The sequence below is a fragment of the Sinohyriopsis cumingii genome, chromosome 15, assembly GCF_028554795.1.
Source record: "Sinohyriopsis cumingii isolate HCF-2022 chromosome 15, ASM2855479v2, whole genome shotgun sequence".
Lineage (NCBI taxonomy): Eukaryota > Metazoa > Mollusca > Bivalvia > Unionida > Unionidae > Sinohyriopsis > Sinohyriopsis cumingii.
Genome location: NC_142975.1, coordinates 38,729,275 through 38,801,363, shown reverse-complemented (window position 1 = coordinate 38,801,363; position 72,089 = coordinate 38,729,275). Strand labels below are relative to the sequence as shown.

At 36.7% G+C, this 72,089-nt stretch overlaps 2 protein-coding genes across 2 annotated transcripts; both read right to left on the bottom strand.

Annotated features, from left to right (window-relative positions):
• Positions 1-18,041: 18,041 nt before the first annotated feature.
• LOC149781642 (cGMP-dependent protein kinase 1-like) lies at positions 18,042-44,830 on the bottom strand. The gene is made up of 8 exons (XM_089934994.1): positions 44,673-44,830; positions 30,247-30,334; positions 28,798-28,937; positions 27,058-27,147; positions 25,634-25,775; positions 22,039-22,202; positions 18,668-18,796; positions 18,042-18,114 (listed from the first exon to the last, which is right to left on the bottom strand). Exons 1-8 carry the CDS (start codon positions 44,828-44,830, stop codon positions 18,042-18,044), a joined length of 984 nt encoding a protein of 327 aa, XP_089791120.1.
• Positions 44,831-52,638: 7,808 nt separating this feature from the next.
• On the bottom strand, positions 52,639-61,230 carry LOC149781641 (ceramide-1-phosphate transfer protein-like). The gene is made up of 2 exons (XM_089935710.1): positions 61,099-61,230; positions 52,639-58,308 (listed from the first exon to the last, which is right to left on the bottom strand). The coding sequence occupies exons 1-2, from the start codon at positions 61,221-61,223 to the stop codon at positions 57,804-57,806; spliced, it is 630 nt and encodes a 209-aa protein (XP_089791836.1). The 5' UTR covers positions 61,224-61,230; the 3' UTR covers positions 52,639-57,803.
• Between the last annotated feature and the right edge of the window lie 10,859 nt (positions 61,231-72,089).

Below are 72,089 nucleotides of genomic sequence, written 5' to 3'. Positions count from 1 at the left end.
TATCCAGCCGAATTTCTTTTTCTCTCTCACTCCAGATTTCTGCGCATTTTGTCCCTTGTGCATGAGAGGGTAGGGGAAAACGGAAAAAGTAGGGATTGAGATTGGATTGTGTACCATGTTAAATTTATTTAGAAAAAGGGGATTATTATTACTTTTTATCGTTATTTTCATACCTCACTAATGATTAATGATTGGAAATTCATCATTGATCTATAGGAATAGACCAATCAGCACACCGTTTCAAGATTGTTTATATATGCGTATTATTGCGCCATGGTAATAAGATTGTGACTTTACCCAGTAGCTTCATAATAACTTATAATTAGCTTTGAAGCCTGACAGTGTTGCTATATTTTAAACAATCTATAATTAGTTTTCAAATCCGTCGATGTAGCAATACTTTATGTAATGATTATTCATCAATACGATCTTTATACAGAAAACTCAATCATGTTTACTATTCTTGCCACGATAACAGGATTTTCTTCTTCTTTTTCTCATTATTATTATTATTATTATCTCCCCTTTTGTTGTTGTTCGGTTTAATTATATAAAAGTCCCTTACAGTTGAATGGTTGGCTGTCATTAGTGGGAAGGAGAGCTCGGGAACGGTCCTGTTTGCTTTCCATCGCTGGTTTCTTGTTGCATTTGCCTGGTGTTTCTTGCGATTTTTTTCCGATTTTTTACTTCTTCTTCAAAATGTTCTAAAAGGCGGAGGGGGGCGGAATGTTCTATGCTGTTTATAGAGGTTCTTAGTAGGAGAGAGATTTTCAAGGTTATTATGGTATTACTAGTCGAGGTGTTTAGGGTGTACTTCCTACGTTATGTTATTTATAAGTTTTTAGATATTGCCTCTTTAAGTTATTTATTAATTAATGTTTTTTAAAGATTGAATGTTATTTATACTTTATCTAGCAAGAGACCGGAGTCCTAGCCGATTACATCGTTCGTTAAGGACATCTAGGACCGGAGTCCTAGCTGATTACTCGGTTCGTTAAGGACATCTAGGACATCCGATTTTGCGGTTTCCATAGTTTTTTTTTTATAGGTGCTTCGTAAGTGAATTGTTTATTAATACTTTTATAAAATTGAATGATATGTTATGGGTTTTTATGTGGTGGCTTCTAAATTTATTTAGCTAGTTACTGGGTCTTTTGGTTTTGTTGGGATAGTAATTATATTTTGTTCCTAAGTCCTGCTGAGTCTATGAATTGATATATATTTTTATATGCTGATTGTTTATTTTAATTAGAGTCCATAGGTAACTCTGGGTATGTGTGTGGTGATCCAATCTCTTTTTGGTTTTTGATAAATATTTTCCGAGCGGGTTGATATTTTGGGCATATATTGAATACGTGGTGTATATCTACTGTGGTGTGGCAGTTAAAGCAGTTAATGGTTGCTGGTTTGGGTCCTATAAACCTTCCAAAACTGCTTGCTAGTTTAGTTTTTCCAGTTATTATCCTGTTTATGGTTTTCTGTTCTAAATAGGTACCCTTAGGTAGCTATATGTTCCTATCTGTGGTTTTTTGGGTTTCATGGCGCTGTTTACCTTTTGTGGAGGAGTTCCAAAAATCTTGCCATGTTTGGTCATTATATGTTTGTGCGAAGCTTAGTGCTTCTGTAGAGCTATAGTTAAGCTTGATAGAGTTTTGAACTCCTAGTTTGGTTTGTGCAACTTTGTCTGCTGTTTCGTTGCCAGAGATTCCAATATGCGACTTTGTCCACATGAGCTCGACTAATTGATGTGCTGTGGTGATATCGTCGATTAATTGGCATGCACTGTCGAGGAATTGTTCCCTAGAGTGTGTATTGCGATTTATGGATCAATTTGATAACACTTAGGGAATCGCTTATAATGACTACTTAAGGTATTTGGTTGTCTTTGATCCATTGTAGTGATTCAAGTATAGCCCAGAATTCAGTGGTGTAAATGGAGCAATAGTCCGATAATTTGGATCCCGTTTGTATATTGAATTCAGGGATGACTATTGCTGCTGCTGTTCTTGGTGGGTTGTTTGTTTTTGATCCATCGGTATATATTTTAACATAGTCCGGGTATTTTTGGTTGATTTCGTTTACCAGTACAGGTTTTAGTAAGTTTTCTTGTCCTTCTTTATTACCTAATTTGATAGCTTCAATGTTAATCCTTGGTGGTATTTGTAACCATGGTGGTTTGTTCTGGTCTGTATTGTTTGTTACCTGTTTTTTTTTCAGTAGAGGTATCTTTTCTTTTAGTTCAAGGATTACTTTTCCACTTGGTGTGGTGGGTATGATTTTGGGTTTGAAGACAACTTTACACTTATTTATAGCTATTTTGGTGGGATGGTTGTCTGGGTGGGTATCTAATCGAATGGAGTATCGGAGGAGCAGTTCTTGCTTACGTAATTTTAAGGGTAGTTCTCCTGTTTGTAGTTCTTCTAATGATGTTGAGGGGAGTGTTCCTGTGCATAATAGTAAGGCTTTTCTCTGGATAGTGTCAATTTTTTGTAGTACAGGTTGCTTAGCTGAGTTATATGCTTGGCAACCGTAATCCAGTTTTGATCTAATTAGGGTTTTATATATCGTGAGGAGGGTTTCCTGCTTGGATCCCCAGTCATTCCCCTTGATGTTCCTGAGTAAATTGAGATCTTTGTTACAATTCTCTTTTAAGTCTTATGTTACAAGCTCGCAATTTATATTTTGTGTTAATATTTTTACGCATCGAAATTTTTCCAATACTGTCTGTAAAGGAAAGATTTACAAATATGTTTTACTGTGAAATCTGGACTACAAGAAAGATAGATCGGTGATCAACTTTGTCGAATGTATTTTGTTGTTGTTTTATCTTCTTTTCGCATTCGAATTCAAAATTCCAGTACTTATTCCAGTATTCTCTCTGAGACTTTTCCTCTCTCTCTCTCTCTCTCTGTCTCTCTCTCTCGTATGAGGATAAGAGCGCATTCCTTTGTGGAAGTGGGTACGTAGTTTTGAAGATTATGGTGAACAGCTTGTTTCGTTTATACGGATACCATTGCTGTCTTGGTGATGACACATTTTATTTTAATTAATCCGTTGGGGAATTAGCTCACATGGTAGAGCGCTCGCTTAGCATGCGAGAGGTACCGGGATCGATACCAGGATTCTCCACTTTTTTAAAAACTATTTCCGAAATTTTCTATTTTTAAACTTGGAACTGTTGCTTTGCCCATATTTTTCGAAGATTATAGTGAACATCTTGTTGCGTTTCACGGATACCGTTGCTGTCTTGGTGATGACGTATGGAGCTTGTTGAAAAGAGTTGGGGGGGGGGGTAGCTCAAATGGTAGAGCGCTCGCTTAGCATGCGAGAGGTACCGGGATTAGTGACCGGATTCTCCAGGCAAGAATTATTGTGTGAGAAAGTTTTCTTTAACTGTCATCTGTTGTATCACTGACATTGTTTCGGGGGCTGGGTTGCCATCACTGCCTAAACTAAAATTTCATATTTTTCCAAGGGGGAAAAATTTACATTTATTTATATTACTGTGCTATATGCACTAGCACATAGATCCCTACATCTCTCTCTCTCTCTCTCTCTCTCTCTCTCTCTCTCTCTCTCTCTCTCGTGTGTGTGTGTGTGTGTGTGCGTGTGTGACTGAGAGCGCATTCTTTTGTGGCAGTGGGTACGTAGCTTTGGGAATTACATTAAACATCTTACTTAGTGTAAACGGATACAGTTGCTGTCTTATTAATGTCATATGTAATTTGGTAAGATGAGAGGGGAATTAGCTCACATGGTAGAGCGCTCGCTTAGCATGGGAGAGGTACCTGGATCGATACCCGGATTCTCCAAGCACTTTTATCTTTATTTTTTAAATTTTCAGTACCTTGAATCTGCTCTATCATTGGTAGTTTTCGGGTTTGGTTGGTATTGCCGCCTTATACGAAAATAACTGTTCAAAGGGAAAAATGTACAATTATTAATATTACTTTGATGTGTGCACTAGTACATACAAATCTCTCTCTCTCTCTCTCTCTCTCTCTCTCTCTCTCTCTCTCTCTCTCGGGGCCCCGAGTGGCCGAGTGGTCTAAAGCGCTTTCCGTTACGGATCACTGCCATCTCACATCTGTCCGCGTGGGTTCGAGTCTCGGATTCGGCCAATGTGGGTATGTGAGAAAGCTTGCCAGTAGCTTCTCGTGGGTCGGTGGTTCTTCCCGGGGTTTTTCTCCGGGTTCTTCCTCCACCATTGATACTGGCCGCCATGTATAGCCTATCATGTGCTGAAAAATGGCGTTAAACCCTACAACAACAACAACAACAACTCTCTCTCTCTCTCTCGTTTGTGTGTGAGTGAGAGCATGATCTTTCGTGGCAGTGGATACGTAGCTTTGGGGATTACAGCGAAGAATGTGCTTAGTTTTCACAGATACCGTTGCTGTCTTCGAGATGACACATACAATATGCAGGTTGATGATGCTACGAGGGAAGAAATAATGGAGATACAGAGTGACGAAGATGAAAAATAAGCTGTGAATGCAATATATGATAATGGGGAGTGGAGAGGGGAATAAAATGAAAGAAGCAGAGTTGATATGATCAGTGAAGAAATATAATCTGACCAAGACATAATCCATAATCATACTGCTAGTGATGGATCGGTGACATATTCAGTTGATGAAAGGATGGTGGTTGAAGATGTTGTTGAGAGGTCAAACGATGCTAAGAGATGTCAAGAAAACGGTACTAACATAGACAATTTCAAAGTAGTACAGAGGAGGAGGAGAAGGATTAATTCAGTACCTAAAATGAAAATGAATAGTAGGCGACGAAAAACTATTGAGAAATGATAAAACGTTCTTCTATATTTAATGCTTTGAATAGACTCATCACTATCATGGCGTTAAATATTGTATCTCTAAACGTAAATGGCTTGCATGATTTGAAAAAACTAAAGTCTGTTTTAGAAATATTTAAGGAGAAAAGAGGCCATATTTTATTATTGCAAGAAACCTTTGGGATGATGTGTTTGCTGAAAAGTATTAAAGAAAATGAGATTTGAAATGGTGACATATTTTATAGTTAAAAAAATCCCAAGTATACTGTACAAGAAGAAATAAGGAAAGATTACAAGATTAATTTAGATTACAAACTAAATTTAAATCATTTTAAGAAGTTATCAACAAAGAATCATATAACATTACCAAATATGAAGAATTAAAACATATGTTAAGTGACTGTGAAACTGAAAAATAAATAAATAAATACATAAATAAATAAATAAATAAATAAATAAGATATAAATACTTTAATGACAAACTAATAAATAAATAACAAAACTAAAAGAAAAAGAAATAAACACTCATACATATCTAAACCAGAACCAACATATAATACCTCATTCATGAAATTTAACTAGGATAGGAGAAAAAACAACCATTCAAACAAAATGGCCAAAACCCTAACAACAAACAGGACCCATAATGACCCCGGTTGAAGCCACGAAAAAACTACGCCAAAAAATCAACCCATAGCATATAATGGGAGCATGGACATCAGCCCAGCCAACACCACTAGCAACTTTGTCATAACATTAAATTTTACAGTCACAAGGCCACCCACCCCCAACAGACGAACTCACCCAAGCTAGCTGCATTTCAACCCGCAAGTAGCACTCCAATCTCAACTCCTCCCTTTATCCCACCCTTCATTACACCCTGGTACAGGACCAGAAAATATTGACATAAACGACACACTCCCGATTCTAATTAATGACTCAGCAAGGACAGAAATAAGACAAGTCAAACCCTCGATAGACCAAATCAACCAAAAACTTTCATTAGCACCCACCGGAAAACCACGAATCACAATCAAAATTACCAAAACAAACCTGGATACGGAAATTGATAATTCCACCCCAATCTACAAAATCCAAAACCCAGAAACCAAGGAAAATCATACAGTAATAGAACCAATCTCTAAATCAGCAACCGCGCAATTTGACACAACTTTCAAAGACAAAAAAGTAAATAAACCATTCATTGCATCCAAACTCCAGTGCCGTTAGAAGACACCAAAACCTTAGAACAGGAAGAGCAAGGGGAAATAGCAGAATTCTTAGATTATTTAGATAGTCAATTCTGGAACAAAAAGGTTTTAAAAAAACGCAAGTGACTAAGCAAACATACTTAGGTAAAGGGAAGCTACCCAAGAATGAACTAAACAAAGAGACACTACTCACAAGAAACCAACTAACATTGTCTAATCATGAATAAAATCAAACCACAAACAACACTAACGAAAAGGAATTAGACAGTTAAAACCAAAATCAGAAACCACAAAAACCAAACCAGAAATTACCAAACCAATTTCCAAACCACCAAACAGATAAACGGGAAAAAATCAAACACAAAACTAGACCCAAAACCTACCCCAAAATCAGAGCCAAACCCAAGACATTGGCAAATATTTCACCCCATCAATCTCACAATCTTTATCTCGAACAAAAAGAGATGGGCGGTGCAGGAGGAGCGAAATTAAATGTGCTAACTCTACAGGACCTCACTACCCTAAATCATATGAATACCCCCCCCCCCCCCCAATGCTTGTAAATTTGCTATAGTACAACATATGGATTCGAACCACACATCATATAAAGAAGCAAGACTAAGTATCATTCAAAATCCGAAAACCCCAACCCCCAAACAAGCACAAATTCAGAACTGAACGTTACCACCAATCAAACAAAATAGACACCCACCCCCCCACAAAAAAGACCACAAAAAAGCTAGCCAAATGAGAACAAAAAACCCAGGAAAACTAACATAAGCAAAACAGCACCACCCAAACCAACCCCCCACCTCAATAACTTCTAGTAGGCATTATGATAATAATCAGGCACCCATATATTAAACAAACCCAATTACAAAAATCCACTAGCACACCAGAGGAAAGGAATAAGCAAGTCACCAAATCAAATAGGTACTCTACAAATGTTGTCCTCCGGTTCATTAGTGAATTTGCTAATAACATTGTACACAACACAAAGAATGATCATGTCCCAATCGATATGACTAATCAAGTGCTAACCAACTTATTAAACAAATTCTTTCCCAATCAAAACTCGAGATCATAGTAAACCATACCAAAATCATAACAATAGTAAATATCAATAATCAATATGTATCCCACTCAACGTAAATGCTTCGTACTGTGGCAGTGGAACTGGGCGGGATCAATAAGAATATCCCCGAGCTAATCCAAAGAATGAACTCCGACAAACCTAAACCTGACATTATCTGCTTACAAGAAACCCATTTAACTCAGGCCTCTAAGATCACCCTCAAAATTTCAGGATTCTCACCTGTATACACTAAAAATAGAACAAACGGTAAATTAAAAGGCGGGCTAGCAATTTATATTACTGACCCACTTCCAAAAACCCCTAGAAGTTTCCCCAGATCATACCCATGACGCATCTGAACAAATAGAAATTTAAACCATCATGATTAACGCTGGCCAGCATACTATAAATCTTCTAAACGTATATGACCCAGGGGGAGATAATACAACAACAATCAATCACTATACGAAATTGACCACTGACAAAGAGGAAGATCTTATCATATGCGGAGATTTTAACGCCCATTACGTAATATGGGAAGGAATAACGCAAAATCTAATTGGAAAACTACTTGGAAAATGGAAAACCGAATCCAATCTATTTATCCTTAACAATGGAGCAGGAACAAGATTAGACCCCATCAACGGTCAGAAATCGACCATACCATAATCACTCCTAAATTGGCCCATATCTCAGGCTGGGAAGTTGATCAAAGCAGTACCTTTTAAAGCGATCACTTCCCTATCCTACTCAACCTTAATATAATGACACAAACATACCCAACTAACAACATACCAAGGTGGAGGTGTGACAAAGCCGAATGGGATAAATTTAAAATCGCCCTCTCTACTATAACTCTAGCAGATCTTTATAATGATAACATCGATCAATACAATCATAAATGTAATGAACGCCCTAAATGAGGCAGCTAAAAGGAGTATACTCAGAACAGGATGACAGCAACTTAAACCACTATCCAATGGTGGAACGAAGAATGTAAAGAAGCTCAAAAAACTTTTTAAAAAGGCCCTTAATCGATTTAAACACACTCCAATGACTTTAGGATTTACGAAAAAAGGAAAAAAGAAATGAAAACAATAATCCAAAATGCAAAAGAAAAATTCTGGCAAGCCTTCTTTTCTAACATAAACTTCAAAACCAACGCAAAACAGGTATGGGACAAGATAAAAATAACAACGGGGAAAAGCAAGCAACCAGCCAACAAAGAAAAGGCAAACTGCTTGGCATCACACTTTGCAAGCATGAGCAGCAACTCCAACCATACCCAAAAATGCCATGAGGACCGCCAAAATGTAGAACAAAAGGATCCAAACCTCTTCTCCGACCTAGGATCCAAACAATCTAAATTAAACGAGGACTTCACAATAGCAGAATGGATAACTGCACTTGCTAAGAAAAAGGCAACCTCACCCGGAGAAGACCAACCTGGCTATGAAATATACAAACGCATCCCAGAAAAACATAGCTGAAATCATACTAGATCTACTTAATAATAGCTGGCGGAAGGGCCAACTACCCAAAAGCTGGAAAAAAGCTATCGTCATTCCAATACCCAAACCTCGCAAAACCCGAACTGACATCAATGCGTATAGACCCAAATCTCTAACTGATAACATATGCTAAATAATGGAAACAATGATTAATGACAGACTAAAATACCATCTAGAAAGCAACATTTACATTCCAGAAACACAAAGCGGATTTCGCAACAAAAGATCCACTCTGGACCAATTGTTCAGACTCGAAGCAGTCATCAAGCTAGGATTTAATGCAAAATGCAAATGCAATAGACAGCTAATGGCAGTATTTCTTGATCTAGAAACTTAATCTATACGAAATAACTGGCCGCACACATAACTGGATAGCAGACTTCCTAACAAATCGGAAGATACTGACAAAAGTAAGGGATCAATATTCAGATATATATAAGCTAGGAAACGGTACGCCACACGGTAGCGTGCTTAGCCCCACTTTATGCAACATATGGTAAACGACCATGACACTATAATTAACCAAAAATAAGGTAGATCTATCCGAACGTGCTGACTATAGTGGGATTTGGAAAGCAGGCAATCGAAACAGCAAGACAGTCTTGGGGCAAATACAAGATAGTCTTAACCAAATAGGTCCGTGGGCAGATAAATGGGGTTTTAAAATATCCAACACTAAAACGGAAGCCATTATGCTCTCGCCACACAGTAGAAATACTATAGATTACCCTATCTAAACTGCACATACAAGGAAGAATTTTTGTTGTGGTCAAAATAGCCAAATTCCTGGGAATGTTTCTTGACGAAAACCTAACACCTAACACCAAGATAAGATCTGAAACAAAAACTAGAATATATAAGGTTGCCTAAAAACCCCAAAACCATTAGGCCCCGCTGCAAAAGGCGGCAAAGTCTATGAAGATAGGAAATTGTACTAAAACCCCAAAATTAATACCTATAAGATGTTCCTAGCCCCAAGGACCATCATGCCCGGCTGCACAATGCGGCAACCAAAATACCCAGCAAAACTAGTTAGGACCCTAAACATGTTAAGCAATGGAAAGTTTAAATAACATAAACAAAAGGGTGAACCCAAACCAAGAACCACCCCACCCAAATCAGACTCAATAGATACAGTTTAAATAACCCTATAGACTATCACTATGCTGCGGTACTATCTTTAAAAAAGAAACTGCACAGAATATACCTCCACAATTCCGTCAAAAAGTTAATTCATTAACATTTTGGCAAGGGAGTCAAAAATGTATACCATGCATAAAGCAAGGTGTCTTCCTATTGAGCAGGCTCTACCTGACCGAACCTTCCTCCTCGACACTGCCGGACATTAAATTCATAAACGTGCTTAGCACATATTAAATACATGAATAGAGAGGCACTTTTTCTTCTCTTCATGGACAATTAATTAACCCTCACCATGGGAATAAAAACCTAAGTCTCCCGATGTGACGTCATAGTGGCGACCAATCGCTACTGGCGTCACATACTGCTTGGCTGACACCTAGCGCAGCTGATGCAGACTGAATTGTTACCTTTAACTCGATGGTGTGATGGGTCTATCCTCACTCGGGTATAGCCTTATATTCAGGTCTCTAGGGTCTATGAAGCCCGTCATATTGACCCAACACCTGAAGGCTCAATTAAATAGTGCCTTTTATACACAGTAATATCAGGGGGATGAGGCTCTAATTCCTTCTTCCGGAATCAATTAAATAGACCGCTTATGAACATTAGTCATATATACTTGCAAGTGAGGGCGAAAACGTTTATAATTTAATTGATGATGATGACGACGATAGAAATACTAAATACTTTCTAAATCTTGAAAAATATCGACACAAGAAAAATGTAATCAAAGAATTGACTGATGATGACGATGTAATTATTTCAAATGCAACTGAATAAAATGGTACAAACAGCTGCATTACTTGTCACTCAGCATTAAGAGGTTAGTGTTAGGACTGGTCGGCCTGGTGTCAGGATAATGTGACTGGATGGAATATCGTGGTATATGTCTGCGGAATGATGCCCCAGTGCTAGACATCACTATAAACTGTCACATTGTAGACAACGTAGTTATATGAAAGAACAATTGGTAAAGCTAAGGTTAAAATCCAAATCACACACACACACACACACACACACTGAAATCATGGATGATATACATCAAGTATATAGTCATTTATACTCTTCGGTAACTATTATACTCTTCGGTAACTATTAAAGATAATTGTACAGATTCACTTTTAAATTTTCTAAACTGTTCTGTACCTGACGAGTATAAAGATATGTGTGATGCCATAACAACAGTTGATGAAATACATACAGCTATACAAAGGATGGCTAAAAGTAAAACCCCGGCCCCAACGGATTGATAGTAGAGAGATATTGTAGATTTTATGATTGTATATATGATAGTGTGCTGCAAATTTGTCAGTGTTAAGAATGACAATATTATGTCGAGATCAATGAGATTTGGGGTTATATCGCTCATTTGTAAAAACAAGGGAGATAATAGAAGGTTGAAAAATTAGTACCCTATAAGTTTACGTAATGTAGATTATACAATTTTGGCAAGGATTTTTGTCTAAAGGTTTAACACTGCTATTACCCAAAATTATATCTCTAATCCAGACATATGCGGGAGATATTGCTGATACTATAGTCACTGTAAGAAATATTATAAATATGGTTTAGAGAGATAATTTTGAGGGATATATCTTAAAAATGTATAAAGAAAATGCGTTTGATAGAGTTAGCCACTCATATCTGATGTCTATATTACGAAAGTTCCTGTTTTATGATATAACTCATTATAGTCGTCATCATTGGAGTCAGAATCATTAAAGTCAGGATCATTATAGTCCTCATCATTGGAGTCAGGATCATTATAGTCCTCATCATTGGAGTCAGGATCATTATATTCGTCATTATTGGAGTTAGAATCATTATAGGAGTCGTCATTGGAGTCAGAATCATTAAAGTCAGGATCATTATAGTCGTCATCATTGGAGTCAGAATCATTAAAGTCAGGATCATTATAGTCCTCATCATTGGAGTCAGCCTCATTAGTCAGGACCATTATAGTCCTTATCATTGGAGTCAGGATCATTATATTCGTCATCATTGGAGTTAGAATCATTATAGGAGTCGTTATTGGAGTCAGAATCATTAAAGTCAGGATCATTATATTCGTCATCATTGGAGTAAGAATCATTAAAGTAAGGATCATTATAGTCCTCATAATTGGAGTCAGACTCATTAAAGTCAGGATCATTATAGTCCTTATCATTGGAGTCAGGATCATTATATTCGTCATCATTGGCGTTAGAATCATTATAGGCGTCGTCATTGGAGTCAGAATCATTAAAGTCAGGATCGTTATAGTCGTCATTATTGGCGTCAGCTTCATTAGTCGGGATCAGTACAGTCATCATTTGGGTCAGGATCATTATATTCGTCATCATTGGAGTCAGACTCATTATAGTCGTCATCACTGGAGTCAGCTTCATTAGTCAGGATCAGTACAGTCATCATTAGAGTCGGGATCATTATAATCGTCATCAGTGGACTCGACATCATTAAAGTAAATCGAGTTACTGGCTTTTAAAATCACATGATTAGTATTACCAAACATGTATGCTTGTATTGGCTGCCAGTACGTCTTTCTCACGTGTATATATTTAAGCCTTTTATGTTTGAGTGGTTATTTGATACAAGTACATTAGGTACATCAGAACAATGAACACAGTATTAGACAATGTTGTAGATTTAGGATTTTCAAACTTACAGCTGTATAATCGTTTATATACCAACTGATGTTACAGATATATACATTGCTACTAAAGATCAGTTACAGTAACAAGTATATACCCGTATATAGATATTTTGGCTAATACTTTTGGTAGTACTACTTCAGTCACCATTTCCGCTAATATATTATCCACATTCTCATTCAATATGTCAGACAGTTTTTAAGTTTCATTCAGTGTATATTTTCTACTAGTCGGTCTATTCTAATTCAGTTCATCTTTTTTCAATAATGTCTCGACTGCATCTCTATACTTCAAGCCTACTGGTTAGAGAGGTTCTAACCCAGGTCGAATTATACCAAAGACTTATAAAAATGGTAGTAACAGCTGCCTCATTGGGCGCTCAGCATTAATAGGTTAGTGTTAGGACTGGTGAGCCTTGTGTCAGGATAAAGTGACTGGGTAGGACATGATGCTACATGTCTGCCGCATGATGCCCCAGTGCTAGACATCACTAAAAACTGTCACATTGCAAATCCAAATCTATCTCTCAAACACACACACACACACACACACACACACACACACACTTCAGGAGGTATGGAAATACTTTAAATTAGTACAGAAAACAGGTATATCGGCACATCATTACATTATTTGTCATTTTATTACTATTAAAGTTTGAGAAAGTAGTTTAATCTGGATTCGTTCGTGATATCTTTGTTTTCTATAATATTCCAGATATAAGTATTTGTATACAACGTGACTGCAGGAAACCTATATGATTACCAGTTAAGTCAAGCTCGTAAGCTAAGGCAGTAAAATATTAAATATAGGTCGCAATGACGTCTGGTTTTAAGGTGTGGTACTAATAAATATGCATACAATTTCTTGTTTCGTGATTCTAGCATGAAAAGAAATTTTAAAAATAAATATAAGGCACACTTTAACCAAGGTCACTGCCACACGATATCTGCGTCACTGTGATCTATATTTTTAGTCAAGGTGCGACACTTGTCAACATGCAGCTCCTGGTGAACTTTCAAGATTCCATGTATAACAATCTGTGTACCTACTTCCAGAAAACAGGACCGACCTCAAAATGTTATGAATGAATATAGATATAGTATATACGCGCAGGTAGAATTAACACGCATGTCCATTATTATGTATACGTTGATGCCAAATGTGACGTGTAGTCATCTTTGCTAGTCAAAGTTCCGATGAGATAACAGTATGTGTAGAGAGTTTATCATATCGGAACATTGGTGACAGAACGTGACGTGCACTATAACGACTCTGCCCTACTTCATTGAGGCAAGCTAAATTGTAAATGATATTATGTCACCCTTTTTGAGGCTAATTGACGCATTGTTCACACAAGGAATATCTCATATTACCTGTAAGTAACAGTATTCTGAAAAATAATCATGGTCAGCATAAAACTCCATAATAATGGCTATAAATGTTTTTAGGATGCTGAAAGAAAAGTTACTCTACATTTGTGAAAATGTTTTATTCCGATTGATGGAATTCACTTCTGAACAATGCAAGGACGTTTTTCGCACGTAAAGAAAACAAACAACCCAAACAATTATTATTACAAAATATAAAAAACAAAGCAAACAAATTAAAAAGTCAAAACAACCAAATAAAAAATACAAGTACCTGGGCAACGCAAACTATAGTGATGGTGACGTGAGTGTGACAGTACTATGACGTGGATTTAAGTTAAATATTGGAATATTGGAGGAAATACAGGTACTTTACAGGCCATATAAAATATATTAAATTATTGAATTTCTGCCATTGACCTGCATAATTCTAAACTAGTGATGTCATTTACATTGTTTTGCAAGCATAGGAAAAAGGAAGAGAGGAAAAAGGGCTTTAGTTACATAAAATTATGATAGCTGAATATGGATGATCATGATAAAAATTCTCTTGGAAGAGTAGCTTCCCTTTGAGGATTCTCATATGATGAGGATTCTCATATAAGACTACTATATTTATTGTAAACTGAGGCGTACTTCTTGGGAAGTTTGCCATACAATTGAGGGTTTTATGGATGTATGAATATTTCTGAATCTTTTGTAAGAAATGTTAATAATGGTGTAACACTTCTTTTATATAAACTGACGTAGGTTCTGCGAACTTCTAGGCGAAGGTCACATGTCTAAAACTACCTGGCCTCGTGACGCTCATTCACTTCCTTTCTCGTTCTATATTTAAAAACAAACATAATATCGTTATTTGAGGTATTGTAAATAGCATCAAATTAAACAATATTTACTTTAACATTTCACTGAACATTTTACATGCAGCTAAAAGTAAGAAAATGACTCCAAAATGAATCAACATGCACGTTTTTCAATAACCATGTAAGACCAAGGGGCAACATTACCCTGGCTTTCCAGGATGACGAATCCAGCTGACAATTCAAGCCTTCAGAGTAAATTTACCAATCAGTAAACAACAGTTAGGAAACCCTCCAAAGTCAAGGTTCCACCAATCAAAATTATTTAGGTCACAGGGCACTTATCTATCTCATGAATCAAACAGCAGCTGAAGTCGTATTCTTTTATCATGATCAACACCGCCTTCTAAATGTACCCACCACAAGAATTTATTAACAAATGTAACTTCGTTCACTACTGACAGAGCATAACTGTACCCACGCGCATACTTCCAAAGAAAACAATAAACATTAGTTAAGTGAGATTGCAACAAGAGAAATGAGGAATACATTCTCACGAGATGAAAGGCTAAACCAACATTAGGCCAGAGAACCGGACCAACTACTACAAAAACAGACAGAAGCGATATAAATAATTACAAATCCAAATAACAGTCAGGGAAAAGACTTCGAAGCCAGAGAAACACCTAAAAATCTAACCGACAAGACAACTAATAAAGAAAATCAGATACAGCTACCACAAATCGAGCACAAATCAACACTTCAAAGTATGGATGAACAGATAAAAGCTAAAACAAGTAAAGCACAAGGAAGTACTATGATACAATAGAAAACAAACAACTAGATAATGAAGCAGTGATACACAAAAAAAACTGAGGCCAGCCCCTGTATGGCCAATTGCCTTCTGAAAGGAGACAAGGGTTAAGAGAGGGATGCAAAAGAGAGAGAGAAAGAGAGGGAGAGAGGCACACACGAATACACCAACTGTAAAACAAATCAGATTTAAATTAAAGAAAGCAGCCTTATGCGATTTGAAACATCTGCACCAAAGTAGTACTTGAAACAATAACATGTAAAGTAAAATTACAAATTATGCCTACAACAATGACTCCAGGCAAGAGCCACAACTAATTAAAACTAGGAAAGGGGAATGGAGAAGGAAAGATGACCAGCATGTAAAATACCTGGAGGGAGTAGGGAACCATACAGCCATCAGAGTAACTTCGAGCAAAAAAATTGTCACTTTAAATAACTAAATCTTCAAGGATCGAAAACAGTTTTTACGAGGGGACACCTTTCAAGTGCTAACCACGCCACACATGCTTGAGATGGAACTTTAGGTGTCCACAAAAACAGCGTGCACTTCCATAAAATTCAACTAGCATGTATGATTACACGGTACTCAAATTTCATGTACAAAATGAAAAAAATATAAAATATTCAATTAAATGCTTCATCATGATCTTAAAATTTGAATTGTGTTAATTTTAAAATATAAAATAAATGATTAATGTGTTTGTTTTTGCCAACGATTGCCATGTAATATGCATATATTTTGTATAGAGATATAAAGTATGTGCAAATGCAAGTGGCTGATGGCCATCACTAAAATACGTCCAGCAAAATATTTCTTCACAGATGTTTGTAGACATTGTTGAAAATCATAACCCTTCACTCTGCATCTGATGTGCATGCTTCAGTGATTATGCGCGTGGTAAGCGTTCTTGATAGTCTCCAACATCAGGATTCACATTTGATCAATTCACTTGCTTCTCAACTACTAAATTTATGATCGTCGGGGAAAAATAGAATTTGACAGATGTAAGGTGGGAATAGTAGAACTGATCTAAAAATCCGGGTCCCAGCTTATTACGTCATCAATGCGTGGATAATCTGCCTCTTCTGTGAAGCTTTCACAATCGAAATTTCTAGCATCAACTGAGGATTCGACCTGAAAAACGAAACAAACATGTCTTGGGTTAATATCCAGCTAGAAAACAATCAACGAAGGAACAACAAAAACCAAGAAAAAATAAAATATTCAGATAGATTGACAACAAATAAAAAACAGTGGCAATGGCCAAAATACGATTCACTCAGTTTGCGATGATATTACTTTACGTGATCTACAGAAACCTGTCCATACATGCAGATACTGTATTTTAATGGAAATAGATGTCAGAGCAAGATAACTGGGAAAATTACATAACATATAAAAGTAATGCCCTGTATTAAATCATCTTATGGGAGACAGGAACGAAAATAACACTGAGCCGTTCATTTTTGCTGGTCCAAATAATGTGTTTGTTTTTAGAAACTGTAGTGTTAGCCGGTGCTTAAATATCGATATGCATCGGATGGCAATGAGGGACCGATTGCTTCTTTCAATGGGCTGCTGCTCACTGGGGTACTTAAATCAGTTGTACGAACCATCCACGTAATCCAATAAAGATGGTATATCATGATTAACAGCCAATTCAGATTAATTATCTTGCAGTTTGTCTATTTCTGCATGTTGCTGTTTTTGTGGCATTGTTTGTTTGTTTGTTTGTTTGGGTGTAGAGACGGGCATGGTTCAGAAAATAAAATAGAATGGAGAGAGAGAGAGAGAGAGAGAGAGAGATTATAACCGTTGGAATAAAAGGTGGTTCCATTATTCTGCCTCGTAAGTCGTCCCATTGAAATTCGTTAAACCATCCATGCTTTGGTATTTCCTGAGCGGTGGGGCGTTTGACAGGATTATTTCTTGGAAAGAAAGGAAAGGGAATAAAGCTAATGCTTGAATGAAATTAATCAATATATCAATCATGCAGAGGGCGCATGGTTATTATAGGCATGTCTCTTTTGGCTTTAAATGTTTAATTGTTTAGTTATGAGTTTGATTCATGGGCAATACCTTGTTATAAATATTAACATTCAATTATGTTCTACACTGCAAAGTGATACAACAGACAAAAACATTATATTTCTTCCATTCTTCGCACGTTACTTCGAATGGATGACGCCCCTGTGAGGTTTAAGGAACAGTGCATTTTCTACATATTTTCTATGAGAGAGATATGCAAAATTGTAAATATCGATATCTTTTTAGTGTTGATGGCAATAACGGAAAGTGCTATCTATGGAATCTGCAAGAGAATGCTTGATAAGACCATTCTGATCAAGCAAGAGTGAATATTCTACCGTTATAAGATTTGTGTCTGTCTATCGAGAAAGACAGACAGACAGACAGGGACAGGGATAAATTCGGGCTAACTTTCAAGTCTCTATATATAGAGACAGACAAACAGATTAGATAACAACATTAAAAGGACAAATAAGATAATAATGAAATAGCTGCAAAATTCTTATTGACTTTGTCGTTGTACGGACACGTTTGGCTACAGATGTTCAACCTACTCGTTATTTACGGGAAAAACAAGTGGAAAACATTATGTTTGTCTCTACGCATTTAAAGAAAATCTATGGTGAATTTTACAGTTTCATAAAAATGCAAAGTCTAGCGCTTCATATATTGTGATATGGTCAACGGTGTTTTCCCCTTTTTCAAATTGTCTAGAATCAAATGAAAGCATAGAGGTATAGTTTCACGTATACAAACACTGAAACCCCTTCGGCAGAGTTTTATATCTAGTGAATTGAGATAAGAGAATCTTTAGTTGGTGCACCGCTCTCATTTACTGGGACTTACCTAATTATTAATTTATTTTCTTTGTATCATTAATAGTGTTTAACCAGAATCCAGAGATAAGCTCTCAATCGGAGCTTTGGAAATGTGTTAATTTAAAATCGAGTAGGTTTTTGGTTTTGTTTGCTTGGAGGTTAGATGTTTGTTGTCTTCGTTATGTTCTCGGTGCTTATATTAATCAGACTATAGCCATCGTTCAACTCCTTTAAAATAGCATTTCTGGTATATAACTAGCACGTTGAAATCAAAGACGAAAATACCTTCTTCCTTGTATAGTTTCCATATAGAATTTACAGTGTTCCTATGTCACTTCGGTGGACAACAGCACCGATCCCTTTCAGATATGTGTAGTTTCCGTAGGAGACCTTTAGAAATGTTTCTTTTATTATTTGCAAAGACATCAGAATATCTCCTTCTTACCTGCACAATTTCCGTATGAAATCTTCAGCGATCTTTCTAATTTCGGTTGGGAAGAGAACATCATTGATCCCCTTTATGATATTATTAAATATCTGCATGTCATTATCATCCTTGTCTGCAAATAAGGATCTGGAAGACGAAATACAATATTTGAAAGATAAACAACTTCATGTGCTTACTAGGTACTTATAAATATGTACAGAAAGGATAACCTAAACAGACAGAAATCATAGCAAAATCAAGAACGCGCCTATTCGGTTACTATTGGGATGTGACGTCATAGTAGCGACTCCAGCAACTCAAGTGGGAGTTGCCAGAGTAAAAGACAATGCCGTTTTGCGTTGCTTACGGGTGTAATAGAACATTAAGAAAAGCCTGTGGACAACATTTTTTTCTTTTCCGAAAGATAAAGGCATAATGAAAGAATGGATACATTATTACAAACGAGTCGATTTTAAAGCAACACCATACAGCACTCTGTGCTCGTTACATTTCTAAAAGGAATGTTACGAGAGGGATCATGAAAAAATGGAAGCTCAAGGATACGCAAATGCTAGGCCTAGACTAAAAGTTGGCGCTGTTCCAGACATACCTTTGGATGTTATAAATCCTGGGAAAAGTGTTAAACGTATGAGTTATGAAAATAGGCAGAAGGCCGAGAAAGTGACCACAAATTGTAAACAATCAATTCACAGATCGTTTATCAACACCAGCACTGCTAAAAACTAATCTGATAGCCCGACACCCTGGGCCAATCTGGTTTGAGCTTCGGCCCATCCTGTATTCAAAGTGGGGTGCCCGTCGGGCTTGTCGAAACAAAAATTGTTTGCCTGAGGAAACTTTGATCGCGCTGGGCAAATAAGTAAATGTATTTTCAAGAGGTTGACATACATTCCTTAACACGGCACAACCTAAATCAAACCACCACTGTCCTATGTGAAATTTAGATCTGATTTTAATCAAATGGAAGCTTTGCTAAAAAATAGGATTGTAAACCTGTCGTGTTTCGAGAAAACAAAATCTTCAGTAATCTTAAAAAAATTAAAAATTAAAAACATAAACATTTCAGTGTACGCCTGTTACATGTAGTATGCATAAACGGTTAACCTGTAACGATTGGAACTGATATAAAAACTATCAGTTTGGCAGTTTAAATAGCAGCGATTAAAAGAAAAGAGGTCAAAGTTTCACATTAACTGGCTGACAATATAAACTGGGATGGGGGTGGGGGGAGAAGAGATTATTGACCCAAGCCCTTGCCCCAATGTGCGAGGGCCCATGGGACATGCCTTTTCTCCCTGTGAGACGCCTTATTATTCCTACAGGACAAGCCCGGTTTGCATATTCTGGTCAGCTCTGGCTAAATTGCAAAATAGCTAACGTTTTGATCCAAGTAAGCAAACAATAAAGCCGGTGTGACTAATGAACATAATCCTTATCCTTGCATTGATCTTGTGAAAACGACTGACCTTCAGACATACTTCAAAGAAACCATGTTCGACAGTGTGCGTATGAAAGCACCATCAATTGATTGCCAAATAAACGATGCCTATTTTGTTGTTACTTACGATGCCATGGACTTCATTTTAACTGTTCCAATCTGCAGTCACAAGTTACCGTACACGTGGCAGCTGCTTTTTTCACGTTTTATTCCCCATCTTATTTCCTTAGGTTTAAGTCTTAATCCATGTAACACTGTTTGCTGAATAAACTATTTATTCTGAATTAGTTCTTTAAGGGCACATATGCTGCATGGTATATTTTGTTTTATTCCTTGTTTTAATTGAATCATAGTGATTAAACTTTACATATACGGCGGAGGAATGTCAGGTGTTAACTGGCCGAGTTTCTTTGGCGGAAATGGAGATGCGATTTTGTTTGCAGAGAAAATTTCACAGTGATCATTCGTTTAAGCTAATCTTATTAAAAGGAATGCATTTAAGCTAATATATCTATTTATAAATGGTTTGGGGTTGGGCTTTTTTCTTCTGACAAATGAAAAATTGACAGACATAATGTCATAATCGGGACTTCGCTGAGAAAAATTAATGAGATAATACGATATCGGGAGGTATTTCTCCTGGCTTAAGAGTTGACAGGTATGAACTGTCCGGGCTTGTGGAATTTCAGTCGGGGCTTGAGTTTATTTAAGTCACCAGCCCGGTGCAGGACACACGGTACTAATTCAACTCCAATAGTAAACATATGGAAACACCATCATATTCAAAATTCAATAACTTAAATTTCTGGGTGCTGATGATGAGACCTATAATTCTCCATGCACATCTAACCTTGGTGCAAGGTTATGTGTGGAGAACACCATATGAGCTGCGGCATTTTGTTTACATATATGTGCATGAAACAGATATTATTGATTCTGTACCAAATGAATCAGGTGCTACTTTCATTATCGAGTACTCCTGAGTCAAGCTTGTAAGAATGCTAAAATTGCATCAGTAGAAATTTGTCTATATTTTTCTAAAATTACATATAGAATAAGCTCTCAAAATATATTTTTCCTAAAATTTTAATTTTCATTATTAACCAATTATGGACCACCAAACCCGTAAATACTGTTACTTTTTTCAACAATTTCTAGACTGGTTTACAGTTCTTCCGTATAATTAGTACTGTGTGTTCTGCATGTGCCTAAAACAATTCGTTTAGCACTGACTAGTATAGTACATAAACTATTATATCAGACAGTAGATTCAACTTTTGAATGTGTAACCCAAATGTGGTCTCCTCCTGTCTGCCTCGTTCGCCATGTTTATGTTTGTATTCGAGGACTGGCTAGTATTGTGTCACGGGACCACGTGATCTGTCGTCTCATCAAAACTCGGAGAAACTCGGCAATTTATGGAATCGTGGTATCTTCCACGCAATATAATCACTACCCGCTTACGATATTTAATTTATAAACATGACAGTCGAATTAAAATCTCTAGAGAATTACATACGTAAAAGGAAAATTTTGATTTCTAGTCTCCTAGATTTTTCTAAAGGTTAATACAAAATCGGTATAAATTAAATTTTCATTTAAATAGATTTATAGTTTTACTGTATTCGTTACTTTCGGTTCAGATAGAAAAGATGTACGTTTTTGTAAAAGAAAGACGTGGGTAGACAACTAGATTCTCTTTTTATATATTAAGCATGCTATATTATTTTTACGAAGAGGCGTAACTTAATCATTCATACATGACTGCGGCAGCGGTAACTGTTTTGACATGTGCGCTATTGCGAATTCAGCTGTAGAAAAACACCAGAGGCTCTTGTCCTGTTTAAATGCATGTATTGCAGGCACAGGCGAGTTTTGGTGCACAGCAAACCGTTTATAACTCCCGTACACAGTGTTTGTCAATTCTTACCGGCCAGAAAGCATAGCAAAAACAAGAACTCCCAAGGACCAAATATCTGCCGCTGTGTCGTGTCCCTGTTTTAAAATGATCTCAGGGGCTATATAATCTGGCGTTCCACACATCGTCTGACTCTTTTTTCCTGGTCCGACCTTCTTGGCCATACCGAAGTCAATCTATTGAGAGAAAAAAACGCATAAAATGATATGTGTTACATGTAGCTGAAAAGCAGAGTGTATTCGGAAAGTACTTAGTAACCTTAACTTGACAATATCCACTATAAGTAATGAAAGGTGAAATGATTACCTAACAAACCCATGCGTGAGGATGTGGATGATCTATCACTGATTCACCGAATGCGATCTAAATCAATCCGACATGTGTTGCAAATTATTTCTCTAAAGGTTTTACGAATCCCCTGTTACTTTGTGGATGACACTGGGAACTTAAATTAGTGCTATGAAACAAAAAGTTGCCAATCTATGGAAGAAAAGAATAAACAATATTACATAACGTTTTCTAACCAGATAAAGAAATAATATTTATTATCAAAATGAAAGAATGAAAAACTAATAATAAGAGCGCGATGTATAAGATTCAGTTTTAACGTGTCATAGAGACACGAAGGGCTAACTGAGCAAGGCCACAAGTTCATCAATGTTAGAATATGCCTTCCACTTACATATCTAAAATGCAAAGGAAAGTTTGACCAAAGAATGTTATTGATGGAGAGTTGAAGGCAATTATTTACATCATTATGGGAATAAAACCATTTCAGAGTATTGACTAAAAGTATGCCGTATGTTTCATTCATTTTTCTACATACTTGATGAAATCCAGTACATTCATTGTAAGGCTAGATGAATCAAAACCAAGTTTCTAAAATTGGTTTTGACGCACATCAGATTCATGTGTAAAGATTACAGTTCAAACATGTATGGTGCAAATTGTTGTAGACTTGTACTTATCAAAGGATGAATCATTATTTGGGTACCATTCTACTATAACAAGCAAGACATGGGTTGCCACTACCATAAGGCGACATAAAAAAAAATATTGAACAGGGAAAAAAATCTAAGTATCTCAAGTCGATTTGTTCCACATGTGTATCATTTTTATTGTTTTTGGGTGGTGGTGAAATATCTTAATCGGTTTGGGAATTATGATCTGCCAAAGAAATATATTTAAGAACATGCAGTTGAAGTAACTGATGATGTCATATTTCCACTCCTCTGTATCACATCGGGGATAGGAGAGAAGAAACAAAAACATGAAGTCATCTACATTCCTTCCCAGGCCAAATGTCTGCTAGGGGACATAATTATTAATCATAGAAATCATAGATAGGACACTCGTATCTACAAAATATAAAGGAAATTGACTAGGAGCATGTGTTATGTTCCAAAAATGGATGTGTGATTGATGGACGAATGATCTGACAAATGGAGATAAATGTTCACGTGATTTAATAGAAGAACTTTGAATATGGAACTGTACCTTTATAACGCTTGTCCAGTAAGTGTATCATACACGTTTTGGACAAGATCTTAGTGTTAAGACCCTGCAACTAAATCGGGGATAATGGAAGGAATGACAAAAAATTAATGAAATGCAGAAGATACAACCGAATTACGATTTTGGAATATTTACCAAAGATCATTCATATATCTCAAACGACTTTGGAGTTGTGATTTGGAAAGGTTTTTATAACCAGCAAATGTATCAACAGGATAAACTGCCGAAAGATTTTACAAATATTGGAAATGAAGCACTGTGAAAACCATAAGGCAGATATGAGCCACTAGTCCAATATGTGTTTCAGGTTTCTTAGAAATACATCCATTTTTTATAGATATACTGCGGACCTTAGAATTGACAAAGAGGGTTTACGTGGAGACAAACGGACAAAGCGTTAGCTACATATATTTGTCCTGGAGTGGGGATAAGGAATAAAACCGAACAAGAAATGGTCATGCTCTTGACTTACCGTGTTGTTTATATTTATGACAACAGCAACTTCATATCAACTCGTGATATATATTGAGACAGTTATAATGATTATTTAAAATTCGATCCGACAGAAGAATGTAAATTGCCTCAGTGAATAGGAATAGTATAAGTCATTACTTTTTGGGAGTAAAATCAAGAGATATTCATACTGGCCTTACATTTCCTCTGTAGTCCAAGCGGACGTATTTGAGAGTAAAAAGGTGGAGGTATATATATATATATATATATATATATATATATATATATATATATATATATATATATATATATATATGTGTACCAGTTTTGCATATGTTGTGGAGTCGAAGAGTACGTATCTGAGAGTAAAAATGTATAGGTATACATATAAGTTTTGCATATGCCCTGTAGTCCAGGAGTACGTATTTCAAAGTAGCATTAGAGGTATACATATTATTTTTACACTTCTCTGTAGTCCAGGAGCATGTATTTGAGAGCAAAATATAGAAGTATTCTTATGTTACTAGTTTAGGCTCGAATAAACAGTAAGAGAAGAAAGAGTGATATCAACAAGCTTATAAAAATACATTAATTTATTTCCCTGGAAAAATTCTGTAAAAAAAAAAAAATATGAACTTACGGTTTTATAGAATCAAATCCAAAATTAATCCGAGAATTATCAAAGAATAAATTTTTTGAAGTCCTAATAACAAAATGTACTACTGATTTCACGTTCGAATCCCGTCGAAGAATGCAAGATGGAAGACGATGTCGTATGCTGCATTCTGTAGTGTTGAAGTCTACAGTTATTTATAGAAATAAAATTTATGACACCGGTCTTGGAAATCCAAATTAAATTTGTAAGCAATGTCTTTTCAAAACGTCTGTCTGAGCACATCTCAAAATATTTCCAGAGGAAAAATAATTAATTCTTTTGAAATCTAACTGATTTGAAGAAAATTATAATTCAAAATCTGGCTATAACGAAATAACTTAACATCAGTCTAAAAAGCCAAAAACAGAAATCTCTCCCTACGCATCTTTATTGAAACTAACGGATGCACAGTAATGGAAAAATTGCGAAACACAGCGCCATATGACCGTGTTGACATGTAAAAAAATCACGTGCACATAATATGGCCTTGATTAGGCGAATGGTTTTACTCTTAGAATAAAATAAAATAAAATTGTTTACATATTGAATCATGACCTTGACAACAATCATTTTAAAATAAAAATAGAACTTATATACGTGTTTGCTACTACTTTTGAATCAAGGTTAGGTTCTAGGTCAAATCCTGGTGTTTATGAAAGAATGATTCAGGTCAACTGATTTCCTGGAAAAATATTATTTCCAGTGAAAAAATTTACATTATAATAGCATATAATAGAATGCAAAATTTAAAACTGACAAACAATTAAATTAAAATAAATATGAATTAAATCAGATATACGTAACAGTATACATACAATTTTGCACATGCTCTGCAGTCCAAAAATACGTATTTGAGAGTACAAATATAAAAATATATAAAATCAATTTTGCATAAGCTTTGGAGTCCAGGAATATTCATTTGAGAGTACATGCTCTGGAGCCAGGGTTACATATATGAGAGTATAAATGTGTAGGTATACATGCCAGTTTTGCATATCCTTTGGAGTCCAGGAGTACGTTTGCGAGCTGTAGATCTCTGTGGATGATTCCTTTTGAGTGTATGAAGCTGAGTGCCTCTACTATACAGGCTGTGTAGAATTTTGCAGCTGTATGACTAAAGTTCTTTCTATAACAAAAAATCAACAAATTTAGAAGCGTAAAGGAGCATAGCATTGGGCTTTGGTCAAAGTCGACATACATTGCGTTCTATGAAGATTTATATTAAAGCCATCAGACCATTCTAGGGCATTCATCTCCTTCCAGAGAATATCAACAACTCACACCTCCAACAAATATTTTGCATTCAGAAAATACAAAACGTGAACCTTTTCTCAAAAGTCATATTCATCAAATATTTTAAGTTCCTCGCCGTTTCTATTATTCACAGGGTCTAAATAAAATTATGAAAATCTAAATAACTATATAACCAGAATAATTCAGCATCTGCAACTCTTATAAAAGCAATTTTACAGTTATGATTTTTACGTGTTTTGTGTATTGAAATGATAACGTCGAGAGTCACGTGACATTAGTTCAAAATATTTATAACTAATACGTATATGTTAATTAAGGCAGTGATGTAGGAGGTCGAGTCGTAGCACCCAAACTGTACTTGTGAGAAAATAAGCGGAATAAAAGTAAATAATGTTGTCACATTTGTTCAATGAGTGTTATATCTAAATAACAACAAAATTAATTAATTTTGTTTATAAGGATAACCTTTAACCTTGAAAAAAGAATTTGTTACAGCTGATGTGACTAATGCGTGTATATCACGTAGACAACCGGATCGCGATTATATTTGACAGAAAATTTAGTTTCCTGTCCTTAATTAATTCCCGTGATCGTGTTGTAAGGTTTGAAGAAAGCCCAATAATGATGAATTTATAAAATGATACAAGCGTATAATACAAACACGGCCAGTACTGCTAATAGTGTCCTAAACTTGAGGGATAAAAGCCATTTTGTCTCTCATTTAAATAAGGGGTCACTTGAAATTACCTGAATGTAACAAGTAGCCAATGTTTGTTTCAACAGGAAACTTATGGTAAAAACAGTGTGCAAGGAAGAAATCACAGCTGCTAGATAACACGAGTTACAAAATTAGCGCCGCCATCCATAGCAAGTATACACGCACAAGTACAATAAATGCAGTAAAATCGATATCCGTTTCTTCAGATAATTTTTATAATGACATAAATATGCACGTTTGTGTCATCAAATTATTGTGCACCTATAAGAGAAAGATGACCTCTACAGTGCCACGTACGAAAGTGTTAGTTGATGTTTCTTATTCATTTCAATTTGGATTTTAACACCATCCTTTAAGTGGTAGCTTTCTTGAAAAACAAACAAACAATTACGGTAATAAAATCTAAATCAGCAGTGTATAAAATTGTTTAACTTACTCTTCATTTAACAAGGTGAACAGCTCGCCTCCAAGACAAGGCTCCATTAACAGGTACAGATGTTCATCATCCTTAAACGTTTTATGCAACCTGGAATAAAAAAATCGTGAAAGAAACATAGCTCCATATCTGTTGTTTGAAGATACCTACCTTATAACTATCATCTACGAAATACTATAATTGTATTAACATGTACAACTGAAGATGCCTTAATTACAATAATTTTAAATGGATACAATAGCTACTGAATTTTCGTCAGGTCTAAATGTCGATAAGATTCTTAAATTTTTTCATGACGCTTTTGTCATTTGTATGAGTTTTGATTATTCGTTTGCAGCTTCCACGTGAGACTCGATATTTTATTAAAAGGAATGCATTTAATTATATTATATCATACCCGACTTGTTTGTAACGTCTTTATAGGCCAAGGATTTCATGTCTTAATATAGCACGATTGCTTAATTGTTATTGTCTCTCATCCTATGGAATTTATGCACATGAGAAGATCAATTTGTGTTGGACTATGGCGAATCTCGGTGGACAAGTAATTTTCTGACATGATCTCCTTGCGCAATATGCAAACGTGATGCACGTGTTTGTGTACTTTTTCTTCATTTCTTTTAATTCAGTATGTTCACAATCATAATAGTTAATGTAATCTAATGATTCTCACCTTTTACAAATTTACTGTTTCTTAATGAACAAATCCTATCTAACACCCCTATTTAATAGATTGAAACTTTATAAAGTAAATTGCCTCGAAATAAGCATAACAACTAAACATTTACCGTCTTTCCTAAAAGTGAGTGACCCAAAAATGACTGCTCACTTACTATTTTGTCCAGCTTTAATTGACAACAATGCTTGGATACCATGGAGAATTCACTGAAGTGAAAAACTTAATGCAACCTAGAAAATAATTACTGTGCAAATGGGATCCGAAGTGAAATGAATTCGGTTTTCGTTTGGATAATACGTATGGCTCAATAGCAAACCAATGCATCTGTAGACCCAAAGAGTTTAAACCAATACATGTAAAGACGCAGTCAATGCAAACCAATACAAATATAGTCCCAAACAGTTCAATCCAATACAAACATAGACCCAAATCGTTCAATCCAATACAAATATAGACCCAAACAGTTAAACCAAACAATGTATAGTCCCAAAGTGTTTAAAGCAGTACAAGTATAGACCCAAAGATTGTAAATGAATACCAGTATAGACCCATTCTGTTCACACCAATACAAGTATAGACCCAAACAGCTCAAACCAAACAAAGTATAGACCCAAACAGTTAAAAAAAACTATTCCAAGTTTGAGAATGATCAAGTGACATGAAACACTAGGTCGATCTTCCGTAATGCATACCAACAAGCTTTCCGAATTTCTTTTGTCTACATCAAGTGGTCATTGCATTTAATATGCTAAGAAGATAACGTGCGTACCAGGTTTTGTTCGTCTACTTGAAACCGATTTTGCTTCAACGTGCTAACAAGGATTTTGTCAAAAAGAAAGTTCAAAATGATGAATAAGCAGTTTTCATATCCTTTTCAAGAGTATGTAAATATGTCTACGGCTTCCTCTTGCAATTGAATTTCTTTCCTTCTTTATTTAGGCAATCGTCCTAAAGAGAGCATAATAAAAAATGACAATTGGACAGACAAAACGACACCAACATCTCGTATTAAGGACATCTACAAGCAGTGGGAGCATGGAAAATAAAATTCATAACCTTACCTTACAATGAAATCTGATCTCAATTCCGCCATAATGTTCTTTTCGTTCAGGACCTGTGTTTGTTGGCCGATTGCTACGATGTGCTGCTTGTTGAGGATCTTTAGAGCATACGTATCTTTGCTGTTATTGTTTTCCTGCACCTGAAAATTATTCACATACGTAATATGTACTATTTCAAGGTATTGTCTTTCCTCAAGACGTTCATTTATGTTGTACGATTTAAGGTATTGTCTTTTCTGAAGACTTTTATTTGTGTTGTACAATTTAAAGGTATTGTCTTCACTCAAATCTTGTATTTGTGTAGTACATTTTCACAGTGTTGTGTTGACGTACTACAACCAAAGTCACTTACAATCAAGGCACATTATCCATAAGCCGATTCTCACCGTTGACTTTATTGATTTTTTCTAGGATCAAATGATAATCGATGAGTATTTATGGAAGTGTAACTTGTACCCAATCAGTCGCCAAAAAATAAAATTTGAGTGATTTGTGTTAGATTTGTGAGTGATTAATAAAATACGTACGTTAATCCAACCAAATCATAATCATTTAATCCTTATAATTCCAAGTTTCATCCTTTTGACGTCAACATAGCGGATTCCATTAAATCAGCGTCTGCAGTAAAGTAGTACGTAGTAGTCTTTTATGCAGATTAATTTCAACGTCTTTGCTAGCTATGAATCACCATCATAATTTACTACGCAAACATGATTTATGTTTTTCCTTTCATTCTTATTGCTTTCTACGCAGTTCGACTGCATCCATTTTCAGCGAGATCCCCCGCTTTTGCTTCGTGCGACCATTATCCTAATAACAACTAGATTAAAAACAAAATGTCGAAAGAAAATGTAGTAGTTTATGAGGTACTCATGCCCTGAAAAGCCTGCCATATTCTTTATCTGCAAAACAGGGTTATAGTTTCAGTGGATAAAGGACGTGCAATTGCAAATGTTTTTGAACCACTAATTGGAGGTTTTGTTTGTCTATGCCAAATTTGATCCCGAGCCTTAAAAAAATCAGCTGATACAGTGAAGCCTTGATCGAACAAAATATATGTCCCATGATTAGTTTATATGATATGTGACTCTACCAACTCCTGTTATTGTATAGGGATTAAAAGTGACCTACCTGGAAAAGAGTGAATGATGGACAGACGAACAAACTTGATATATCCCACTTTTCTTTAAAGATACGAGGATTTTAGTTGGATGTGATATTTTACATGATAACACTGAAGTAAAGGGCTTTGCTCAAGGACAATACAATGTACCCGACCTGGATCATCCTATGGTAGGATTCGAAGCAGTATTCTTTCGATCTTGAGCCTCTCACGCCAAACGAATGACCCACCGCGTCGCCTACATTCATTAGTTGTTCCTACGACATGCAGGATTATAGATGGGGACAAAAAGAGGAGAAACACAAATTGGAGAATAAAGTACTTACCAATATTACCCTTCCAAAACCTCCAACACCCAGCGGTGTTACTATATGCAGGTCTTGTAGCTTCAAGTTTGCAATTTCTGTTTCTAAACTGGAAGAACGAAACAGCACAAGGTTATTAACGGAACAAATAAAAACATAAGAAATCTCAGACAAATACATTACCTGATCATGTTGCATTAGGATAACTTTCTTTCCTACCTCAACATCACTCCTCCCGGAAAGACGTAAAATGTATTTCTGACTATGGGTTATATAGACAACTGGAAGCAACTTTAAAAGGTTAATCACCCTTCCACCCGCCAGGCGCCCACCGTTATATCCGGTTAAAACCAGTTTTCGCTTTCGCTGCCCTGTGCTCATCTGTTCTTCGAACATACCAATTCATCTTGAGATATTTTATACCTTAACTTATCTCACTCACATTTACAGCGGTGCAGTAAGTTCAAAAGTTGTTTGATATGATGCATACAATATTTTTCTAAAAGACTCCGGACAATTGATAAATATTTTTAAAATTATCGTACTGATTCCTTTTCCTAACATATGACTTCGAACGGCAATTAACATTTTCACTGGTAGAATTTCCAGGTCACTATCGTTACTCTTAACTCATTTCCTCTAATTATAGCTCTTTTTGTATCGCGGTTATTATTAAATGCCAATTTGAACTCACTTTTGATATGTAGTTCATGCAATGGAAATCGGCACAACCACATTGTGGCTTTCATATCGTCTGCACCTCTGCAATCAGTTTAAAAGTGATTTGGATCTAAAATGGAGCCGTCTGGATGATATATCAAAGTTTGGATATTGTCGTCCTTTTGGAACGATCAAGAGGAGCTAGAAGTGTTTTTTTTTTCTTATTTTTTATAAGAGCACATCTGAACTAAGGCCAAACTGAATAATCTATAACCCAAAATAAACACATCCATCAAACAGAATAGGTAAACGGAACCAAAAGTTCTTTTCAACAATGCTTAATATATACAAGGTCATTTTAAGTAGCCAGTATAGCCAGTGAGGAAAACATGGGAATTTGTTTTCTTTCACGTTCTAATGCTAGAAAAAGATACGAAACTGTAGAGCGACACCATAGACATAAAGACCTTTTTGATCCAAGATGGCTGGATTCAGAGGTAGTAAAATGTTATCCAATGTAATGTGATCAGTTACTTAATATAGGAGAAACATGACTTAATAAAAACAATTTAAAAGATAAACCGGGGTGTCAGTGACTCCGTGGATGTATGACATACTGCATGTAATACGCTGAAAATTCCGCATGCGAGGCATTGAAATAAAAATATATATTAATGATATTAAAATACGTATTATGTTGGAATCTATTCATCCTTAAATTTCCTAAATAATTATCGTTGTATGATAACACATGTTCTGATAAAAGATTGTGAATCTGTTTTTGAGTAGGCGTCATTTTTTATGATATAAAATCAGCAGGAGTTAATCACAGTTTAAATCCAATGTTATGAAGTTAATATGTGCCTTTTCATATTTCTGTTATAATACAAATTGCGCACATTTTGAATAAGCTGATAGTAAATAAATGATAAATGAGTTTAAGAATATTTTAAATTCATTTTAATTTTAAATCCTGTTTCATTTTCAGTATCACGCTTTAACATACAATACATGAAAATCAGTTAAAAGAGTAACATATTTCTAGTAAATAAAATTACACATTTTAGTTAACATAGTGTTAAATAATTAACTCTGTAGTAAAAGAAAAAGTTTCAAAAATGTCAACAATTAAAGAGAAGGATAATCATGAACATGCAAAATGCACCTGTACCTTTGATATTATTTATTAATTATCCGATATAAAATACTAAATTTTGAAATGATTGATTGTCCGTACTCGACTCATACTCATGATACAACTTTTGCATCACCTTGGTTACGTTATAGACAGCGCGTTTATTATAGAAAAATAAATGTTCTGAGAATAGGAATTATAGAAAAGAAATGGTAGTGAAAACTTTGATCAATGTAAAGAGGGTATTAAATGCTATCTTGTAGTTTCACGACGATTCAGGTGAATTGACACATCTATGTCGACACAATGAGGTAGCAGTATTTGTTAAACGGGATTTTCTGGGCCATTTTATCACTTTATTATAGTTTCATTTTCGTTTTTTTTTTCTAATAATTCCATTCTACTTGCATGAAAAACGAAAAGTAATAACTTTTTATGGCATTTTTACATACGATACAGTGGAAACTGTTTAGGTGTTAAACCATTATCTTTCAACCACACGAGCGAAACCCAGCAGATGAGATTACGTAACCAGCCACAGGTGTCCCGGGAGAAGACATAATTTGTAGGATCATAAAGTCTGTTTCCGTGTCTAACAAGGAGTTTCCTTCCCACAGTAGGCATTTGTATAACAACGCATTGTAAATAACATCTGAAGTCTTTTTCCTGTTCAGTTGATGCTAGTTATTATTAATACCAATAACAAGTAGAACAACACTGCTGTGTTTCGTATTTTAGAACTCCACATTTATATCGGCAACGCGTTCATTACAATAAGTTAAAATGCATAAAGCCCTGGTTCTGCCTTACATTATTATAAACTACCTAACATGGGGAGACAATCCGCGGCTCATAAGGGAGATAATGTACTCAATTGACTGATAGACGGTGGATGACAGATAAAGTTTGCATTGGCAATTCGTGAGTTATAAAAAATGCTGCAGAAATGAGCCATTCCTAACTTACTCAGCATGACGGGAAGACGGTGGGTCTGCAGAGGTGATCGTACTCAGATCTATCACCGAAAAGGCTGTCACGTCACCACATTTATCCTGAAATAACAATTGGAAAGAATAAAGTATGTGGGTATTTATTCGACGCAATGCTATAAAGGTATCCGATTGTTGAAACCATAAGCTCTTTTAACAATTTCTATAGTGTTTACTGTTGGATATTAACAGGGAAAAATTTCCTTTCTGTTTTCCAATTTTCAAGTTTAAAAAAAAAAACTGGTTATGTTCATTTGGTCGAAACATTGTAAAAACTTCATGACGTTTCGTCTAAAAAATACAAGTTGTCTAGCTCATATATTCAGTAGAAAGAAAATGTGTATTACACACATTGAGTTGCGGTTTGAAAACGGCTTGGGCCAGCAAAGATTTTAAGCCGTAATATCTCGAGCAAAGTACTTGACTCCAGGAGTCAGTTACGTCCTGGTGTGAATTTTAGCCCCAGTCAGTTAACAATCCATAGTTCTCTTTGCAATCTTCTGTCATTTAGACGACAAGTTCTTCCTCCCCCACCCCGGTCGGCCGACCCGTTCAAGTCCCAAGCCGTCACACGGAGATTGTATTTCGCTTACTATGATATAAACTGTATGTTTTCATTGCCTGCTTGAAAATAACAAATTTGCTCAATATATCTTTAAATATTTCACTGCAAATGTATGTTTTTAAATACTTCATCTTTCATGATTTCCAGTGTCAAAGGGATGGGGTTAAAATATGAAGTACATTTTGTAAATGTTAATTATATAAACAACTTAAGTACTAGGTTTTGTGGCTTTCAACCACGTAATTTAAGAGTTCTGGACAGACTATGAGAAACAGACGCCATCACTATACCCCCTTCGCTAAAGATTGGGATAAAACCTATATTTGAAGTATATAACATAGAGACTGAGTTTGATGTAACTTACACAGTTCAACTTTAATTACTCACCTAAAATATATTAATACGATTTCATTGCACACATCGGGACCTAATTAAAAAGATTTCTATATGTGTAACTATTTGTATTAACATATTTCATGAAATATTTACAGTTACCAAACGATATCTTACATAATCATTCCAGTTAGAAATTGTTTAACTCCAGTAGAATATGACATTGACCCATTGCAACTTGAACTATTACGATAATTTAAATATACTGCTTGTGAGAGGGCCGATTTGCCAGTGCTAATCAATCAATCAATAAGGATATAAGCGCCTATGAGAATAAATAAATAAATAAATAAATAAATAAATAAATAATAAACCAATGTAATTTCTGAAGAATTCTAAAAGACGAAGACGATACAGCGCATTCTTTACATTATGTTCTTTCTATACAAGTGACTAACTGTTTAAAAACAGGCCCCAGTTAAAAGGAACTGCAATATGTGTTCATTGTTCAATACTCTCTCTCTCTCTCTCTCCCTCTCTCTCTCTCTCTCTCTTCGCGCGCGCAGACACGACGATGTATTTTGTCATACTTACCACATCAGCACTTTCCAGACCTTCGCATCGCTTTCTTTTTCTGTTCTTCTTCCTTACAACACAGCACAGGTTATTTACTACCCACTTTTTTAAATTCGACATCCATCGAAATCTCATCGATTTCGTTTTCATGATTATAAAAATTTGCTTCTTTTAACTGATCAAATGTAATCCAGACCTGAAAGCTAGCTAGCTCTCTTGGTTACTACCCTGCTTCTTCGTGACGTCATTCATGGCGCGGGTATTGTTGACGTCATGCTGCGACAAGAAAACGTATACATTCATGTTTGTATAATGTCATCTATGAGTTTATGAAAATAGGCAAATCACGATTAAAAACTGAAACTTGTATTTTAGTGGGGAAATAATAAAATAGTCAAAATTTAATTTCTGTAATGACAAAATAAAGTCAGCATCGTGAAGATAACTTCAGTTATATAGGAAAATTAATAACTATAAACATTGTTTACAACATTTTCGAGAATGAGGACCCTTCTTAACTTTAAATGAAATTTCGCGGACTTCTACATGCTAATAGTTGTACTTGTATGCTGACTTCGAATAACCCTTCGGTTCTTCGGGGATCCACGGCCTAGTGCTTGTGAATCATCGGTCTACACTTCTATACTGAATAATATTAGTGCAAGGGACCAAAGGTCTGTGTTTCCTTTTTTGAATTCTACAAAGTGTCCATGGTGATTTAATAGAAGGGACACGATATATTAATACGTAGAGGTGAAAGATTTTGTACTACATTTAGAAAGAAAGAAGACGAAAAAACCCACTTCATTTTACTTTTACACTGCATTAAAGCCCAGTATCAAGATTATGATTAGTTCATTTCAAGTGAGTTTGTACTACAACAGTTTGAACTTATTTGACAACCTGGTTTTTAAAGTATTACCTAATCGACAGAATTGAAAAAGAAGAAGAAAAAAAAACGTGACATACATACCTTCAATACGAACAAAGCGAGTAATATAGTAGTAGTAGCAGTAGCAATAGTAGTAGTAGTAGTAGATAGGGTTATAGTTGTTGTAGTATATTAAACAATACATCTTGTTGACTTATTTATGGAAGAACCTCGCTGGTATTGGCATATTCCCAAATAAAATATAACAATAAATTATTAAAGTTTTATTTTTAAATTTGTATTTACGAAATATTTTAAAAACTGTTTTGCGTTGTTGTTAAATAATTGGATTTTATTTAATGATAGTCCCATTTGCTTTACATGGTTGTGGGGTTGGGGTTTGGAATGGAAAACCATGATAATATCGTAAAAAACATATGGAATGTACTATCTGCATTTTCCTCTCAGTTTATCGCTTTGTTTAATTTTTGTGAATGTGTATTCGTTGTGGGAGTCGTTGTTTGGAGAATATTGTAACACAGAAAGGGATTTCTTGACCTGGCGATGTCTCACCCTGGCACGAATCCCGCTAGGAGTCATAAGTTTCCCCCGATTCCAAAGATATCCAAACAACTACTGTTGTAAACTGGAAAGTCCAACGTGTCCACTGAATAAATAATTATACTCTAATTAATACAAGACCATAAATCTCACAAATTCACATAAGTCTTTAAATATTAGTAAATGAAACAATCACCAAATAGACAGAACCGATATTAATGTTACATATCATAGCACAAGCTTCGACCCATTCAGATCTTTGCATAGTCCTTATTTTACATTATATTTAGGTTCATCAGACCAGTAACTGTCTTTTCCTTTTCTGTCAACGATGTTTTATTATACTTAGGAATGAGCTTAAATATAAATTAATTATGGATTAATGGATTATCATGATGTTCTCCTTTGCCAACGAGAGTTTAGGTGTCAGAGTGTCGGACAATTTCAATGTTTGTCGGTTCTGAATCCAACCAGGCCAGCCCGAGTCCTTGATTCATTTACGCATCCTTGGCAAAGAAACAATTAGCTTTAATCTCCAATACTATCCAAATGATATAGCCAAGAAAGCGTTAAAAGTGTCGTTACAACCAAAACACCAAACAAACATGTTTAACCATCGGGTTATAGAAATGAAATCGCATTACTTTGGACTGTTTCCGTCAGCAGTTCAGTCGAGTAATTATGTCAGGTTTATAGCTAGCTTTATAAAATTCAGCGTAACAATGCCAATAAATGGCAAGAGATATTAAGCAAACTAAACCGATCTTGCACATTTTACAAAAAAAATAAGCTTTTATTTGGAAGAGAAACAACAATGAATATGATGTAATGTGTTTACATCGTCTTTTTTATGGGAAAAAATTACTAAAGAATTTAGAAACAAACTATACGACAGGGAATTTCTTGGGAATCCCGTTCTAGCGGCAAGTTGACACGTTGGTAGCAAACGATATTGTACGTGTGGAACTTCTTGCAAAATGGGAAACTTGGATTAAGATGCAGAACCCTTTAAGCTGTACATTTAAAACGTTTAGATAATGTATTTATTTGTGTAGTTCTAAAAGATACATAGTATATATGATTTATGGGATTCAGGTTTAAGAAGTTCATGGATTTAGCCTTCATGTTGCGTATTATTGTGCCAGGAACGGATCACAAATTATTATCAACACTTCAATAGCCATATTAATTTTAATGTATGTGGTATATTTATATGTATAGTGTAATAATACAAGAATCAATAGAAACAATATTACTTTCATTCATAAAATATCCTTACGAGAGTATAAGAATAAAAGATCCAATAGAAAACACCCAATTTCGCACATGTCCATTGTAACTATGATAACACAGGAAATATAGTAGTAGAATGTAAAATTACGAGAATGAAGAAATGCTACTTTTGATGGGGAAGGGGGATATTTGATTGTTTATTTTGTTGTTGATGTCTTTTTCAAACTAAACAATAGAACAGTTTTCTTAACAAGTGGTGATCGTACACACATGGAACGCATTTCAACATCTCTTATAATTAATTATGGGGCTTCAAAACAAGTTGTATTTTATATATTGACCTATGTATTGTTTTTATTTGTGTGTCAATTCTTTGCGAACATTGATATGAACAAGCCCAACATGATTAAAATTATATAACACTGGTCAACAGTGAAATCATTACTGACTTGAAAAGGCCCTAATCTGTAGTATTTTGGTGTGCCGAACACGAATATAACCGTGAAAAATTTGTATTGGCTCTCGTTTTGAAGATATTCATATACCTCATTTTCTATGTTTCACTGTGTAAATTTCTCCAGTAGGACTGCAGCAACATCCGGAATAATGATGTAACATTGCATAATACCATCATGCTCACATCATCCACAGTTGATTGCATCATTTTCTGATGCAATGCAATACTAATGCCATGCGGCTGCTGAAGTAAGTTGACGTCAGCAGTGTACTATACATGTGTAGGCCTATTATACTAATGCCAGGCGGCTGCTGAAGCTGACGTAAGCAGTGTACTATATAAAGCCCAATCAGATAGGTTCAGCATTTAAAATATTTTAGACGTTGTGCGAGACAGTGCAAGCTACTGTTACATAAAACTTATTATTTTATCCATTTACGTACAATAAAGAACAGTAATGCCTCGAAAGTGTGTTAATACCGCGGACAATTTTTGCTATATTTGTGGGGAAGTGACATTTGCCAACCAGAAGAAAAGTATCAATTCTCAAGTGAAGAAGGCATATCATCTTTACTTCGGATGCAAGGTTGGTGACCAAGACAAGCCTTGGGCTCTGCATATATGCTGTGCTACATGTACAACACAGCTTTCACAGTGGTTGAATTGCAAAAGGTCATCAATGCCGTTTGCAGTCCCAATGGTGTGGAGAGAGCCAAGCAACCACCTAAATGACTGTTACTTCTGCTTGGTTCCTCCTCTTTCCGGCGGAATAACGAAGCGAAAGAAGTCGAGAATAGTCTACCCAAACATTCCGTCTGCATTGAGACCAGTTCCACATGGTGAGGGACTTCCTATTCCAGAACCTCCAGCAAAATATTCTCTTGATTCATCTGACGAAGACAAAGGTGAGTCGACCTGTTCTTCTCCTGGTCCATCAGCATGCAGTGATCCAGATTTTCACTGTGGTGCATCATCAACCCCACACAGAATAACACAGGAAGAACTAAATGACCTGATTCGTGATTTGGACTTATCAAAGAACAAGGCAGAATTGCTAGGATCAAGACTCCAACAATGGAATCTTCTAGAAGAAGATGTCACAATTACTGCATATCGAAAGCGCCACCAGCAATTGGAGCCTTTCTTCAGAAAGGAAAGTAATCTGATATTCTGTTCCGATATTGAGGGCCTCATGAATGCTTTAAAAATCACTCATGACCCACAAGAATGGAGACTATTTGTGGACTCTTCGAAACTGAGTCTCAAGGCTGTGCTTTTGCACAATGGAAACATTCTTCCATCTATTCCAGTAGCGTATGCTGTCCACATGAAAGAGACATACGATAACTTAAGGCAGCTACTGAATTCCATTGAGTATAACAAGTACAGCTGGCACCTCTGTGGTGATTTGAAGGTAGTTGCCCTTTTAATGGGACTGCAGCAAGGATATACAAAATACATGTGTTTCTTATGCGAGTGGGATAGCCGAGCAAGGGAAATGCACTACATGAGGAAGGAATGGACTCACAGGCAGAATGTAGCCATTGGAGAGAAGAATATCCAACACCCAGCTCTGGTTGAGGCTCAGAAAATCTTGCTACCACCCCTTCACATCAAACTAGGTTTGATGAAGAACTTCGTGAAAGCCATTGACCGGACTTTGCCAGCATTCCGATACTTGCATGAAAAATTCCCTCGACTCAGCGAAGCAAAGATTAAAGAGGGAGTTTTTGTGGGTCCTCAGATTCGAGAGCTTTTCAAAGATGACCGGTTCAACAACTTGCTGGAAGGTGACGCGAAACAAGCATGGAATGCTTTTCGCCTAGTTTCTACAAACTTCCTCGGAAATGTTAGGGCAGAAAACTATAAGGAACTAGTAGAAGACATGTTGATGAAGTATAAGAAACTTGGCTGCAATATGTCTCTAAAGATTCACTTCCTTCATTCCCATTTGGATTTCTTTCCTAGCAACTGTGGTATTGTTAGTGATGAACACGGCGAACGTTTTCATCAAGATATCGCAACAATGGAACAAAGATACCAGGGAAAATGGTCCACTACAATGCTGGCTGACTACTGCTGGACACTCCTCAGAGATGCTCCCGAACAGCTGTACAAGAGACAGGCGAAGAAATCTAAGATGTAGTCAATGACTTGATTTTTTATAGGTAGGCTATTACAGTTGACCTTTTACTATTGGAATGCATTTCGTTATGTAAACATTAATTTCTTGCAGATTACAAAAAAACTAGAGCCAATTTTGCAATTTGACTGTCATATTCGTGTTCAGCACATAAAAATTGATAAGAATTGACTAATTTTATTTCAGTAATATGACTTTTGTAAAAATTTGTTGTCCAGTGTAATTGACACTTTGATGTGAAATAATAAAATAACCGTCTTTTAAAGATAGGTCAGTAAAGCTTAGGTTATTTATTTTTGTCTTGGCGATGACACATTTATTATGCTATAAACAGGAATTAGGCAATTAGCCGAGGTTGTAAAAGTTCACTTAGCATGCTGGCAAGGATACCATACTTCTCCAAATGTTTCTTTTGCATTTTTCTTCTTCATGCTCGCAGTTTATATTTTCTATTAACTTTTTCACACGTCGATTTTTGGTAAATGATGTGTGAATTCATTTCAACAATCCAGTACCTAATCCAGTATTCTCTACGAGGCTTGTATTCAATTATGGAATCTCTCTCTCTCTCTCTCTCTCTCTCTCTCTCTCTCTCTCTCTCTCTTATGAGGATGAGAGCGCGTTCTTTTGTGGAAGTGAGTACGTAGTTTTGAAGGTTATGAACAGCTTTTTTCGTTTACACGTATACCGTTGCTGTCTTGGTGATGACACATTTTGTTTGTTTTAATCCGTGGGGAATTAGCTCACATGGTAGAACGCTCGCTTAGCATGCCAGAGATGCCGGGATCTATACCCGGATTCTCCACATTTTTGACAAATATTTTCTAAACTTTGTAATTTTAAACTTGGAACTGTTGCTTCGCCGATATTTTTCGAAGATTATAGTGAACATCTTGTTTCGTTTCACGGATACCGTTCTTGTCTTGGTGATGACGCATGGAACTTGTTGAAAAGAGTTGGGGATTAGCTCAAATGGTAGAGCGCTCGCTTAGCATGCGAGATGTACCGGGATCAGTGACCGGATTCTCCAGGCAAGTATTATTGTGTGTGAAAACTTTCTTTAACTGTCATCTGTTGTATCACTGACATTTTTTCGGGGGCTGGGTTGCCATTACTGCCTTAAACGAAAATACCACGTTGTTCCAAGGGAAAAATGTACATTTATTTACATTACTGTGATATGTGCACTCTTACATAGATCCCTACATCTCTCTCTCTCTCTCTCTCGTGTGTGTGTGTGTGTGTGTGTGTGTGTGTGTGTGTGTGTGTGTGTGTGTGAGAGAGAGAGAGAGAGATATGACATTTTGACAATCAGTACATGTCTAAACACCGGATGACCGACTGGTCTAAGGCGTTAGCCTTTACAGATCACTGACATCTCACCTCTATCAACTTAGGTTCGAGTCTTAGTTTGGTCAATATCTGTATGTGAGATAGCTTGCCAGTAGCTTCCCTGGGGTCTGTGGTTCTTCCCGTATTACTTCTCCACCAACTATACTGAACCCCGTGAATAGCCTATCATGTTCTGAAACATGACGTTAAAACCCACAAAACAAAAGCAAACTATACATATAGATAAATAGAGACAGTATTGACATTGTGACCATTGGTCAGTACATGTTTTAGTTCGAGTTTCCTCTGACCCTTGTCACCCAATTTTTTATATTTGGACATTTATGTTGGGTTATAGGCCAGAGTCTATCGCCTATCGAAAACGTTGGAATTCGCCGACACCGTTTACTAACCGTCTTAGAAAACTTGAACAACCTTGGGTGGTCGCCCATCTAGGATAAGGTAAACTCCGACTTCAAACATTCGCTGCCTTGCAACTATACCATCTTATGGGAAAGGTTAAGGGAGTAAGCCCAACAGATAATCCGGAGATGGAGTCCCGACGGCGACATGGCATTGCTTTCAGTGTCATCTCGGCAACTCATGCGACATCGCTGGTGCCATGACGTATCAGCTTGTCATTTCCTTTGGATCCATCAGCTGCGTGGAGAGGGGGGATCAGTTGCATGGGCAACAACTGATTCTCCATATCACCCTGCCCAGGCTTGTGCCCTGGAGAGGACACTCCAGTTTCACTTCAGAGCGTTGCCACAATACGGGGACCAACAATTTACTGGTTATAAGTCACCGCTCGATTTGCGTAGAGTCAGACGCCAGGGGTTGCTTCCGACGGTGGGAGAGACCAACATGTCTCAATGGACAGCTACCGCCCGCCTCAAGCTGGGCAGCCTCCCCCCCCCCCACCAGCCAATAAGGTGCCGTCCCGCTATTGTTCGCCTGCCTTGCTGGGTGCGTAGGGCTTAAGGTACTCCAGTACCTGACAAGCGGACTGCAAATACTGCACCAAGAAATAGCAAAAGAAAACCAACAAGGAAACATCTTATCCTTAAGATATGTATACGTACCTGGAATATCCGGACCATGCTGAAAGGGCTCTCAGATGATCTCCAGGCAAACAGCGAAGAAAGACTTCAGTCATCAACGACGAACTTGCAAGACTCCATGTCGACATCGCCTCACTACAGGAGACACGATTACTAGATTCCGGGTCCTTCAAAGAAAAGAACTACACGTTCTTCTGATCAGGAAAGAGCTCTGCCACAGCCAGAGAGATTGGTGTTGGATTCGCCGTCAGGAAATCCCTGCTGGGGATGATATTAACCTGTCAGCAAGGAAACTGAAGACTGCTATCTCTCCGCATACGCACCACAACCGCCAAGCCTCTCAACCTGATCAGCGTTTATGCTCCCACACTAAGCGCCACCGCATATACGAAGGATGAGTTCTACGACGAGTTAGACTCGCTCATCGACAAAAATCCCAAGGAATAAAACTTGATATTACTGGGCGACTTTAATGCTAGGGTGGGTACCGACCATGACTCCTGTCTTGGCAGGTTTGGCATTGGAAAGATAAATTAGAACGGGCAGCGTCTCCTAGACAGGTGCTGGTACCACAACTTCTGCATCACCAATTCATTATTTCAAACAAAGCCACAAAATAAAGTGTCATGGAGGGATCCACGGTCCAAACACTGGCACCAGCTGAACTTGATAATTACGAGAAAGTCTGCCATGAAGTGTATGTGCTTCTTACCCTTACCTTCCACAGCGCTGACTGCGACACAGACCACTCGCTAGGGTGCTACAAAATGAAGCTTCAACCGAAGAAGATTCACCGCTGTAGGCAAGAGGGTATACCACGCATTGATGTGAGCAGATCGTCATATTCAGACAAGGCTGAGGAATTCACATATGCCCTCTCCAAGACGTTTGATTCAGAAACTCCCAACGGCAGTGCCAAAGAGAGATGGGATCACATCAGAGAGACTGTACAGCACAGCCACACGGATCTTTGGTAAGAAGCAGTCATAGAACAATGATCGGTTTGAGACTAACTCCGCCACACTCATGCTAGCCATAGAAGAGCGTCACAGTGCTCACCTGGAAAACAAGCGACCCCCGACCCCCGCCAGAAGACACTACAGGCATACAGGTCTACCAGAAGCAAAGTGCAGAGGTTAGCTCTGTCAGCGCATCCAGTAATCAGCAGATATCAAAAACATCAGAAGAATGTACTATGACAGAAAGAAACAATGAGTCCCACGCAGAATGTGACAGCACCACTGAAGTCTTCCGCAGGCGATACCATCCACGACAAGGGTAAGCAGGTGGAGCGTTGGGTGGAGTACTACTCTGAACTGTACCCAGAAAGAACCACGTGACCAACGATGTCCTAAACGTCATTGATACCCCCCTCTCATAGGCCGAACTGGACGTGAAACCTACTGTGGCAGTAACTAAAGCAGGCCTTAGAGAAACTGTCCATAGGTAAAGCCACAAGGAAGGATGGCATCCCAGCAGAAGTGATCAAGTACGGATTCAGCGTGCTGCTCACACACCTGCACGACCTCCTCTGCCAGTGCTGGGATGTTGGTGCACTGCCTCAGAACATGAGAGACGCCAACATCGTAACCATGTACAAGAACAAGGGCGACAGAAGCGACTGCAATAACTACATGGCATATCCCTTCTCAGCATCGTGGGTAAATTCTTCGCACGCGTCATCCTGAACAGGCTGCAGACGCTAGATAGCAGAGTGTATCCAGAGTCGCAGTGCGGGTTTCGTGCAGAGAGGTCCACAATCGACATGATCTTCTTCGTCAGGCAACTGCAGGAGAAATGCAGAGAACAACACAGACCACTCTTCCACGCCGTTATAGCCCTCACCAAGACATTCGATCTGGTCAGCAGAGACGGACTCTTCACAATCCTGGCAAAGATTGGATGCACTCCAAATCTGCTAAGCGTGATCCAGTCCTTCCAAGATGACATGAAAGTCACAGTGCAGTACGATGGCTCAACGTCCGACCCCTTCGACATCCACAGCAAAGTAAAACAGGGCTGCGTCCTTTCCACCACACTCTTCGGTATCTACCTGCACACGCGATCAGACGGCCAACTGTTCAACCTGACACGACTGAAGGCAAAGAGCAAAGTGCATGAAGCAACCATCAGGGACATGCTCATCACAGATGATGTTGCTCTAGCCACTCACACAGAAGCTGAACTACAACGCCTGATGGACCACTGCTAAAGCATGTGATGAGTTTGGGCTGACCATCAGCCTAAAAAAAACCATGATGGCTCAGGACGCAGATCCCCCCCCCCATCATCGACTATAAACTAGAGGTAGTCAGTTAGTTCACGTACCTCGGCTCTACCATCACCAACAACCTCTCACTCGATGCTGAGCTAACAAGCGGATTGGAAAGGCATCAAACACTCTCTCCAGTTGTCTCGAGTGAGGAACAACAGCATGCTGCCCCTGAACACTGAGATCTCCGTGTACCCTGTGTGTGTGCTAAGCACTCTCCTGTATGCTAGCAAAACCTGGACTCTGTATGCCTTACAAGAGAAAAGACTGAGTGTCTTTCACATGCAATGCCTCCGACGCATACTCGGGATCACCTGGAGCAATGGAGTAACAAATAATGAGGTACTTAAATGTGCCAAGATTCCCAGCATGGTCACACTCCTCCGCCAATGTCGCATCATATGGCTGGGCCATGTTCCTCAGATGGATGACGGACGGATCCCCAAAGACCTTCTTTATTTGAAACTTGCCTCTGGCAAAAGGTCTATCGGAAGGCCACATCTCTGCTTGAAGGGTGTCTGCAAGAGTGATATGAAAACCTTTGACATCAATGTCAACACATGGGAAGAGCTTGCTCTAGACGGGTCTTGCTGGCAATATGCTCTGATCACTGGTCTTAAAGCTGGTGAGGATAAACTATGCTTGCTAGCTGATGAAAAGCAATCTCAGAGGATAAACTATGCTTGCTAGCTGATGAAAAGCAATCTCAGAGGAAGAAGCAGCAGGTCCAATCCACATCAGACTCAACCTTCAAGAGCAGCGAGGACTGCCTCTCCCATGTTGGGCTCCATAGCCACAGCAGACATTGTAAAAACGACCAACTGGGACATCTCTCATGGGCGCACTTCCATAACTAACTGGCTTGGGGTCTGTGACAATGTGTGAATTCTGTGACAGGGCGAGTGGCTGATTAGAACTGAGTCTGTGTGTTCTCTGCATTCTCTGGCATGCTGGTCATATGATGCCTTAAGGGGTTACTTAATCAACAGAGGAATGTATATATATATATATATATATATATATATATATACTAAAGCTTGGGTAATACATATACAGATAGTGTGATGTTCTCCTTCTGTCCATCGTCATCCATCTGTACCAAATGCTTCTAAATAGCTGTGAAGTGAATCATAAAATCTGTTAGTTGTCACAGACATAATGTAACCATCCATAAAAATGGTACAATGAGTGGTTCCCATCCTTGAAGTCCTTAGAAAGTTGATTGGATGTAAAATGCACAACACATCAATCTGATTGTGATATTTTACAATATTTTAAGCTAAACATTATGATTGCAATGAATGATAGAAGGCAAATAAAGCTTTTGAATCACAGGAAAGTGCAAAAATTTCAACCCTTCTCTTCATATGTAATACAAGTATGTACAGCAGGTATTTTTCATGGCACAGTCCAACAATAATTACTAAGCTTTATTTTGTATTTACTACACTCTTTTGTTAAGAGCTAAATGTCATACCAGCAACAAATATCCAAAGATTTCAGTTTTCACCAGTGGTCTCTTAAAATAGAGTTTAAATTTAACAGTTTATACTTAAAGTTGTTCAATAATTTCATAAAAGCAGATAATGCAAAGTAACTATGTAGTTAATAATAATGTTTATATATTCACACACTTTTACAAAATGTTTTTGAGAGTTAATTATTCAGAACAAATACCCAATCTTTATTAAAACAGCAGCAGCATCCTCTATGTCAAAGTTCTAGAAAATAAAAGTATTCCAAATAATGAGTACTTTCTTAAGCAACATCTATATTTGTACTTGAAATACCTTGCTGAAAAACTTGATGTGATTCATGCACTAGCATTCACATACCATACCAAGATGCTGATGTGATTCGTACACTAGCATTCACATACCATACCAAGATGCTGATGTGATTCATACACTAGCTTTTACATACCATACCAAGATGCTGATGTGATTCATGCACTAGCTTTCACATACCATACCAAGATGCTGATGTGATTCATACACTAGCATTCACATACCATACCAAGATGCTGATGTGATTCATGCCCTAGCATTCACATACCGTACCAAGATGCTGATGTGATTCATGCCCTAGCATTCACATACCGTACCAAGATGCTGATGTGATTCATGCACTAGCATTCACATACCGTACCAAGATGCTGATGTGATTCGTGCACTAGCATTCACATACCATACCAAGATGTTGATGTGATTCGTGCACTAGCATTCACATACTGTACCAAGATGTTGATGTGATTCATGCACTAGCATTCACATACTGTATCAAGATGTTGATGTGATTCATGCACTAGCTTTCACATACCATACCCAGATGCTGTTATTTGTACACTAGCTTCCACATACTGTACCATGATGCTGATTTGATTCATGCACTAAGTTTCACATATCATACCAAGATGCTGATGTGATTCATACACTAGCTTTCACATACCATACCCAGATGCTGATGTGATTCATACACTAGCTTTCAAATACCACACCAAGATGCTGATGTGATTCATACACTAGCTTTCACATACCATACCAAGATGCTGATGTGATTTATGCACTAGCTTTCACATACTGTACCATGATGCTGATGTGATTCATACACTAGCTTTCACATACTGTACCATGATGCTGATGTGATTCATAAACTAGCTTTCACATACCATACCAAGATGCTGATGTGATTCATACACTAGCTTTCACATACCATACCAAGATGCTGATGTGATTCATACACTAGCTTTCACATACTGTACCATGATGCTGATGTGATTCATAAACTAGCTTTCACATACCATACCAAGATGCTGATGTGATTCATACACTAGCTTTCACATACCATACCAAGATGCTGATGTGATTCATACACTAGCTTTCACATACCATACCAAGATGCTGATTTGATTCATGCACTAAGTTTCACATACCATACCATGATGCTGAATCAGATGCAATGCATACACTAGCTCTCATTTACCCTACCAACCTACTGATGAGATTTGTACACTCTCACATACCGTACCAAGACGCTGATGTGATTCATACAATAGCATTCACATACTGTACCAAGACGCTGAAGTGATTCATACATTAGCTCTCATATACCTTACTAAGATGCTGATGCCATTCTATCTGTTGAGTAACCACCCCTTCAAATAACAAACTGTGGTCTCTCACTATAGGTGGACATTCAAACAAGGTCATAAAAATATATAAAACTATCCCGTATGAAGCTTTACATTAAGAATATTGTCTCTAATGTCAGATCCCATAATTAAGGTCTTTCAAATCAAGCCATGAATGAATTCATATCTATGTAACTATCCAATGGCCTATGCTATGGGAAGACATCATCTGAGTAGGAGAAAATAGTTTCAAATTAATAATTCTAAATTTTGACAAGGAAAACTGTTTAAAGTCTTCTCGAGATCGCCACCTGGCTAACACATCATCAAATGCATGAATAGTTTTGGCTAACAAATCTGGATCAACAATATGCCTAATAATGAAATTTCTACTGAATGGTAATTAATTGTATATGTTTTGAAAACAATTGCTTAATGATTCACTGTTTTTTAAAAATATTTTTAACAAGTTTTCATCCATGTATGATAACATACTAATGAAAAGACCTTATTATGTGAAAGTTTGTGCCAGAGTGCTCTGCACCAAGTTTAACTGAATTGGACTGGTTGGTTTTGGTAAGAGCTTTAACATAGCAATTGTTGGTGGATAGCAGATTAGCTCTTCTATTTTAGTAATGCCCACCATATTTTAAGGAAGACTGGAATCATTTGTATAAAAGTGTCAAACATTATCAAATTCTGTTTTGCTGTTTTTGAGAAGCAGATTAAAGTTTTGCCTACTTTTAGGCATGGTGGCGACATCAGATTGGCATAATTTATCTGAATTTTGAAGCACTTCATGCCTTTTATGTCTCAGCCAACTTTGGTAAAAACTGGTTCAGTGTTTTTATAAGGAATTTAAAAGATCAATTATCAGATGCAGGGGTAATGCCATTCTTGGTCTTGAGCCAGATGAGCAAAAGGAAATCCCTAAAATCATGTTTTAAAGCTTAGATGTTGTTGTTGTTGTAGGGTTTAATGCCATTTATCAGCACATGATAGGCTATACATGGCAGCCAGTATTAGTGAAGGAAAACCCAGGAAAACGCCGGAAAGAACCATTGACCTACGAGAAGCTACTGGCAGGCTTTCTCACATACCCACATTGGCTGAATCCGAGACTCGGACCTATGCAGACTGAGGTGAGATGGCAGTGATCCGTAACTGACAGCGCTTTAGACCACTCGGACACCCCAGCTTAGATGCAAAAACATATGTACCAATCAATCATTGTATTTTAGAAATTAATATTATTATATAGTGTACACAGTTTAGCAATTGAGTAGGAAACTAATGAGGCAAAGGGCATAACCCAGTATAACTAAAATCAAGATCTAATAAGCTGATCTCACAGTCACTGATACAAATTATATAACTGTGACATTTGAATTCCTGTCCACATATTTTTAGTAACCTATAAGATAAACCAATGCATTTTCAGTTTTGGAGAGTTATGCTCAGAAATGTATCATTCTGAATTACTCTTCTCCCTTCATTAATGCAAAAGTTCTAATTTGATTAGTAAATGGAATGGTCAATAGCACGTGATGTATCAGTGTTTCATCATGTCTCGGTTTTGTCATCAAGCTCGATTTCAATTGGATTCCAAACAAACTTGGTGCACTTTATTTTCATCTGATATTCAAGTGGAGGCAAGGCCAAGAAACACCGAACCACTTAATTTGAAAATAACAGGATAACACTTTATACTGACCAGGTATTTTTCCTTCTGATAGGATATGGTCTCTCACAAGACAAACTAACCAGTAAGAACATCAAAAACTAAAAAACTAACCTAATTTAAAAATGAAACTTACAGTCAAGTCCTGGTAATCCAAAGCATGATGCTGCAGTCAAGTAAATAGGTCTGGAGAAACCAGATTTGACAATAAACATCTTTAAATAATTTGAAACCAGCCAAATCAGACATCTTTATATAAGATGCCTGTTCATTTTGGACAACATTTATTAATCCCGAAGTCCAGGAGAAAGGAAAAACTTGCTCAGGCTAGTGAAGTTTTTAATGTCCAGGACTAGTCAGCTCAATGTAAAAACATCAGATAAATGCAGATCCCTAACTCTAATACATCCAATCTGCCATTTTTCTCAGAGCCCCAACCCCTTGTTGTTTTCACAGCAAAGAAAATGCATTAGTAAATGTGAGTTATCACCAAGATGATCTACTGTCATCAGCATTCAAAAGAACTCATACTTACATGTGTACAAGATCTTTGCCACAGTGTCACACACCATGTGCTGACACTTAAATGTGCAACAATTCAACGACATGTAGCAACATCTGTGATGATAATACTGAATCGTCATCTGTACTATTGTTGGATTATTCCAGTACAAGGGGTATTTGACAACTTCTGAATATTTGCACTTGTTTTGTTGTTTCTTTAAACCTGCCAATAAATTTAACACAGATCAATGGGCAAAATAATATTTGATACAATTATCTGCAACTTTATGTCCAGCAATCCAAACACCTGCAGATATGCTCGTGACTTAACATAAGTAAATGGCAATGACGTAAAAAGGGTAACAATTAAGGGTAACAATTCTTCTACTGTGCAAAGACCATACAGTACATTTGGGTGCTCTTATAGTACTCTCCTATTGATATCATGAACAAATAATAAATCTGGATCAGGTAAAATGAGCAGAGACCACAAGCCGCTTAATGTGTTCAGGCTATCAAGAGAGTTTTATATGCATTAGTCTCCGATGCAAAAGTCCTGATCATCCAGATACCCGATTGTGTTATTATTAAAGGACATTTTACTGCCTCCAAATTTTTGCCAGAAGATGCACAACATAACCAAGCCACTTGGCTGTACACCGGTATGGTGCACACAAATCTAATCCATTACAAAGCACTGACATATTAATTCATTGTCAATACTGACTTACTGAAAACGGCATTCAGACATTGCCATCCCCTCACACAACCCTCGTTTAGCAAACAGTCCATCCCCTAAGACTCTCTGGGTCATTGCATGTATTGCATCTCCACCCAGATATCATGATATGTCTCAAATCAACCAAGCAAGCAAATGCACATCTCTACTGACAGTTAACTATGTACATGTATGTCAGACTCACTTATTGGTAAACATCAAAGACATTACTTGACTTTGCAAAGACAATGCCACTGATCAGTTGATAGTTTCATAACTTATATAAATATGGCAATTATTCAAACCAACATTTCAACAAAAGATAAAATGGACATCTTTCTTACAAATTAGAGGAGCAACATGCATCTTTTTCACCTGAAATCTGTTCATCTGTGTTCAAATTGTAATTTGTACAATTTCTTACATGCTGGATGTTCTAATGAACATTGAAATGACATGTTTTTCTGATTTTACTTGGAAGTCTTTCATATTTTAAGTTCACGCTCCAAATATACATGTACAGTTGTCATCAGGACATTGTAAATATGCACAAATCTTCTGTAAAACATAAATAGCTTTATAAAAAAAACATAGTTCTGGTATAACCTAAACTTCAGGCTTTAGATGCTCTCTTGATTTTCATAAAGTAAGGAAACTACAACAAATCCATCAGACATCTCTGTTTAACTGTAGTAATCATTTCATCTTGATGTTTCAGTTTTTCATTTTAACATAAAATTACATGAATCTATCTCTGCTCTGTAATATTTGCCTTCCATGAAGTTATTTGAAATGGGAGGGCACTTTTGAAGTCTCATAGTCATCTTCCTTTTTATGTTTAAATCACAATTGACTCCTGAAAATTGCATAACTGTCAATGATACAGTTTTTGACATGATGAGGAATTAAAGAGAAAACCAGCAGAAGTGGATCCTTTGATTCTGAATACTTAGATAACCGTATCTGCATCTAACATTTCTTTAAGATGATCCAATTCAGGTTACTGAAGCCCACATTTCTGTAGGATGATCCGAGTTTACTGAAGCCCACATTCTTACAGTGATGTATATTAGTGTTGCATTATGCATTGACTTTAACTTATTGACTATGTTAAAAAAAACTGTAGAGTTTCTTGTAGTGAGGGCTCTTCCAATTTAACATGCAAGGTACCAAGGGAGTGAAGTTTTAAAAAATGTATGCCAGGGTAATTGGATTACTAAAAAGAGTTTGCATCCAAATGATATATTCTAAATTGCATATGAGGGGACTATTCTACACTGAAAGTGACTTCCCCAGGTTTCACTTATATTTTACCAGAACAGCCTCAAGCATTGTTCCTAGTTTATGGATATTTCTAGTGTACGTGAGCACTAAATAATACTGCATAATTGATTTTAGCAAAGGAGGAGCTAGTGTAGGGTAGATATGCAAATAAATGATTGGATGAGAATGTAATTACTGTACAGGAAAAGTTAAAAGACATAGAAAAAAAGAGCATGGAGTAAAAAGCTGTACAAGTAAACCTATAGCTATGGGGGTGGGAGGGGCTGTAATGCAGCAGTCTGTTTATCCCTTGGTCTATTGAATGTTCATACCGTACCATATATGGGTCACATAATTTACAGTAATTATACAAAACCTATAAAGATTCACTTCATTTGTGTTTGTATGCCAGACTGTGTGTGTGTGTGAACGAGAAATGGAACAGATTTGTTCTCTGTTTTTCAGCAGCCAAATTATTATGTAGTTATCTGATTAGCTTAAAATAATTTCTGTTAATTGAAATGAACAGGGCTTATGATAAAAAAAACAGCTGGCTGTTAATGTGTGGGATTAATGGGATGGTTTATATTTCCTGAATTTAGACACTGAAAAATAAAAAGAAAAGGACATAACCTTTCCATAGAACATATAAAGATACTGGCTTTCTGTTGATTATACAATTGTAAAGCATAATAGTAACAAAGTTCTAGTGCTTAGAAGATATAAAAAAATTTACCTATTTTTATCCCATCTGTAAATTATAGTATGTGTGTGGCTGCACAACAAACCAGAATGTGCATCTGTAAAAACAAAGTATATGGGATGATCTTGCAATCACAGAATAGGGTTATAATAACTAAATTTGCCCAGCAACCATCTGGGCATTCAATGGTTTCAACAGAGAATAAAATGGCTGACTAAAGAACTCAAAGATAGATTTATTTCATTTAAATAATCAAAGCACACTGTATACATCTGCTGTTGACCTGATAGCTGTATGTAAATTAAGAATATATAAAAACAAACAAATGATAACAACCCTCGCATTACATCTTCTATCTGGATGGCAGTGACTTTAACTCATTTTTATTTCATATGCAGGTAAGTGAGGCAGTTTCTATTTGTTCTAGCGGTACTCATTTTTGTTACTGTGTGTGCAAGTTTTGTTGTTGTTGTTGTTGTTGTGGGGTTTAACGCCATTTTTCAGCACGATAGGCTATACATGGCGGCCAGTATTAATGGTGGAGGAAGAACCCGGAAAACCCCGGAAAGAACCACCGACCCACGAGAAGCTACTGGCAAGCTTTCTCACATGCCCACATTGGCTGAATCTTAGACTCGAACCGCCGCAGACAGAGGTGAGATGGCAGTGATCCGTAACGAAGAGCGCTTTAGACCACTCGGCCACTCGGGGCCCCGCAAGTTTTGTAGGCAAACACAATCAAGCACTGTATGACACAGATGAAAAATCTTATATTGTCAAATGTGAAAATTTATTTTTTTAATGTGAAAATATAGGAATGAAAAAAAAATATGAAAATGATTTTGCCAATAAATTTCTATATTTTGCACTTAAGTATATACTATAAAGTAGTAATTTTAATACTTGGGATTTATTTTTCAGTAATATGTTAACTTTATCAGGCTTTGACTAGAATAGTTTTTCTTGCTGAAGTGAAGGTGTCATTAATGGAAAGGCCATACAGACAGTAATAAGAATGTCATTTTAATTAAGCATAATAGGTCTGAATAAAAACACAGAATATATTAAAAATCTGATTACATTTGGGATGAAAAGACTTTTAAGTTTCCAAATTGATCTGCAAATCAGTTTTACAGTGGACTCAATTGCGTAGTAAGTGATGTAATGTTAGGCAAGACCCTGAGTCACAATTCTTAATTTCTCTTAATTGCTAATTAAAAATAACAGATACATGATATACAAAATGCAAAAATATGATTTAATTTTTCAAAGCCTGGGGATCTCATGAGAAAATAGCTAGCATAACCTTGGTACGAAAGTCATTACTTCCATATAATTACAAAAGCAATGGATGTTAGACTGACAGCCACTTGCAAACCCATCCTTTACTATGACAACATAATGGAACCCCCACCCCACACTATTATTAGCCTATCCCTGTAATCGCAAAATATGAACAGAGGACCAAATAAATTGTTCAGATATCTATAAAAAAAATGCTAAAAAGACAATGTTAAACAAGAGAGCTTTCTATTATTCATTGATAACAGGACAACATACAGTTAATAAAACTACAGTATCTTCAATACTAATATGTATCCAGTTCATTATTTTCAAAAAAATTAGGTTCATTTGTGCAAGCTGAATTACACTATCACATTTCTGGTGATATATTAACAAAAGTTACTCAAAGGGCCTGATTCTCTGCTGGTGGAAAAGGATGAGCAGGAATTCAAGTTAAGACCATTTCTTCCTTTTAGCTGCTATCTGCTGAAATCGTTTCCGTCATTCCTCAGTGATAACTAGATTTTAAAATTAGCAGTTGTGATGGATAGAGTGGATTCCAGATTACATCATTTCATTTATAACTATCATAAAAAGTCTTCTGGAGAAAACACTATGTTGCCATGATTATCTGTTTAAATAAGTAATGAAAAAACATGATTTTTAAGATGGGTTACATTGTCATTATACTGAATTGACACCATTTTCTTTTAGGACCAAAGAGACATCTTAAGTAGTCATCTGGTGAAAGATTAATCATAAGATGACCAACCATCTTGAAGTGGTGATAACAAGATTTAATGCTGGCCATTATGACAGACATATTGGAGGTCACATCACTGAAAACCAATAGGATATAATAATAAATCTTTAAATGAAAAGTGACCATTCATTCAGATGAGGCACTTCTAATTAAACTGTCAAGATGGCCACTGTGGTGGCTATGTTGGAAGTCTGAGAAGTAACATTTTCATTTTAGTCCAACTAGATTAGAAATCTTCTGGTGAAAACCCATGTCTATATGACTTTCTGTTCAGGAGGAGTGGCAATAACAAGATTTTCAAGATGCCACTGTAGTCACCATATTGGATATCCTGATGGCTGCATGTGAAATTGCTCCCAGCCTGCTGGTCTGATGCAAACCAATTTCACTGTGGACTGAGGCAAAAAATTAGTCACCAGTCCATCTGGTCAGTTGGATTTTTAGATATATTGAGTAAATTTAATCCACAAATTTTATATTTTTATGCTGTTAAAAGAAATATTACCGGTAAGTGAAAAATAAATAACTGTGAATTGTTTCTTGTGATCACTTGTGAATCTGGGTTATATGAGAAGATACATAACTCACATTTATTCTGTGTATACTAGGTACCTATAACTCCAAAGAAAGACACTAGTGTTGTCTTTGCAATGTCTGATGACACACGTTACTTCTGATTCCCAATATCAACATGTGGAGGCATTTGGATGCCTGGAAGCCAGCAAAGGCTAAAACCCCAAACACAGCCAAGGTAATGATAACTATTAGAACAGAATAAGACACTACCAAACAAAACCTTGGATAGATAATTCACTTGGAATATGGAAAAAAGATTTATGCTAAAACCATGACAGTACTGTTATAGTTTGTTCAGCTCAGCATTGTGATTGATAGCTGAGACTGTAGCTCTGTGAATTTTCACTAAAACCTCTCATAATGCAGTTAAAGTTAACAAACTCCTTTTGCACATGAATGAATTCAACACACAGATCAACATTACTCGTTTGCCAGTAGCTTCTCATGGGTCAGTGGTTCTTTCCGGGGTTCTTCCTCCACCATTAATACTGGCTGCCTTGTATAGCCAATCATGTGCTGAAAAATGGCATTAAACCCCACAAATACAATAGCAACAACTTGTTTGATATATCCTGAAAAAGTGTGGTCTAAAACTTGTTTTGTGTTTCAGTTTATGTTCCATCTTTCATCATATAAATAATATTACTAAAGGCTTATACTCATGTCTAGCTGAATTTAGCTTGGGAGTCATTAACTACATTTTGAGTTTTTGTATGATAAAAAGTAGGACCAGTAGGTCATGGACATGACCAACAGTATTTTCAGGTTACTGGTCCATTGGGCTTGTGGGATTTTTCAGCGAGTTTGACACTCTATCAGTAGTACAGTTTTCATTTAGGGTCAACTAGACCATGGGATGAATATGTGTATCAAGTTCAAGACAATCCTCTAAGTAGTTTAGGAGGAAAAACAAACTTGTGCTAACGGACAAACAGACAACAGACCATCTCTTAAACTCATCAGGCCTATGATTAGTAGAGTTCAAAACATACTTATATTTTGAGAAGTCAGGTCCAAAGCATTACAAGATGTGGAGAAAAACATAGAATATATTTGCAACTAGTAAAAGCTTGTACAACAAAATTAAAACATTTGTTTATTAAATAGAAAAACAACTCATACTAATAACTATATTATCTGTGTCATATAAATCAATGGAGAAGTGAAGCATTCTGCAGGAAATGTGATTTTCCTTAAGTCAAATGTCCAAAAAGATTAAATATACATTTGCACAGCCCTTTTCTTTCTTTTAAGTTTATCAGCATATTTTGCTTATGTACGGAGAACACCAGCCCATATAAAACAAGATTATGTGGTCCCTACAGTAACCTACATAGGCAGGTGTCACTTTACAATTCCTAATTGCTGTCAATAAATTGTTCCCATTTAAAACATCATATCTAAGAAATGGTCAGAACAAATTAAAGATAGATCAGTGAACCTTTAGCAATAACAATACTCTAGTACTACAATCAGACACACATCAGAAAAGGATAAAGAATACAGACTAACTATTAGCATTCAATAAATTAATAAAATAATTATCTGACTGGGTCATTATAACTGATAATGCTTCATGATCCAAAAATATCAATAACCAAGCTCTAACAATACAGTGAAACATAATGTAAATATTGGTATTTTTTCATGATAAAATATATAGTAGTGTACCTCACTACTGCAATACACAAAACACATTTTACAAAAGTACTTGCAAGGTGTACACATTTGTAAGGTGACAATATTAGTTTCGCAGACTAATTTAATTTATTATAGTATTTGCTTAGCCCCCCACCCACTTCAACAGATCCAAGCAGTTTGTAGTATGCCATGACTTTTTTGAACCCAACAAGCATCAAGGAAATAAAAAAAACCAGGAAACTTAGTTATTTCATTCATCAAGTTATAATATCTAACCTGTCTGTCACCTGGGGCCCCTAACACTATCAACTTGTTCACATTTCAACCGAAACAGGAGGTTTTTTCACTAAAATGGCTGCCATATTTGCCTGGGCGAGTCTATTTTTTGTAACAACAGGAGTGATTTTGTCCATCATCTTTGATAAAAACAGAATAATTCCCCAAATTTCTGTAACTTTGAGCATTGCATCCCTATAGATAATGAACATAAGAGTTAAAATGCTTGCCCTCTTATTAAATCTTTCTGAGAAATATTAAAGCTGGTTGTTAAAAATATTGGATGCAAACAATTTTACCTTCTATCTCAGAAAATGGACTTTTCCACGATAGCAAGCTGGTTCAACGTTTATCTTGAAAACTTCTGTTTTGGTTATAAATGCAAATATCTGACAATTTTAGGGGCCAATGGCAAGAATCAGGTTAGAAATCATATGAACAAAATGAAAAGTTTTTGCATTTTTTTATATCTTGATGCTTTAAGTTTTTTAAACTGCATGGGGTATATAAACTGCTGGGGTCATACGAAAATAACATACATAATAAATCAAGTTTAAAATCTTTTCATTTTTCATAACCAGTTTAAACAAGTGAATGGATAAAATGTGAGTAGAAGAAGAGCAATAAATTGAGGCAAGTAAAATTCGGGATAAATTGCTAATATAAAAAAATAAATAATACAAAATATGTATGACGATGCATATCGTATAGATTCAACTAACTTGTAATAAATGTATCATATCAATATTTCTAGGAACACACAGCTCCACTACATAAAATTTAAATATTCAGTCATTTCTGATTTATTTAGATCTAGATTGTAAAAAAAATCAATAAAACAAATCACTTCATGGTAGACTATGTAGACCATGTTTAGTGTATAAATCCTCCACAACATCAAATAATTTTTTTCCACTCTCAGCTACCTTTCCTAGAAGCTCTTCTGTTTTCTTAACATTTTCAACTTTCATTTTCTCCAGTAGATGTTTTCGTGTTGGTAACGTATATACTGCTAGGTGAACTCCTTTCCGCACAATCCATGGATGGTGTTTAGCTAAAGTCCGATCATACGAGGCGGCGGCAACGGAACTTAATTTGGAACCCTCTTCTGCAGCCTGAATCTCTTTCATGAAATCAGCAACAAAGGCTAGAGCTCGATGAAGTCTCAGAAGCGTTCTTGCTGCTGATGGTTTATGTTTGGTATTTGTCATCTTCATGTCAACTTCAAACTGAAGCATGCTCTGTACAGTCTTGTAGTTATCATCCGACTTTCTGTACTCTTGCAAAATTCCAACTTTCTCCACAACGTCAGACACAATAAACCCAAAGACAGATCCAAGAAGTTTAAAAAGTCTGAAAACAAATAATAAAAGATCAAAATAAATTTCAGTTTTAAAATTATCAATATACATTTGCCATCTTTGGATAAATCATCAAATTCATTTTCTGTTAAATAACATGCGAACCTGGGTGTGTAGAATACCATATGTACTCGCTTATAAGATGAGTCCAATGGCAACCTGCACAGACCAAAATCTGCCTGCATATTATGCACATGCAGATCTGAGTCTGTGCAGTTGGTTTGGAGTAACCACTAGAACAATCAACGCTGACCCTGACTGGCAGGTGCACTATGTGATGTCAGATCAGGATTTTTGTTGTTTGCAGTTTAACACGACTTATAAACAAGTATATTGGGTAGGTATGATGTACCTTGATGTCATTATAGGGGACTAATGGAGACAGGAGCCACGGTGGAAGGTTTAGTGGTTAGAATGCCAGACTGGTGACCAGAAATGGTGTTGGTTTGAATCCTAACATTGTACCAGCATGTGTCAGCTATTGCAGTGTGTCCTCTTTACTCCAACAGCATCAGCACTAAATAACCTACTTGTGTTGCTATGTTGTAAAACAGCAAAAAAAACAAAGCTGATCATTTTCTGTTAAACTCTGTAAAAAAATAATTGATAGTAATTAAGCTATTTCTCTATGTATTTTAGACTTGTTAAATCTTCATTTAGTTTGTATATGAATGCAAATAATAAGGATCAATATAAGACTTTTTCATTGAGAGATATATATGACAGATTAAGACAAAATTATATTCATCTTTGATTTCATTATTTACACAAAATTTGCATATACTTTCAGATTGATCTTGTCCAACATTTCTAACAGTCTTGATATTTATAGTATCGCATACACAGCCTGGAAACATATTCAAATACAGATATGGAAAAAAAATTCTGATTTAAAAAAATAAACAAATTATGTTTTAGTTATTTACTAGCATGTGAGAATGTGTTAAGTACATGTAAATGTATTCCTTTGTAAGGCAGCAAATTATCCTAGAATTTTCTGAATAGACATGCTCTATCTGTAACTCAATCAACACAGCAGGAATATAAGGGAAATTTCAAAATTTTCATTATGCAATATGCAAGTTTATTAATTTGTTATACGTATTTTTCCCCTTTATTTTTATTGCATTTCCAATTTCATTTTTATAAAGTCAAATTTACACTGTATTAGACCAGAACATACCTTTTAAAATAACCTATACCTAAAGACTCTTCATACATTAGCATGAATATTTTGCAAAGATTGTTATACATACTAAAACTTCATTCAAAATTAGTGATTATGTTTTGGCTATATTGGGATCAATATTCCATGTTATACTGGCTTAACAAGAAGAATCACACTGTAGGCTGCCAAAAATAGTTTTGAGTACCTGAAGCCAATTTGCAGTCAATTAATGGGGCATATGTTTAACCTTAGTCTTAGTCTTATGGTTTGGTTGATTTAATCATCAAACTCATATTGCAACATAATACTCCTTTTTAAAATGACTTTGTTGACTTGTATGGCTTCGTGTCTTTGTTATGCTTTATCCAATAAATACAAATGTTGACACAAAACTGATAACTCATTATGAAATATATTGAAAAGTCACATTTTATTTCCATATTCAGTCAAAAGAACAATTTATAAAATAAAAACAAACATAAAATAATAATAAACATATCAAACATGATTGTGTCAGACTAATTTTCAGTAATTTAATTCTGCATAATTATGTTGAAGTAGTCTTTTGGTTTGGATGATTTATTCATGAATATAACTAATAATACTTTTCTAAATTGACTTGCATCTGTAGCTTTAGCAATATTTTGTAGGACTGGATTAAAGAAATAACTAATGTTATACTAATAATTTCTGAGAAAATAGATCATGTTCCTATTGATTTAATGCTGGAACGATTAAAAGTAAGGTTGTATAAAGTTGTTAGACTTAGTTAAGTTGGTAGCAAGCAAATTCCAGCTTGTTGATAATTAATGGTTCTGACTCCACACTAGTCCTAAAAATGTTTCAAGAAACATCGCTTGATATATTTTTATATGTTTAGGTCACTATCTTACTGCTTAAATAACTGCATTGTGTAGTGTGTTCCAATGTGGACTAATGTCGGAACGAGAAGTCAAAATTAAATATGTTTAGATAACTTCGTTATGATACTAACCATCCTTTTAACATATTTTTGCATTCCCTACTTCGCTATGAATGAATTGTAGGTCAATGAAACTTGAAAATGCGTTTTTCACTTCTGTCAGGATTTGAATTTATTAGAAAAAAGGTATCTGAGTAAGTAAAGTCCATCTAAAGCAACATGAGTTTAATTTGCAGAAAAGGGTTCATATGGGTTGCCAAATATGTGAAATATTCCTGAAAATGTGACTTCCCGTTCCGATGTTAGTTGACCTCGGAACACACCATTATTGAGGCAGTAAAACGGACACATATCTAAAACCCCACAAATATATCTCGGGGGCGTGTTAAACTTTAGGAATGCCAATACCCAAATATAATTGACAAAATCGATATATCCAAAATCGGATGGGAAAGGTCAAAGGAAACTATTGAATTATTAACGCATTAACAGCAATCTATAACAGTGTCACCCACGACTATTGTATTAGAATCAAAAGTCATCATATTAGCAAACAGAGACCACTTCATTGCATTGTGCTGATAAAAAGATGCTAGCTTTTCATAATTTCAAAAATTCTTATCGAAATTAGGGAGAACACATACTATTAGCGATCGCCAACACTAACGCAGACAAACAAAAATACATCATACTTAGTTAGCTCATCATATGAAGCTATATATGGGTCCATTTCAACAAGCCCTTCTTCTGCTTTTGAAATGACATACAAGTGATACAACTTTTGCAAGTCGAAATGCTCAGGACCCGTAGCAGCCATGTTGATAATGTTCTGATGAATAAATAATGACCGGATCAAGAAGATTGAAGTTGAAACCGGATGAGGGGGAGGACACTCTAAACAAGGTAATTTACGGCAATGAAGGTGAAAATACAGTGATGTGAAAGAACTTAAATTAGTGGTGTTGAGCAAGAAAGTATTCATTGGACACATAAAGGGTTTTATTTAATAATAATAATAATAATAATAATAATAGTGTTGTGGGGAGGTAGGGAAATAGAATGAAACACAACAGTTTTCAAAGAAAAATTAAGGAATTTGGAATCATAAAATATTGTTTTAATTGTATTCCTTTGAGATTAATTACATAAATATCAATATTGTGTCAGTAATAATCATAGTTGGGATATTGTAATTATAAATATGTGTTGATTACCTTGCGTATTGTAATAATGTACATGTTTTGATGACCTTGCATATTATAATAATGTACATGTTTTGATGAACTTGCATATTGTAATGATGTACACGTTTTGATTACCTTGCATATTGTAATAATGTACACGTTTTGATTACTTGCATATTGTAGGGGCCCCGAGTGGCCGAGTGGTCTAAAGCGCTCTTCGTTACGGATCACTGCCATCTCACCTCTGACTGCGGCGGTTCGAGTCTAAGATTCAGCCAATGTGGGCATGTGAGAAAGCCTGCCAGTAGCTTCTCGTGGGTCGGTGGTTTTTTCCGGGGTTTTCCGGGTTCTTCCTCCACCATTAATACTGGCCGCCATGTATAGCCTATCGTGCTGAAAAATGGCGTTAAACCCCACAACAACAACAACAACAACTGCATATTGTAAAAATGTGCATGTTTTTATTACATTGCATATTGTAATGATGTACATGTTTTGATGACCTTGCATATTGTATGGATGTACATGTTTTGATTACCTTGTATATTGTAATGATGTACTTGTTTTGATGACCTTGCATATTGTAATGATGTACATGTTTTTATTACATTGCATATTGTAATGATGTACATGTTTTGATGACCTTGCATATTGTATGGATGTACATGTTTTGATTACCTAGCATATTGTAAGGATATACATGTTTTGATGACCTTGCATATTGTAATGATGTACATGTTTTTATTACCTTGCATATTGTAATGATGTACATGTTTTGATGACCTTGCATATATTGTAATGATGTACATGCTTTGATGACCTTGCATATTGCAGTGATGTACATGTTTTGATGACCTTGCATACTATAATACTGTACATGTTTTGATGACTTTGCATATTGTAATAATGTACACGTTTTTAGAGGGGGCCCCGAGTGGCCGAGTGGTCTAAAGCGCTCACCGTTTCGGATCACTGCCATCTCACCTCTGTCTGAGTGGGTTCGAGTCCAAGGTTCGGATAGCGTGGGTACATGGGAAAGCCTGCCAGTAGCTTCTCGTGGGTCGGTAGTTCTTCCCTGGGTTTTCCAGGGTTCTTCCTCCACCAGTTATACTGGCCGCCATGTATAGCCTATCTTGTGCTGAAAAATGGCGTTAAACCTAGAACAACACGTTTTTATTACCTTGCATATTGTAATGATGTACATGTTTTGATGACCATGCATATTGTAATGATGTACATGTTTTGATGACCATGCATATTGTAATAATGTACATGTTTTGATTACCTTGCATATTGTAATAATGTATATATTTTGATGATTTTGCATATTGTAATAATGGACAAGGAACGAGGACCTGCTTTTGTGAGTCCCGTATTTTTTGTTTAATTTAGAATGGGAATTACATGCGTCATATTCATTTCTTTTATTTAAAAATCTGTAATATTAATTATGAAAAGTGTGCGTACGCCCGTGTTTAGGATCTGAAAATATGCTTTATCAAACTGTTAATAAATCCACATTGTCTATTATTTTTAATATTATGATAATTGTGTTTGTTGTGTGCTCTATGCTGTTGATATATACCTGTACTCATTACTCGCCCACAGAGATAGAGCCCAGCCTCTTAAGGTGGCGAGTCATGTGCCCACAGAGACAGAGCCTAGTCTCTTCAAGTAGCTAATCTTTGACAATGCTGAGAACCTATTGTAGAAAACAAATAAACGGTATGAATCATATAAACACACATATTTTTTATTAACTAGTGTTATATATTGAGAACATGTTTGAATGAAAATGATTACATAATTGAACAAATTTTCTCCTTGTACTTTTGTTGTAGATTTTTAATAGCTGCACATCACACAGAAGACAGTCCTACTCGCAATCTTTCTTACAATCACGGCATGAAAACCGTGTCTTGCTTATTTCATTTACCATTCCTTTTACCATATCCGTAGAGTTTAGTCTTTAAAGACCATGGAGTTGCGCTCCGAAGTAATCAGTTATTTGACGAGCTGGTGGTGCTGTGGGTTGTCGCATGATGTTGCATCTTGTCCTTTCTGCGGTTTTGTTCTTCCTCTACTAATTTCAGATGTTGACTCCGGCATTTCTGAAGTCCATGATTGAGTTCATGCTTCCAGCTACTTCGATCTTGTGCAAGTCTGTCCATATCGATGTCCAAAGCCTTGGTGTCTCTCTTTCAAATACATTTGGTCGACCCGGTGGTCTTTTGCCTAAGGCATACTCACTGTAGAGATTGTCCTTTGGTATATATCCATCATCCCTTCGGTGTCTTCTTCCAAGCCACTGTAGGCGACTCTGTCTGAGTGTTGTGAACATGTTGGGATGCGTAAAAGCTCTAGTGTCTTAGTTTTAAGAACTTTGTCATTTCAGTAGATGCCAAGGATGCATCAGAGGCAGCGAAAATAAACGTTCTTAGCGTCTTTTCTTGGTGCGAGTATAGTGGCATTGACTCGTTGCCGTAGAGGAGAAAGCTAATGACGCAGGCTTGGTAGACTTGTATTTAGGTGTGTTCGGTCAGCTTGCTGTTGTTTCAGACCCTCATGCTCAGACTATACATTGTTTAAGCGGTCGTTCCAACGGTGGAGTTGAGTCCTGCATCAAGAGAGTTTGTCAGTGATGGCATACCTAAGGTATGCGAGTAGTATAGTGGGATACTATAGCGTCAAGTGGACTTCTGTGTTAAAATAGAGGGTTGTACCCTGGCATCAAGGGGAATTTAACATAGGAGTACCGTGGGACTATATAGCGTCAAGGGAAATTTAACATGGGGACATATATAAGACATTATACAACAGACAACATATATAGCAGAAACAACTATACAATCGACAAAAATAATTTTAGGCAAGAAAGCAAATCTTTTCGAGGCATATGTGTGCCCTGAGAAGAGCCTTTGTCTTCTTCTTCTTCTTCTTCTTCTAGTTCCTCCAGGTCTTCCACCATTTCCTTCCTTTCTCAATAATTCCTTTCTTCTTCTTTTTCTCTTTACCTGGCATCCAGTCAGGATGGGCCATCGATCTAAATTTCTCCTGCACCTTCATCCAGTTGTTATCCATTCTTTCAAACTCATATTCTCTCTTTCTATTTTCTTTGTCCTTTGTGTTTTCTTTTTCTTTTCTCTTTTCTTTGCCCAGGTATCTTTAATCTTTATCACATCTACTTCCAACACCTTTCTTATCATTTATTATGCTTTCATTAGCTGTTCCCCACTTCACAAAAGACCAATCAGTCCAATGCAACGTGTCTTCTAGAAAGGGCCTGTCTTTGATTACATTATCAAGTGCTTCCTTCTAGCTACCCTCTCTCACATAGTTTGGTCTAATTAATCTTCTTAATTTCTTCACTTATTCCTTTATCATACCGTCTACCAGACCTATTGCTAATTTCAAAATGGTCACGAACTCTTGGCTACCTGCATACTTCAATTCTTTCTCAAACGTTTCCAGCATATAGGCTACATCCATCATCCAGTACCAACTGTCATTCAGTTTTCGTTTATTCAAAGTTGAATGGCGCGAACTTCTATCTATGTTGGATTAAAGAGGTCTGCGCTCTTCCTGACTTGTACCTCTGCTTTATGACTGCACGGTAGGCTATTTAATTGCTCATAGGGGAATGAATTGGAGCAACTTCCCCCAGGCATTTATATGCTCAAAGAGCACATTTTAATTCAAGCTGTTAGGCAGTAGACATAACAAGATGTCCTAACTATCTGAATGGAGGGCTTGAAGGCGAGTGGGAATAGACCCAGCACGCACTCAACCTATTCAGTCGTCACTACTGAGCTGCATTTAGGTATGTATGAGTGGGGATGGACCCATCACATACTCATATGTTTGGTACTGGGTTTTCAGTAGTATTAAGGGCGTGCACTGCACGCTGTTTGTTTTGATGTCTGGCCGTGGCAAGGGTGGAGAGGGTAGAAAGGTGGATCCAAGGTCAAAAGTTTGTGCTCCTAGACTTCAGGGCATCGGGTCTAAATTGTCGTCCTACACAATTTTGAAAATAACTCAGCAGTTTTGAGTAAGAATTTTCCTTAAGAGAGGTATCTTATGTGACAGTTTTTAATAAAGTTTGTCACCTTGTGTGGCTGGTCCTCATGGTCTTCGACTTTTGAGGCCACCGTAAATGTTGGATTCGGTTTTTAGGGTCTTACGTGTCTAAATTATCATTGTTTTATTTTCAGCCTTGTGCTGCTGGGCCTGATAGTTGTTGGTGGTTTAGCTCATCTTATAGAAGCTAATTTGAGGTCTTTCTTTCCTAAAGTTATTTATTGGTTTGCCACTTTGTGCGGCGGGCCCTGATGGTCTTGGGTGTTGGACCACCTTATATGCTCTAATTTTAGGGACCTAGAATGTCTCGTGATATAGATATTACTGTACCTTCGGCAAGAGTGTTAGATTCTCAGAGGTATTAATGGTGTTACGTACATGCTGAGTTGTCAGGTATAGTTTAGAGAAAGGGGAAAAGGAGGGGTTAGATTGAATATATAAGACAGAAGTAACTATAAGACTTTTTATTTAAAAAAATCAACCGAAAAGTGTTATTTATCCCCTTTTTCAGAAGAAAAAAAAGGGGGAAAACAGGAAATTTCCCATTGATTTTTATTTATTCCCCATCCTTCCTATTTATGTTGCATTTTTTGTCAGGGGTTATTTTATGTGGTTAGATTTGTTTGGTGTTATTTTATGTTCAGGGTAACTCTATTTGGTTAAGACATATGTCTTTGCCGAATACTCGGGTCGCTAAGTAGTGTCAAAGACATCTGATTTTATTTATTCCCTGAATTTATGTTTGTTAGCCTGTATACTAGTTATGAGATGTTATTTTCAGGCTAAGTCTATTTTGATAAGACATATATATTTGCCGAATGCCCGGGTCGATAAGACATGTCAAAGGCATCTAATGTTATTGGTCTTTACATTTAGTTTGATAGCCTGTCTCCTAGTTGTAAATAATTGAATTATGGAATTTTAGTTTTATATTATTTTATATATCCCAGATTCAAGTTTAAAGTTAATTATATTTATATATGTGTGATTGAGGTTGGGGTTGTTATTCATTGAAAATTATGGGTATGTTTCCGAGATTCAATCTTATTTTGCTCCATTTTTAGTTTGGTTCTTTCTTTCTTTCTTTAGTTTGTGGCAGGTGTTGAATATATGTGTTAGGTCTGCTGGAACCCGGCAGTAGTAGCAGTTTGGCTTGTGGGGTTGGGGTCCTATATATTGCCCAAAGCTGCTGGCCAATTTGGTTTTTCCGGTATAGATCCTAATAATAGTTTTTGATCATTGTTAATATCTTGTAGAATAATAATAATAATAATAATGAGGACTTTGCATACCGCCTAATCTGTAGAAGCTCTAAGCGCTTTACAACATTAGACAACACCTATACGATACAGACATATAATAATATTATTACAAAAAGAAACACCATGAAATTAGAAAAACATTAAAAAATAAAAAACATGCTGAGAATATTTCAGATAGGAAACATTATTAGGTATTTAAGTTTGCTCTTGCAGTCGAAATAACTGAGTTTTGAGAGCCCTCTTGAATGTGATCACTGTATTTAGTGTCTAAGTTCAGTGGGCAATTCATTCCACGTTGATGGGCCCTGGTATGCAAAAGACCGCTGTCCATATGACTTTGTTTTCATAGTGGGAATAATGAGTATACGATTGTCAGAAGAGGAGCGTAAGTATCTTGCTGGTGTGTACACATGGGTGAGATAGGATAGGTAAATTGGGATAGAGTCCGACAGTGAAACGTAGCACAGAGAAAAAATTTGTGTTTGATTCTGGATCGAATGGATAGCCAGTGTAGGGTACAGAGCAGCGGGGAGGTGTGCTCTGATCGTGGTACTCTAAGTATGATCCGAGCAGCTGTGTTTTGAACGTTTGGAGTAGATATTGAGATGAACCAGACATAATTGAGTTACAATAGTCCAGTCTTGAAAGTACTAATGAACACACAATTGTTTTAGTGGCATTAACTGAAAGATATTTGCGAATTGAGCTGATGCGTCTCAGCTCAAGATATGCAGCCTTGCATAGGTTCATGACATGTTGGTGCAGTGTGAGAGTACTGTCTAGAGTAACACCTAGGTTTCGTACTGATTGTGTGAATTTAATGTTGGCGTTGCTGATATTTAATTTTTGGGGTAAAGGATGTGAATGAGAAAGTCTTTGTGTTGTGATCAGAATGGCCTCAATTTTATCATCATTCATCTGCAGCTTGTTACATGTCATTCATGATTTCACATCAGAAATGCACCTCTCTACACCTTGGATGGTAGCATCAACTTCAGTTGGGTGACTGGATTTGCATATTTGGGTGTCATCAGCGTACAATTGGTGAGACACTGGATTATGATCTATGACACTTGAGAGCGGCTGAGTGTACAGAATGAAGAGAACATGTCCAAGAATAAACCCCTGTATAACACCACAACATAGATCAACTTGGCTGGAGTGTATTCCATCTGCAGATACAATTTGTGTCCTGTTGACCAAGTAGGACTTGAACCACAGTAAGGCCGTATCATGAATTCCAAATACATGCTGGAGACGGTGAAGTAATATATCATGGTCTATTGTGTCAAATGCTGCAGACAAATCAAGGAGTGTGAGGACTGTAATATTTCCGCTATCCAACGCAGACAGAGTGCATTAACTACTTTTAGAAGAGTAGTTTCAGTACTGTGGCAAGGGCGATATGCAGATTGTACATTGCTAAAAAGACTGTTTGAATTTAGGATGAGATATAAGATGGGATAGAACAACCTTTTCTAAGATTTTTGATATGAATGGGAGATTAGAAAGTGGGCCGTAGTTCGTTAAATCGTTATGGTCTAGTGTTGGTTTCTTCAGCAGAGGCTTTACAATGGCAGTTTTGAAACATGATGGGAATTCCCCCGATGAGAGAGAGGTATTAATAACATCAGTTAGTGAAGGCAATACTGGATCTAAGCACTCAAACAGCAGTGATGATGGAATTGGATCAAGTTCACATGACTTTGGTGCTCTCTTCATCAGGATTGTACGTACGAAATCCATAGAGACAGGTTCAAATGCTACTAATGGTATAGAATAGAGTATAGTTTCCTGCTCTTGGTGTTTTGGTTCCAGTATTCCAGCCATTTGCTATCAATAAAGTTTTTCGTGATGCTTTGGAGTTTGCTGGCACTGTAATTGATGGCTATATGAGTTGGTTCATTTAGTTTTTGTTTCACTATTTGGTCATTTGGTCAGCTAACTACTTTCGTTGTATGTCAATGTGGGATGTTATCCACATGAATTTGATTTGTTGCTTGTTGTTATATAATTCTTTAATTAATAAATATGTTTGTCTGATGAAATTTTCTCTTGATTTCGTATTATTATTTAGTATAGATGTCACTTATAATCACTGCTTTAGGTACGTTGTTGTCCTTAATCCATCTGAGCGATTCTAGGCTGGCCCAGTATTGTGCTGTGTAAATAGAGCAGTGGTTATGTAGCATTTTACCCAGGTTAATGTTCCGCTCGGGTATCACCATTGCTGCTGCTGTTCGCGGGGGGGGGGGGGGGGGGCTCTGATATTTTGGACCCATTAGTGTATATTTTAATTGAGTTAGCGTATCTTGTCATAATTTCAGTTGTGATAATTGTTTTAAGTTTGAGTTTATGGTGTTTTCTATTGCCAAACTCCGTGTTTTGTATATTAATTGATGGTTTGATATTAGTCCATGGCGATTAGTATTTTCATTTGAACGATTTGGCGAAGAACGTAACGGTGGTTGGCTAAGCATTTTGTATGGTGTTTAGACAAAGGGGGTATCGTGCCTTTCAACACGTTCAAACAACATTCGCACACGGTATCGATAACATCTTTGGAGGCGGTTTGAATGAGTTTTTTTCCGCATGGTTGGAAAAGCTTTGAAAATGACGGAGAAAATGTGCCCATGTTAGACAAAACAAAGAGGCAGTCCTTTCCTTTTCTTTCCTTTAAAAGAGGAATGGCTTCTGGGGGAGACATCTTTGGGTCACAAAAACACTGATCCACATTCTTTTCCTCAGGTCATTTTCATACTGGTACGCGTCTCCACTGATTGTCTTTACGTCATATCAACTTGATGACAGGCATCACGCGTCGTGGAGGGGTTCGTAACGGACTAAATCGGGACAGTTCTTGCTTGGACATGCCTGTAACATGCCGGAACTCTCTTGGACTTTGATTTTGGGAGCAGGTACTTTGTGAGCAGCTGCCAATGCAGTTAAAGAGGAGTAGGGTGTCACCGCTGCAGGGGAAGTCCTTGGAGACCTGGGTTTCCATTGTGTCATCAACTGAGGAAGAACGGGTGTCCAGTTGGGTTTTACAGGCATCCACAACAACGGAGAAGCGGAAGAACTAGAGGCTAGTGGAGACGTGGTCACTCGCTGCAGGTCGTGGTTTGCGAATCTAAGGTTGCCTCCTGGTCAAAGTACATCTCTTGTGGGTAGAAGCTGCTTTCTGTGGGCTTTTCTTTTTCTGGGGACTTTTCTTTTTCTTTTTCTTTGGGCCTTTCTTTTTCTGTGGCCGTGACGTGGTCTTGACACCGTTGCTCTTTTTCTTTTTTTGGGCTTCTTTTGGATTTTTTTTTTTGAGTTTTTTTGTTTTGGGGAGGATATTGGGGGGCATTAGGATCCCATTTTAAGAGGGAACGAATAATCACACCACCTAGAGAACCCATCCCTCAAAGGTTTCAAAACGATTTGCTTTTTTGTTTGAGTGTCGATGCGGAAATCAGCCAGTTGCGTCAAGGCTACTTTGTTTCTGTCGTGAAAGCGTTTGGTCTGATGAGGATGGTGAACGATGCCTTGCAGTAATTGAGGTGCTGTCACCGCAAACCATCGTAAGACTTCTTTGAGACTGGCTTCTAAGATACGAGCACGTATTTGGGGATTATTTTCGCGACTGATGACGTACAATGCAAGAATCAGTTTGACGGGAAGATGAGACTGAAGGGAGACAGATGTTTGACACGAAAACATAAAAGCCAAATGGTTAAGTACAGCAATAAAACAACACAACAAAACGATCAAAGTGGAATATAAAAATGTCATTGTACAAAATGCTTTTGGTAACCAAGATGGCCTAGGGACAGTGTGTAATGTTCTTAGTGTCTCTACATTGGGTAATGTCACACAGGTGTCCTCCCGGAATGGTCTTTCGGGAATGTCTGTGTCAGTCCTGTCCTGAAGGCAGTGGTTGTCCTCGGTGACGGGTTCGTCTTCTAGCAAGGTCACTAACACATGTTTAAAAGTTACTTTTTTACCTGGACGTTTGAATTGAGGATCACAACTCTTGGGCATAATTGGCCGCTTCTTTGGTCCAAGCCTCAAAAACCCAATTGTTCCAGTCACGTACATCTGGCCAATGAGTGTGTAAGTCACAAGCTGCACACACATCGTCATAAACATCTTCGGTAAATAAAAGTTGACGAATCTTTTTTCCCATATAGGCTGAGATGTATCCAGATGAAAGCGCGAGGGTTTGAACAAAATGAGTCTGTTGTGGACATTTAAAGGGGTCACGTTCATACTTTATTTGGTGGCAAGTACTGTTCGTAAAGAATCTACAAGGAATCAATTGGTAAACGAAATCCCAGAAAGCAAGTCACTAAGACACACACCACACGACGACCCCAATTCAATGGACACAGTTTTTGTACTAATTGTTGGTAATCCTCCACCGTCTGAATAGTGTCATTGATATTCTTGCACGCAATTTGTTGTATCACAAGTGATAAAAGTTGTGGCATGGTAGTCCGTTTTTCTACCTTGTTTTGTCAGAGGTAATAAGTGAACTTTCTGCACAGAGATGATCGTATGATCAGAGATGTTCCACTGACGAATATAAATGATTTAGTTACTAATTTGTACGTCACTCTTCGTTCAGAAGTTTCCTCTTGAACTAAAGTTGCGTTGTGTGAAAGATTTTGGTAACCCTCTAACTCTTTTTCTGGAATTCGTTGCAGTAGGTTTACCTTGTAGCAAATAGAATCAGCAGTAACAAACAAGTCTTTCGTGCCAATGGGTAGTTGATCAATGTCTTGCCGCTGGAACACTCTCATCTGAATCAGTCCTCTTATAGCAATCAAGTACCAGTAGCTTAAATACCGGCTACGTAACTGGTGGAATTGTTCTTTGCGTTTCGCTTGAATTTTGACCAGCTCTCGTTAAATGCGTTCTCGCAACAGGCAAACCACGAATGTTCTCCTGTACAGTATCCATGATCATGTCAGTCAGTATTATTGTATTTAAAATATTCTCCTAGAGCGAAAAAATAGTGAGTAATTTCTGACCACTGCCGTTCAGGGTAACAGTCAATAATGTCAATAAATTCTTCTCATGTAAACGGTCTAAAGCGGAATAAGAGAATGAACGGAGACTTGATCCAGAGACCCTTTTGTTGACTTTTTTCACTTTCCTCTTGTGAATTTCTCGACA

Coding starts and splice junctions, on each gene's coding strand:
- LOC149781641 (XM_089935710.1), bottom strand. CDS start 61,223: ATGGCTGCTACGGGTCCTGAGCATTTCGACTTGCAAAAGTTGTATCAC. Junction 58,309..61,098: donor TCATATGATGAGCTAACTAA/GTATGATGTATT, acceptor ATTTGTTTTCAG/ACTTTTTAAACTTCTTGGAT.
- LOC149781642 (XM_089934994.1), bottom strand. CDS start 44,830: ATGGCCCAGCCATATGATGCGACATTGGCGGAGGAGTGTGACCATGCT. Junction 30,335..44,672: donor GACACTCAGTCTTTTCTCTT/GTAAGGCATACA, acceptor TCGTTCTTCCAG/TTTAGAAACAGAAATTGCAA. Junction 25,776..27,057: donor TTCACCTTGTTAAATGAAGA/GTAAGTTAAACA, acceptor TTTTTGTTATAG/AAAGAACTTTAGTCATACAG.